This window comes from Cucumis sativus, chromosome 4, assembly GCF_000004075.3.
Source record: "Cucumis sativus cultivar 9930 chromosome 4, Cucumber_9930_V3, whole genome shotgun sequence".
NCBI lineage: Eukaryota > Viridiplantae > Streptophyta > Magnoliopsida > Cucurbitales > Cucurbitaceae > Cucumis > Cucumis sativus.
This window is the reverse complement of record NC_026658.2, coordinates 20,431,414-20,503,502: the sequence shown is the minus strand read 5'-3', so window position 1 is coordinate 20,503,502 and position 72,089 is coordinate 20,431,414. Positions and strand designations below refer to the sequence as shown.

At 32.4% G+C, this 72,089-nt stretch overlaps 5 protein-coding genes and 3 long non-coding RNA genes across 9 annotated transcripts; 3 read left to right on the top strand and 5 right to left on the bottom strand.

Moving 5' to 3' along the window:
- Window positions 1-12,430: 12,430 nt before the first annotated feature.
- On the bottom strand, window positions 12,431-13,292 carry LOC101209238 (lectin). Its single transcript, XM_031884459.1, has 2 exons — window positions 13,107-13,292; window positions 12,431-12,917 (listed from the first exon to the last, which is right to left on the bottom strand). Exons 1-2 carry the CDS (start codon window positions 13,208-13,210, stop codon window positions 12,557-12,559), a joined length of 465 nt encoding a protein of 154 aa, XP_031740319.1. The 5' UTR covers window positions 13,211-13,292; the 3' UTR covers window positions 12,431-12,556.
- Window positions 13,293-17,938: 4,646 nt separating this feature from the next.
- On the bottom strand, window positions 17,939-18,983 carry LOC116403377 (lectin-like). Its single transcript, XM_031884460.1, has 2 exons — window positions 18,776-18,983; window positions 17,939-18,586 (listed from the first exon to the last, which is right to left on the bottom strand). The coding sequence occupies exons 1-2, from the start codon at window positions 18,877-18,879 to the stop codon at window positions 18,226-18,228; spliced, it is 465 nt and encodes a 154-aa protein (XP_031740320.1). The 5' UTR covers window positions 18,880-18,983; the 3' UTR covers window positions 17,939-18,225.
- Window positions 18,984-20,768: 1,785 nt separating this feature from the next.
- On the bottom strand, window positions 20,769-21,910 carry LOC116403379. Its single transcript, XR_004216150.1, has 2 exons — window positions 21,208-21,910; window positions 20,769-21,024 (listed from the first exon to the last, which is right to left on the bottom strand). It is a non-coding gene; the product is annotated as an uncharacterized LOC116403379 (long non-coding RNA).
- Window positions 21,911-25,631: 3,721 nt separating this feature from the next.
- On the top strand, window positions 25,632-28,499 carry LOC116403378. 2 transcript variants are annotated; one of them, XR_004216148.1, is made up of 2 exons: window positions 25,632-25,840; window positions 28,064-28,499. It is a non-coding gene; the product is annotated as an uncharacterized LOC116403378 (long non-coding RNA). The 2 variants fall into 2 exon arrangements; XR_004216149.1 differs by having other exon boundaries at window positions 25,632-25,852.
- A 543-nt stretch (window positions 28,500-29,042) lies between these two features.
- On the bottom strand, window positions 29,043-30,031 carry LOC116401605 (lectin-like). Its single transcript, XM_031884458.1, has 2 exons — window positions 29,846-30,031; window positions 29,043-29,656 (listed from the first exon to the last, which is right to left on the bottom strand). Exons 1-2 carry the CDS (start codon window positions 29,947-29,949, stop codon window positions 29,296-29,298), a joined length of 465 nt encoding a protein of 154 aa, XP_031740318.1. The 5' UTR covers window positions 29,950-30,031; the 3' UTR covers window positions 29,043-29,295.
- Window positions 30,032-52,859: 22,828 nt separating this feature from the next.
- LOC116403224 (lectin-like) lies at window positions 52,860-53,816 on the top strand. The gene is made up of 2 exons (XM_031883822.1): window positions 52,860-53,056; window positions 53,246-53,816. The coding sequence occupies exons 1-2, from the start codon at window positions 52,953-52,955 to the stop codon at window positions 53,607-53,609; spliced, it is 468 nt and encodes a 155-aa protein (XP_031739682.1). The 5' UTR covers window positions 52,860-52,952; the 3' UTR covers window positions 53,610-53,816.
- A 2,302-nt stretch (window positions 53,817-56,118) lies between these two features.
- LOC116403225 (lectin-like) lies at window positions 56,119-57,109 on the top strand. Its single transcript, XM_031883823.1, has 2 exons — window positions 56,119-56,291; window positions 56,481-57,109. The coding sequence occupies exons 1-2, from the start codon at window positions 56,188-56,190 to the stop codon at window positions 56,839-56,841; spliced, it is 465 nt and encodes a 154-aa protein (XP_031739683.1). The 5' UTR covers window positions 56,119-56,187; the 3' UTR covers window positions 56,842-57,109.
- Window positions 57,110-70,893: 13,784 nt separating this feature from the next.
- On the bottom strand, window positions 70,894-71,202 carry LOC116403528. The gene is made up of 2 exons (XR_004216308.1): window positions 71,128-71,202; window positions 70,894-71,014 (listed from the first exon to the last, which is right to left on the bottom strand). It is a non-coding gene; the product is annotated as an uncharacterized LOC116403528 (long non-coding RNA).
- Between the last annotated feature and the right edge of the window lie 887 nt (window positions 71,203-72,089).

Here is a 72,089-nt window from a genome sequence, read left to right as displayed (position 1 = left end):
GAACTGGTGACACCATTTAAGGGAACACTCATCTACTTACCCTAAAGTAGGGAATGAGTGAATTCCCTCTTGTGTAATTATCTTTCTCATCTCCATCAGAAATTGGATTAACCGCTGCACTCTCATCCTTCACTTGTTTCTTTTCACTCCTCAATTAAAACTAGAAATCATGGGAAGGGAATCAAACACTTGAAATTATAGTTAAAATCAATCAAGGTCAAAACGCCAAAAAATTTAAAAAATAAACTTAGGATATGCGAATAAATTAAAGTCAGTTAAGCATGGCCGCAACCAACTGATATAGCAACAATGACAAGAAAGTTGTACAAATAATATATGTCCACACGTTTGATGACATTTAAGATTTGAAATCTAATTCTTCATAAATCATATACACTTTGCATCCAATGATCCAACATATATGCTCAAATAAATCTCTTCCTACAAAGTAAATTTTCAATTTTATGCGTAGTTGTAAACATACTTACCAAAACTTGATAGAGCAGAAGTCAGAAAGTAAAAAAAAAAAAGTTAGAAGAGAACTTCAGAACACAGAAAGAGACACCATGTCAGCAAAAATGATCAAACTGCGAATGGTTCGCCTATTCCCTTTCAATCCAAAGTTCCCATGACAGCTAGAACTATGGAACATCAAGAAATCCTAACTTCAGCATGGCACATGGCCCCATACTATCAAAACAAATACACAAGCTTCCCCAAATTGTATGAGCAGAATTGTCGTGGATTAAATGGTATTCACTATCCAGTACTAATCCTTTAAAGTTCACAAGATAAATAGGTTTAGGAATAGTAACAAAGATTAGGCTCAATTTTTTATAATTCTCTTATGGCCCCATGGTATTGAATAGAAGTATAGCTTCAGCTAGCCTATAATATCTTGAAAAATATCAAGAAACAAATGAAACAACATGGAAAAAATGCCAAGTGATTGGTATAATAGTAAGTTCGCAGAATTTTCAAATTACCTCCACTTTTAGGAATAGGTGAAGTTGAGTACATGCCAGAATAGTCATCATTATCGTCGATGAACTTGTTATACAGATTATCAATTGCTAGGTATATTATTATCACAGTGAACAAAAAAATCATACACAAATATAGATCTGAGCTCAACGAATTCACATTGTCTCCTTAAGACAAATTTACTCACCCTAGTGCTTGAGAATTTAGAGTAATTGCCTCCGAGGATAGAACATATCAACTTTCTTCTAAGTGTAGCACCCCGTATAGAAGATCTACGAACGAAACCTTGTGAATCTACCGAACATCAAGATTGTGGATATGAAGAGAAATTTGTTTATTGAAGACAAATGACTTTTTCTATGTACTTTTCTCTCAACCAAAATGACTTATTTATAGACTTTTTGTGGCCATTCAAAAAGTCATGTCCTTTAGTTAATGACACTTTTCATGAAATGATGCATCCACTCATGATGCATCCATTCATGAAGAATCATAAACATTTATTCCAACTTTTCATGAAATGATACATCAACTCATGATACATCAATTCATGAAGAATCATAACCATTTATTCCAACAGAACTCATCATCATATTGATCTTCGGCATCATATTCTGATGAATCCTTGTAGTAAGAAAATGACAAAATGCTGAAAATATAAGACCAGATAATATCCTCAACTTTTTATTCAAAATATTACTGAAAGTAGAGATAAAGACACAAACCAACTTACGTGGAAACCTGAGTATCGCGATAAAAACTACGATATATTGTTCTTATTATTTTCTAATGAATTACAATGGTACAATGAAGGACATTAAATAGGTTACACAACCGTAAAAGAAAGAGAATATATTTTTGGTCAACTTTCTATAACTAAATTTTCCATAAACTAACATTCCTCTCAAGTTGGGACGGAAATATCAATGAGGTCCAACTTGCTAACATAAAAATTAAAGTTTGGTCTGAGAAGTCCCCTTGGTGAGAACATCAGCAACTTGTTGGCTCAAAGGGATGTATGGAATGCATATGCTCCCACTGTCATGTTTTTCTTTGATGAAATGTCAAACGATCTCAACATGCTTAGTTCTATCATGCTGAATTGGGTTGTTAGCAATACAAACAACGACTTTATTATTACAGAAGAGCTTCAAAGGAGTCTCACATTCTTGATGAAGATCAGACAGGACTTTCTGGAGCCAAATTTCCTCACATATTCCAAAACCCATGTCTCGAGATCCGGCCTCATCGCTACTTCTTGCCACAACACTTCGCTTCTTGCTTCTCCAAGTTACAAGATTGCCTTAAACAAAGTTACAATAACCGAAGGTAGACTTCCTATCAACAATCGATCCTGCCATGCATCAGTGTGTGCATGTGAGTAGCCATACAAGGTGTGCTAGGTGAGCTTCATCATGCAACCAAGGCAAGGCACGCGAGCAACAGCCACACGAAAAGGTGTGCAACAAGGCATGAGTGTGTGCATGTGAGTAGCCATACGAGAAAAGGAAGCTTTATGCATTTTGGGCAAGAGGTGGAAGTGGAATCCAAGTGTCATAGCATGCAAACACCTATGTTTCGGCAAGCGGGAGGTGTGGGAAGCAAACCATTCAAGTAAGAGGTGTTAAAAGTTAGGCATGCAAGGTTCATATTAAATAGGTAACTTTGGACGATCAGAACTTCCATTCTACTTGTGAAAATTTACTCATATTAGTCCCGAAAGAATTGTGAGTGAGTCTATTTATTAAGGTAGGATTTTCGAACTAAAAAGAGTTTAGGAGAAAGTCCAACTTCTGACCTAAATTACCAAAGGTCATTGTTTGCACAAGATTGAGCAATGTTACATTCTTGATGGCTACAAAACACATTACTTGGAATATGTAGCTGCAATTTGGAGGTAAGATGTTTAAGAAAATTCTAAACAACTTTATAGGAGGAAGGTTTCTCGTTTGAGTTACGAATTTTAAGTTATAGACCTCAAAAGTTGGGTTACATTCTTGATGAAAAAACAATTATAGGCCAAGTTGAAGGTTGACCGAGTGACACGGAAGGCGAGATGAGGAAGTTAGGTGAAAGATGTTAGCACGGGCTTTGAAGCATGCGAGTAATAGGGTCAGCGCACGCCAAGGCCATGTAGCAAGCCTTTCTTCGAGGATGTACATAACACGTAAGCCATGTGTTATTCTAGCATACGACCAGACTACACAAACCGTTATGCGCACGCTAGCCACCCTGCCATCCATGACCGTTATGCCCTGTGCCAGGCATGCTAAATTCCATTTTTTAGCTTTCTTTTATGTTTAATTTTGCCGATTTTAGTAAAGTTTGAATATTTTATAAGGTAAAAAGGTTAATTAAGGCTTAAATATTATTGTTTCAGGACAAGAAGAATTAAAAAGATTTCATGGCTAAGGGGTTGAGCCACAAGTTTAAGTTTTTGAATGAAATATATATATTTATATCTATTTAGGAACATGAATGTAAAGGCAATAGTTTTCTTACATGCTTTGATATGCTAAATGATATTTTCGCTACTAATTTAGTAAATGATTTACAAAGCATGATTTGTAAACTATTTCCAAGTGTGTATTATAAATATGAAATCTAACGGAGATTTAAAGCAAGCATGTGTTCAAGATTTCAAATACGTTTTTAGAATCTATACCCATATGTTCTATGTTACTCTTTATCATCAGTTTATGTGCACATAGTTGTTTTTCGTTACTAATGTAAAGGTTGACGAGCCTATGTTCCTTGTACATCAATGAAGGATAATTCCTTATGCCTGTGTAGAGAAGGTTGCAGTTAGAATTGTGCCTACGTTAAGAGAATTCATTCATTAATGGTAAGGTGTACCAACACTCATGTTTAATGTTAGGGACATACTATAGATTAATGATCAAGTAAAGTTTATAATATGTATTTCAAATGTCTGAAAGTTTCAAGATACATGTTTATAAAATGTTATTCATTTATTTGAATGCTTCTGAAAGCTAAAGATTTGTGCATAACTATTTAGAAAAGCATGTTTTATAGAACCGTCACTCACTAGTTTTTTCAACTCATTCATTCAAATGTTTTCTCACTTTTTAAGTAGTGATCTTGTGAGACTCATTTCTCATTCGTGTAAAGAAGTAAAATTCAGTTAAAGTATTAAGAAGTTGGCGTTTGAATAAATCTGTGAAAAGGATTAAGCGATAAAATCTTTTATGGTTAAATATACGTTTTTGCCATTAATGGGTAGTTCACGAAAGAAGTTGTGCGATAAGAAGAGAAAAAGTCTGCGCATAAGTTAAGTAAAAATTTTGACAATGTTAGACTAGACGTTTTGGGTGGTCTTCGAGAGAAGAACCAAGTGTTTCATGGAGAAGAAGTATGCGAGGAAGACTTGGAGCTTAAGTTCACAATAAGAGTTCTATGCGAGTAAATGTTGGCTAGTTCATGTGCAAGGTTTCTTATAGTAAAAATATAACCACACGATAAGGTTATTTGCGAGAAATGTTAAGTGGTTGAAGTTATTCGCAGTTTGGGTTAGGCGAGAAGCAAGGTCTGGCGAAGAAAATGTCAAATCTGATTTGAAAAAGGTTAACGTGTAAGATTAAGGACTTAAACATGACTAGGTTGAATATTAAATTTACATATGTAAAGTTTTAAGCAGGAGCTGGCGAATTGAGAAGAGTTTATGCATGACTAAGTTAGTTTAAGGACTCAATTAATAAGAGGATTTGGGTAACTAAGGAGGGGATGATGGAAGTTTTGTTGAAATGTTGAAGTGTTGCTCATTTAGCTACACGAGAAGAGGCTTGCGAGAAGAAGAAGAAGGACTTCTTTTGTAACGTTTTGTGAGTGCTTTTCTCTCAAATGAATTTATGTTAAAAACTTTATTATGATTTCTCTTTACTAATTTGAAAGAAGAATTCAAGTGATAATATTTCAAAGAGATTTCTATGAAAACTTATGTTTCCAAGCATAATTTATAATGTTAAAGTTTGATACTTTTTGAAAATTTTGATCACTTCTGAAATTGAAAATAAGATTTATTGTGGGAAATGAACAAGGATATTTTGAGTACTAATCTTGTCACATTCTGAACTTAGAAATATTTTCGTAGCAAGAAGTACATGATGAGAGTAAATCATGAATAACGAAGAAAACTTGCTTGCGTTTTGAGAAGTGTTGAAATGCAAAAGAGGAAGGCGAGTCTTTAAGGAGGAATTGTGCTTGAGGACAAGCATAATAGGGAGCAATACTCGAGGACAAGCATAATAGGGAGCAATGATCGAGGACAAGCATTATTCTAAATTTGGGGGCGTGACAGCGTATATAAACATCCGTTATTATAGCTCATTTTATTAGAATAATGAAGTCAAAACGCACAAGAAGATTATCAGAATGTGTAACTTGTGTTGCAAACGAATAAGTACTTGGAAATATATTTTGCATAAGTGTTATGTTTGTTTCACTCGATTTTAGTGTCTAAATGTTGGATAATGAACAAAGAAAGAAACTAGTGAATCACAGGAAATATTTCGCCCAAGGACTATAACCAAAAACTCATCTAGCGATTATCATCCCTAAATGAGGAACAAAGTTATCATGCGAGGAAGGGTCACTAGAAGACAAGGGTGGTAGTTGGAGATGATGTGCAATGCAACAGACCCTTTTCAATCCATCACTTCTTAACTTCTCACTTGTCAATGTGTTATTAGCAATATTAGGTTTGTGATAAGCTCTTGATAAGAAGTTTAGCTTATAATGCTTATTGCATTAGTTAAGCTATATATATTCATCGCTTGGCTAGTGTCAATCGCCTACTATCCAAGAGGGCAAGTAGCAAGGATAAGGATAATGCGCACAAGGACGAATTTGGCAATAAATCCACCTGAGCGAGATAACTTCCAACATTTGTATACCGAAAGGCAAACAAGTGTGGACATTAAGCGTTTGAGAGGTTGTTGTTCTTAATCACAGAGTTTTATAAGTGTTATAAGTGAATGCTCCTAGATATATTTCACCTACTCAGACTTAGTCATGTAGATCCTGAAAGGAGACTATGTATGACGTTTAATACTTTGATAGGAGTACGCCTTAATCATAAGTTGGTTGAGTAAGTTAAATCGCATCAAAGCTCTTGCATTGCTTAACCGCCTAATAGTGCATTGACCTTTCTTCACTCTTTCTCACATACAAGTTAGTTTGCATACAATTCCATTTCGCATCTAGCTAGCCCCCTTTACAGATTCTTTAGGCGTATATAAGTAGTTTTAATTCTACTTCTGATTCTTTTATACGTTAGTAGATAATTCTTTTACTGCCCAATTAATGAGTAATTCCCTAGAAGTAATGACTAAAATAAATTCTCAGTGTTCGATCCTGGATCATGTAGGTAAACCTATTGTTTCGCTTGCACTTGAACAAGCAATAGGAAAACTTGTATTCAACGAGAACTTAAGTATTACTTGATGAAAAGGTACATACTGACCATTTCACATGCTATGGTCATGACCATGACTCATCGCCTATAATCAAAGCATGCTATATAGAGAGTTACAGTGAGCGCATTACACACGATTACCTGACTTAGTGACGTATTGCATATGGGTTACACACACACGAAAGTATTAAGTCTAAACAATCAATTAATCAGTATTGCCCCAACTCGTTATAACTACAATAATGTAGGTAACCAACAGATCTTCATTAATCTGTCTAAGTGATAGGAATCTAGGTATCTACTGAATACCTTCATCAAAGGAACCTTTTGTTGGAATTTATGTCATAAAACTCGTAGTTTCGAATCATATTCTATTCAATAAAATTGTTATTGATACTCTAATCTTAAAGCCAATAAACTAAAGACCCGAGGCTATTATATATAGTAAACTTGAACTTTATATAGAGACATAAACGTGGATCAAGTTCGAGTATATAGCCTAAATAGTCTATAGTATACGAATACGGTTGGACACCTTATTCTAGGGACACTATGGATGTGGTCTGCTTTGTAGTTAGTACAAATGATGTGATTTCGAATCGTTCATGTAGAGACATGAAAGTGGGGGCATCCTATGTAAAAAGTTTACATAAGACTATAACCATGAAATAGTCACTTTTAAGTTAGAACACCGTTAGCTTTGTAAAACTAACTATTTCGTTTATAGATATCCAATGAAACTTAATCTTAATCATGAGCTATCTATGAACTTCTGTTCACATGGAATTATCCTTAGATCTGCATAGATGATGACAACTCAATGGCGCTGGTGCAATAAGCCTCCCATTTTAGGGGTAAGACCGACTGGACAGCTAGGGACATAGGGTGCAAGATGAAATTCACTTCTACTCGTTTTAGGGTTAGTAGATAGGTTGTTCCCTTAAGAATTGATTCCAAGTCTTGAATAAGGGGCCCCACCCTCTCATTGGCTCGAGAGGGATTCGATTTATAGGTTGGACCTAAAATCAATTGTTCAATAGTGGATCAGTGGGACTTAAGGAGAAAAGATATAATCTCGAGGGTAAAACGGTACTTTGACCCAGTCGAGATTATGAACAACCTATGAAGGATTAACGTACTTATCATGGTCATATCACATGGACACAAATATATCTATAGTGAGGGGTGTGCAATGACGAGACTTTAGTGGAATGACCCGTAGTTAACGAATGTTGATTAACTCGTCTAAAGAGTTTAGCCAGTTAATCTCATATCGTTGGAGTTCATGATCTATAGGTCCATTAGGTTCCCCGACTAGCTCACAAGGAATCAACTTAGAACATTATGATGGAATAATTCGAATTGTTCGAATTAGGTAAAGAGAAAGAAACTGACAAATATATCTGATATAGTCATCGGTTATACTTAAGATAGAGCTTCATGTTTAAATGTTACTTATATAAATATGGATTCATATTTGGAAACTCGGAATTGATGAAAAAGGTCAAAGATGTAAACAGTCAGAATGTTGACTTTTGACTTTGAAAATTAAACTTCGACTTTATATTCAAATGTGATTTGAATTTTGGAGAAATAAATACGGATTCATGCTTGGGAGGTTGAAATTAGTCAAGACGGACAAATGGTTAAAAGTCAAAATGTTGACTTTAGACTACAAAAAGTCAAAATGTTGACTTTAAATTTGAAAAAGTCAAACTTTGAATTTGATTTAAATGTTGAATTACCATATTACCCTTAGACTAATTTAAATAATAACATTTGTTGAGATTTGGCTAGCTTATCACTTGCTTGTGATATGCAAGTGGCTTATTGCATGCAAGACACCTACCCCACTAAGAATATCAAGTAGTGAGATAGTTCCTTTTGCATGTAGTTTGCTTGTAAACAAACTTTATGCAAAGGTGAAATGACTCTTGAATTTGAAGATTGAAAATTAATTTTGTAATTGAGAATTACAAAATAAATCCAAGAACTCTTTCCATTCGAGTTTTTTAACATAAAAAAAAAAAAACCAAAATGTTAGGTTCCTTAAAAGGATATCATCTCTCTATTTTCTCCACCATTTTTTAGTCTCACAACTCGGTTTCAAGTCCGGAGAATAGCGAGTAAACTCTAGTGGTTATGCTGACTTCAAATTCGTGAAGACAATACAAGAGAAGAAAAACTTCAAAGGTAAGTTTTTCTTTTAACCCTATCTACGTTATTTTAGGGTTTTTTATGCATATTAATCACTAAACTTGTTTAGTTGCAATTAGAGTAAAAATTTGATCGTAATTCCGCTGTGCATGTCTACTGTTTCCATCACCTCTGTGCACAGGTAATATCTCCCAAAAGGTTGTTATCTATATCGGTCGGTATAGTCTAAAACATTCTAAAAATCATTCTTTAACTTAAATACTTATCATAAACAAACTTGCTTTGTAAATCTCATGAGTAAATTCATCAAGAAATACATGCTTGTTAAATATTTCAAAACTCATGCTTTGAAAAGTTTTGCTTAATCAGTAAACTCAAGTATTCATATATCAAAGTATTCATAAATCTTATATCAAAGTATGATTAAAATGTACATTTTATAATAAATCATGTTCGAAAATAAACTTTAAACTCATTTTGTCACTCACGGACAGTAGTTTAGACCCTCGATCTGTAAATCTACCCGATCTTTTCCTGACTTGAAATAACAGAAAATAATTTCACTTAATTCCATTTAATCATAAAAATCTCAAAACTTTTTTAACCTAATATCCATACCCATCTCGCCTAGCAACCCCTGACACTCGGCCAACAACCTCCATCGTCCATAAACTCATTTTCTACCAGAACCTTACTTATACTTTAGAGTTTAATAGCTTACAATCTAGAACTCAAATGAAAATACCTTCTTCGACACAATTGTTGCAAATTGTGTTAACATTCTCATCTCAAAAGTTCAGCCCAAAACTTCTTGTAATGAGTTATGTAGCCTCCTTGAAGTGAATATTGCTTAGAATCCTTTCGACAATGACCTTTCTATTCTATGAACATAAACTCAATCTTCCCTCTCTCAAATTCTTCTGGCAGCCCCTACTTAGAAAATAGACTCAATTTTTAAACTTCTTTGGTAGAAAATGAATTCTGAAGTGACCTATTTATATTAAGCCGTGCATGAACATTTATTGACAAGGCGAGAATTGACATCAAGAAGAAAAAACATTATGCAAAGAGTATGTAAGGTCGTTATCAACTAAGGGTACTTAGTTAAACGCCTTGATGAAAATTTATTTATAGTTTACCCTTGATTTTACCGTAGATAGAAGCAAGCAAGAGTGTCGAACCCAAAGGAGTGATCAATTTTTCCTTGAATGAAATGCTTGGAAATATGAAGATTAGTAACGAAAGGAAGATAAAAGTATTGAAAACAAATTGGGGGAAAATTGTAGCAGGGAATGAGAAGGGGAGTTTAGTATGGAAAACAACTCAGAAAAGAGGGAGATAATAGATATTGAATACCAAGGTGGTAAGTGAGACATAGGCTTACACTTACATCAAATCTTATCATTGAATCAAAGAAGCTAAGAAAATTGAATTATGCATAGCTTTAAAAGAGAATTTGATTCAAGATTTCTTTCCAAGATCAAATTGCTTGATATTGAAAGGAATTCTTGAATCAAAATTCAGAACCAACTAAAGAATTTCAAAGGGTTTAGTTTGATCATTGCAATTCTAACTAAACGCATTATTCTTTTCTTTAAAAGAAAACACAAGATGGATCAACAACAACTTTATATTCAAGGAATCAAAGAGAAATTAATTTGTGCACAAAAAAATGCAATTTAATTCCAAGAATTATCCAAAAACAATTGAAATCCAAAAGAGGCATTACACAATTCTAAAATTGGGAGAGATAAAATGAAAAATTATGTAAATTTTGTATATAAGCAAGCAAATCAACTAATCTTGCACTAATTGAAATACTAGGGGTAAATTGCTTACAATATTGAACCAAAAAAATCATAAAATCAAGAATCAAGATTACAAAATTCAATAAAATGGAATTAAACATCGATGATTCTAACAAAAATTACATGGAAATCAAAGACTAATCAAACCCTAATTATAAAAAAAAAATCTAATTAATCAAATTCTCTAAGGATTGAAAATGTCTAAGCCCAAGCCTTCCATCTTCGATATTTCCGAAAAAATGGTTGAAGATAAAAAAATTATAGAGTTAGGGTAGAGACATTGGAATTTGGGAGAAATTAAGAGTATTTTTTGGAGGGAATAGTGAATTGTATTGAAATTGAATATGAAATTAGGAATTATTCGGGGTATTTATAGGGAGAATTAGAGGAAATGGGCCAAAGTGTATTTCTAAGCCCATATCCAAGAAGAAGAAAATATGAAAATTGGAGTAATTTCGGAAGTTTTGATATTAATTTTTCGAACCCGCATGGCTGAGGGACGCGCGCGCTGAGATCACGCCACGTGGCCAAAGAGAATCGTCGGATTGTTGAAGGCATGGATTGAAGGAAATATGTAGTGAATATTATGAGTGAAGCGAGATTCGATTCCGTGATCTTGAGGCTAGGCGTGAGCGGCTGAGGGGTTGACACGTGTCAATCTCTTCAATATTTACGGAAATGCCCCGTATGTTTAATTTGCCCGTTCTCCTTTGTTTGAACTCCAATTTAGGTGATTTTTGTGTCATTAGATTCGTATTGAAGTCTACTTTCATATTCTGTATAAAATATAAAAATAGTGAAAATATACATGATAAGGATTGAGAATAGACTATATTTGAACAGGTCAATATTTGTCCCATCACTTCCCTCTCTCAAATTCGTCTGGCAGCCCCTACTTAGAAAATAGACTCAATTTTTTAAATTTTGAGTGCTTTGGTAGAAAATGAATTTTGAAGTGACCTAGCCGTGCATGAACATTTATTGACACCTTCTAGTAGCCAAAATTTAACTTATGCATTCACATGACACATGGAATCAACTTAACCGACTCCACCTCTTCCTCATCTCGCCTAACCGAAATGCCAAAGTGTCATACTCAACCCAAAACACCTTGCTAACCCCACTTGGCATGGTCATGCTTTCCTTGCCTAGCCTTTCATCGTCAACCTAACCTCTATGCAAGCCTCTTCGTCAAGGCTTAACGCCCAACTAACCTCTAAAGACACTCTTTTTGCTTAGCCAATGCCATCTCACCCAGCACACATGGAGGTTATTTTAACCTTCATGGACAAACACTACACACACATGATTGCCGCCTAGCTTACCACAAGTTGTCCAAATAACCTTTTTTGACATCTGTCGCACCTAGTCCACAATCAAAACGCCAAGATAACTTCTTTAGAGGTTATTTCCTTCTCTTTTGGCAACCCACCAAGTCTAAAACGCCTAGACATGGACTTACCCAAAATTTTCCTCTTTTTCAAACTAACCTCCTTAACTTTTGAACCACAACTACTTAGCCTTCTTTCTACGGACCATGACAATTCTCAAGTCCACTTCCTTGTCTTACTTCACTTAAAAATAATCCTTTCAAGCTCTTGCGAAGATCCAAGTTTCTTAGCTTTACAATATACTTTATTCCTTAGAAAAATTTACCTCAGGCAATATTAAACAGGAAGCTTCTTATGTGGTTAAATCTAACCTCGCTACTCATACTATCAAGAAGAAGTGGTGGTTTACATCAACATATTCCCGATTGTACTTGATTACTAAGGGGCCCTAAAAAAGTTCTTGTCACAATATAATTGAAAACAGTAGGTGGAAAAACCAATCCATCACAACATAAAAGCAACTCTTGCAACATCATTTACAAAAGTGTTAATTTTGACTTCTCATGTTACTCTTTCTTCATTCATTTCCTTTAATTAACAAATTAATAAGATCAAAATTATGATTGTTTTAACTTGTTTTCATTTTATATTGCTACTATGCAACAGGTCATATTATTTATTTATTTATGTTGTGTTACATTATATTCAACATTTACTTGCATAACTGAAATATAACACATTTAAACTTAAAAGTTTTTGTAACATAGCAAAATGTCTTATTATTTAGGGTTTTATTATATTAATTTATATTCATTCTTGAACATATCATTTCAAACTCATTTTTATGCTTGAATGGCAAGGGCTCTTATGTTCAAGCCTCTTTTCCAATTCCCTTCATGGTTGTAGAAGCCGAATCGGATTGTTCCGCTAGTCAGAGAACCCCCTAGTATGAATTTACCGATTGGAATCTTGAACCACACATTTGGTTGTCTGCCTGCCAATACTATTTGAGACTCTTGCTTACTCCCATCTGGCAACTCGATTTCAAGGTGTAGTGGAACATTCCATCCAGAGGCGTTGCTTGTCAACATTACTTCAACGCTTGCATTGTACCAAATATCTTGTTTGAAATCAGATGCATCCATGCTCCAACGACAATCGAGCCAAGATACTTGTAAAAGTCGGGCTTCTTCAATTGCGTAGCTGCAAGGTTTTAAATACCATGGTGAGAGAGAACAATAATAAATAACATATAATTGGAACATAACCTATATTCATGAAAGTAGAATCTAATAACTAGTTTATATTTTTATGAATGAAGACAAAAGAAATGGATGAAAATGTATGAGATATGAATAAATGAACAAATAAAATTTGAGTTGAAGATTATACCTGCAAAAATCCACGGTGGCCCAACTCCAATATCGAGTGTCATCACCCCATGTTATTGTGGAAGCTCTTGGAAATGCCAAATAATGTGTGCTTTGGCCTGCCATTAAAATGGTATTTGAGAGATATAAAAGTAAGGATGAGAATGAGAAAATGTTGTATAAAGGTCCTTGATTGGTTTCAAGTATGGAGGATATCTTTGTTCTTTTATATCCATCTATGAGGGTATTTTAGACCTTTCCAAATGCAACCACTTTTTCCTATCCCTTATCCTTTCTCTCTTTTGTTTATTCCATTTTTTCAACATCTTTTATTTTTATATACTCTTTTTCATTTAGTTACTTTAAATTATTTTTTAATATAAGTTAGTTAACTTTTATATTTTCTTCTTGATAATTGATTATTCAACTAAAATTGTTCTTATCTTCCCTGTAATTAATTAAATTGTTGGAATATTTTTAAAAGTAGCAAAATTTATAAAATATTTACGATCTCTAATAAATTCTATCACCGATAGTCATTGATATGTTATAGTGATAGAAGACTATCATTGATAAAATCTAAAATTTTGTTATAGCTTGTAAATATATTAATTTATTTTGCTATTTTTAAAAATGTCTCTAAATTATACATATATGGATATAAAAATTATTTGTTAAAAGACCATTTTTATAAGAGTGTAATTATGTAAAGTTTATGGGCATTTGTATCATCGAATAAATAAATAATATTTAGAAGCATTTTTTAAAATAACAAAATAAATTAAAATAATTACAAGTTATAACAAAAAAAAAATTATTCTAGTAATGATAGAAACGGGTAGATTTCTATCACCGTCTATCAATGTCTTTGATAGAAGCATATCAGTGGCTATCAATATCTGTTATTGATAGAATCTCAAAATTTGGTTATATGTTGTAAATATTTTGTCAAATTTACTTTTTTTTTTTTTACAATTTTCCTAATTCTTATATATATTAATGTTATTATTATTTATAATTGATAGGTTTATTAATAGCCTTCCAAAGTACAATCTAACGTGGTTTAATTTCTATATGACTCTAATAAATATTATTTTTGAAAAGTCAATAACCCGTTCTTTTCATCTCCTTTTCCATTTTTCTCACTCACTTTTTCGTTATATTATTTAATTTTCAATATCAAAGCATGAAAGCATTAAAATTCATGAGAATCTATTCTCTTTAATTTATCGAGAATATATTTGGAGTATAGGTTAGGGATAAAATCTGTAGAAATTAAAAAGAAGTTACTACTGAGTATGAACCATCCATATCAAAGAGTTTATTGATTTGGAGTTTATATTCTTTTTGAAACTCATGTCATCCAGATAAGGGTGCTCAATTTTTAAATGTAATATCCTTGACTTTGAGGTATTTTATTTTAAACAAATTGCCATTTTATTTAAAGATTTTAAATTGTTGGGTGTTGTTTTGATAGAAGTTGTGGAAAAGAAAGAAATAGAAACTTGATAAATACACGTAAAATAATAATAGTTATTGTTTATGTAGTAATAATAATAGTAATAGATTCTATTATTATTATCATCATCATTATATTTAAAAAAATAAACCCACGCATGCCATTCCACATCTTTTTTTTTTTTTCATCTTCTCTCCCCATATCCAAGCTAACTGTCACCACCTCGCAATCTCTTCTCTCCGTTCGAGTTCAACCTTCTTCGTACTGATTCAAAATTAATTTATGAGAGATAAAATATTTGAATGAGTTCAAATATTAATTTAATGTCAATTGAATTCCTATTAAAATTATTGGTTACGAGAGAAATTTATATTTGAATATGATTCAAATTTAATTTAAGTTAAATATAAGATATTTAATTTAACTATTAATTAATCAGAAAATTAATCAATAGTTTAGTTTTATTTAATTAAATTAATAAGATATCATAGATATATTCATTAAATAAGATTTAAATGAAATATGATTTAATTGTTAATTAATTAGATGATTTGAAATTTCTATTAATTTAATATTTTAAAATTAACAGAATCTCATAATTCTCATATTTTAAAATTAACAGAGTCTCATGGTTCTCTCCTACTCCACAAAGAAAAAAGATTTATAAATATGCAAAGAAAAACAGTTTTTCTTAACCAATCAATTAAACTAATGATTTTCTTTTTCTGCAAAATAGTTTCTCTCTAAAACTTTTTCCATCTCAATTAGTTCCCACAAATCAATCTCGTCCCATAGGATAGGAAGGTCTCTGACGGGTGGTGTCCCCAAATTCGGTGGATTGTAGATTCAAAGATGTCAACATGAGTAAGTTCTTTGTATCGTTCGGGCTCCTTTTAATCTAGAGTAAGTAATATTATACTAATTGATTCATTAAAATATATTGCTTCTTCTTCCATTGATATTGAAACACATAACTCATACTTTTATGTGCTCTCCATTTAGCTTTTGATCATATTGTGTGATTTGCTTCTTTGAATTGATCAAGCTTAGGGCTTTGGATTATGTTAAGGCAATCATGGGGGGTGGGGGGAGGGGGAGGTTCAACTTTTATTGTTGTCGTCTACTTTTGATTTAGCGTAGAAAAACTGATTTGTAGACTATAATTAATGCTTATTGTCATTAAAATGTATTGCACTGACAGTGAAAACAATCTACTTGTATTATTTCTATGTAGTGGGAAATGACACTTCTGGCTATTAACGCATACGATGAAGTCTACCATATTGACTCACTTTGAACAACATCAAGAGTAGATATTAGATATGTAATTGACACATAAATAAGCTTCTTTCATGTATGATGTTTTTCGTTTTAAAGTTCACTTTGTGGGTAACGTGTAGTTGTTTCTTGGAAATAGGACTATTACTATCTTTCAATCTCAGAAAAATATTCAAACAAGTCGAAAACAACCAATATGGAAAATATAGGGAAGGTAAGTGTAAACATATTTATTCGTTAATTAAAAGTATACGTTATATGGGGTATTTGCACTATGAAGTATTTTGGTAATTTATATATATACAGTGTCCTTTGCAAGTTGAAATATTTGAATGCGGGTACTATATGATGAGATACATGAGAGATATAATCACTAATGGAAACATAGTAGTCATAGATTCGGTATGTTGTGTTTAAATGATTGTTTGAATTATTTTATACAATTTAAGTAATCAAAGTACTAACTTCAAAATTTTAGGTTTCATATCAGATTGATATAAGGAGCTCATATAGTCAATTCGAGTTGGATGAAGTGCGAATGAAGCTTGCTAATTTTTTTGGGTGGCCACATTTGATTATGGTGATTATATTTTTGGTTAGATAAACAGATTTTGTTGATATTTTGTTCATACTGAATATAAGTGTGATATTTTGTTCATATTGGATATAGGTGAATTAGTGTTGATATTTTGTTGATACTAGAACGACAAGTTTTGGTATGGTACCCTTTAGGCTATACATAGGTGGAAAGTTTAGGCTATATATACATAGATGGAAAGTTTAGGCTATACCTATAAGCTACACATGGATAGAAAGTTTAGGCTTTTGTTATAAATTTGGACTAACTACATGTATGGTTCATTGATATATATATATATACACACACACATATATATATGCAACTTGTTAAGATACTATTACTTATTTGATGGAAAATTTGAGTTGATTCAATTGTTCAATTAATGTGTAATTTAACACATTTCAGTACTCTCTTGCTTTACTTATGTTCGTCATTGTTGAACTTCAAAATAGGTGCATGATAAATTATATATGTCGATACTTTAAAATATATAATTTTTGGTAAAAAGCATTATCTTATAATTTTAAAATATATAATTTTTCATTTGAAAAAAAAAAACCTTGACATGCAAAGAGTGTCAAGAGTAATCAAATCCTTGACATATAGAAACTGTCAACTAATCTTGTATACTTGACCTTCATAAACTGTAAAGTACAATTTTACTTGACGCATAAAAACTTTCAAACAAAAAACCCATTTATTCTTGACACTGGATAACTTGACAAGTAGAAAGCGTCAAGTAATATACTTGATGTTTTTCACCTGTCAAGTATAATTGTACTTGACGCTTAAAAATTGTCTGAACCTCCCTTATACTTAAAACTGGATTATTAAACCCATTGAAAAGTGTCAAGTAAACCCTTTTTTGTAGTAGTGTTGATTAGTTTAAAATTGATTTTGTTGTCTATGATTGATTCATTACGATAAGAGAGTTTGTCCGATGTTTCTAGATTGTTTTTGCTATTGTTGTACTTAGATTATATAACCCTATTCTTATATAATAAATTGACGAATCAATCTGTATGATCTATCTCAAGAATCTTTCAATTGAAAGGTAATCTATAGGTAACCCTATTATTTCTCACTATTATCTTACATTCCCACACTTTATTTATGTCATTTACTTTACCTATAAACCACTCTCCCACTATATACTCTTTTCCTTAGAAAAATTTACCTTAGAGTATTATTAAACACGAAGCTTCTTGTGTGGTTAAATCGGACTTCGCTACTCTTACTATCAAGAAGTTGTGGTTTACATCAACATATTACATATTATACTTGATTAAACGAGAACCCTAAAATAGGTCTTGTGACTATTTAATTGAAAATCAGTAGGTGGTAAAACTAATCCATCACAACGTAAAAGTAACTCTTGCAACATCATTTACACAAGTGTTAATTTTGTCTTCTCATGTTACTTTTAGTTCATTTAATTCCTAATTTAATTAACAAATTAATAATATCAAAATTATGATTGTGTTAACTTGTTTTCATTTTATCTTTTTAATTTTCAAAATGTATGTACAAAATGATCAGCAATCACAAAATGAGTGCTTAGATTTAATTTGAACAAACTCACAGTACATACTTTTATTGAAAAACTTACTAAAGTGTTTAAACTGGCCTTATTACTACTATGCAACATGTCATATTATTTATTTATTTATGTTGTGTTACATTATATTCAACAGTTACTTGCATAACTGAAATATAACACATTTAAACTTAAAAGTTTTTGTCACAGAGCAAAAGATCTTATTATTTAGGGTTTTATTCTATTACTTTATATTCATTATTGAACATACCATTTCAAACTCATTTTTATGCTTGAATGGCAAGGGCTCTTATGTTCAAGCCTCTTTTCCAATTCCCTTCATGGTTGTACAAGCCGAATCGGATTGTTCCGCTAGTCAGAGAACCCCTTAGTATGAATTTACCTATTGGAATCTTTAACCACACATTTGGTTGTCTACCTGCCAATACTATTTGAGACTCTTGCTTACTCCCATCTGGCAACTCGATTTCAAGGTGTAGTGGAACATTCCATCCAGAGGCGTTGCTTGTCAACATTACTTCAACGCTTGCATTGTACCAAATATCTTGTTTGAAATCAGATGCATCCATGCTCCAACGACAATCGAACCAAGATACTTGTAAAAGTCGGGCTTCTTCAATTGCGTAGCTGCAAGGTTTTAAATACCATGGTGAGAGAGAACAATAATAAATAACATATAATTGGAACATAACCTATATTCATGAAAGTAGAATCTAATAACTAGTTTATATTTTTATGAATGAAGACAAAAGAAATGGATGAAAATGTATGAGATATGAATAAATGAACAAATAAAATTTGAGTTGAAGATTATACCTGCAAAAATCTACGGTGGCCCAACTCCAATATCGAGTGTCATCACTCCATGTTATTGTGGAAGCTCTTGGAAATGCCAAATAATGTGTGCTGTAGCCTGCCATTAAAATGGTATTCAGATAGATATAGAAATAAAGATCAGAATGAAAAAATGTTGTATAAAGGTCCTTGATTGGTTACAGGTATGGAGGATGAGATGTTGAAGTCTGCGATGTCTTTGTTCTTTTATATCCATCCATGAGGGCATTTTAGACCTTTCCAAATGCAACCACTTTTTCCTAGCCCTTATCCTCTCTCTCTTGTTTATTCCATTTTTTCAACCTCTTTCATTATTATATATTTTTTTTCATTTAGTTACTTTAAATTGTTTTTTAATATAAGTTAGTTAACTTTTATATTCTCTTCATGATAATTGATTATCCAACTCAAATTGTTCTTTTGTTCCATGTAATTAGTTAAATTGTTGGAAAATTTTCAAAAATAACAAATTTTATAAAATAATTACGATCTCTAACAAATTATATCACTGATAGTTATTGATATGTTATAGTGATAAAAGACTATCATTCATAAAATCTAAAATTTTGTTATAGCTTGCAAATATATTAATTTATTTTGCTATTTTTAAAATTGTCCCTAAATTATACATATATAGATATAAAATTATTTGTTAAAAGACCCTTTGTAAAATTTATGTGCATTTGTATCATCGAATAAATAAATAATATTTAAAATCATTTTTAAAAATAAAAAAATAAATTAAAATAATTACAAGTTATAACAAAAAAAAAATTATTCTACCAATGATAGAAACGGGTAGATGTTTATCACCTTCTATCAATGTCATTGATAGAAACATATCAGTGACTATCAATGTCTATTATTGATAGAATCTCAAAAGTTTACTATATGTGGTAAATATTTTGTCAAATTTTCTATTTTTTTTTTACAATTTTTCTAATTCTTATATATATTATTGTTATTATTGATTATTATTATTTATCTTTGATAGGTTTAATAATAGCCTTCCAAAGTACAATCTAACATCGTTTAATTTCTATATGACTCCAATAAATATTATTTTTGAAAAGTCAATAACTTGTTCTTTTCATCTCCTTTTTCATTTTTCTCACTCACTTTTTCGTTATATTATTTAATTTGCAATATCAAAACATGAAAGCATTCAAATTCATGAGAATCTATTCTCTTTTAATTTATCGAGAATATATTTGGAGTATAGGTTAGGGATAAAATCTGTAGAAATTAAAAAGAAGTTACTAGTGAGTATGAACCATCCATATCAAAGAGTTTATTGATTTGAAGTTTATATTCTTTTTTATACTCATGTCATGGAGATAAGGGTGCTCAATTTTTAAAGATATACGTAGTCATATAAGTTGATATCTTTTTTTATATTATCAATGGAATTGACATATTTGTTAGTAGGGGAATTATTAACGAAATTTTACAAAATATTTACAACCTATAGCAAATTCTATCACTGATAGAACTATAGAAGACTATCATTGGTAGAATAAAAAATATTTTAATTTATTTTGCTAATTTTAAAAATGCTCCTTGTTAGTATATGGGTAGAACGTTCATTTGTTGTATGCAGATTGCAAATCTCACATGTGTGTTTGATCATAAGGGGCATGTGATATATATATTAGTTGTGTATTATGTAGAACTGTTTAGATATGAGTTTGATCATTCGTTTCATATTATAGTTTATATATTGGGGTTTGACCATTCTTTTTAAAATTCTCTATATGGGGTTGATAAGTCTCTAACTTGGAAACTCTTTGTGAACTTTGTTAACATGAGATGATTACGAGGGTTGTATATGTTCGAGATATATAAACATTGTTTGGTAAGTGAAAATTTTGGGTTGATTGATAGCTTAAATTATTCGTATATATGCATTGTTTATTTGTTTCGTTAATAGATGATTATCTTCTTTGTAAAGAAAATTGAATTCCAACAACCTTAGTTACTCACATTCCCTAATTTCTCTATTATTATGTTTTTGTAAACACTAAATAGAAAGATGTGTTCAAAAAATAAACTAGTTTTTAACAGTCACATAAACAATCTAAAAAGCACATAAAGAGAATAGGAAAGTAGAACTTTTGTACTCCTTTTCAATAACAAAAAAAGAGATCCTTCCCCGTAGACGTAGGCTTCAAATTTGGCCAAGCCACGTAAAGATTTATTGCAATCTTCTCCTCTCCTTCATCTTCATATCTCTGTGAACACATCAAATACTCAAAATCTAAAGCACTATTAAGCAAAATCTAGGGTTTGTTCATAAAGGAAAAAATGATCGGGAAGAAGAACGAAGGAAAAGGAAAGGGTAATTGTTTTCTCTCTAAATTCTTTATCTTTCGTATTTTCTTTTCTTTTCTCAACATGCAGGAATAAACAAATACCTCGACACGTATGTACGGCTATCCTAGGCTACAAATGACGTGGCGACTTCTCCTCCAAGCACATGCGGATTTAGTATAGGCTCGCCCCCCTTAACTTTATTGTCTTCATATAATATGTATAAACAAAACCATTTGATACTTAATGTTTGTAGACAGTTTATATTAACTATGCTTGTTAGTCTCCCTTTCAACCAGAGTCCAAGTCTTACTTATGTAGTTTTTTTTCCAGATTTTTATTTTTCCTCTAAGTTACAACTCGAAGCCCCCCGTCAATAAATTTTCTGGATCCGCCATTGCCTCCAAGTATCTTAAAGCGGACTTGAAAATAAGGCCCATAAACGTATCAAGATTAATTCGTATCAGAGCCAATCTTGATTTCAAGAAACTGAATCTTGGAAGAGTTAAAGCATAACAAATCTTAATAATGGCAGTGGCAAGAGTAGAAATTTAGAAGTTCGATGGAAATGGAGACTTTGCCTTATGGAAGGGAAAGGTTAAAGTCTTGCCCGAACAACAAAAGACTCATAAAGCCCTTTTAGATCCTTCAAAACTTCCAACAACCCTCACAGCAATACAAAAGGAAGAAATGTAGTTAAATGTCTATGGAACACTAATACTAAACCTTAATGACAATGTAGTAAGGAAAGTTTTAGAAGAAGATACAACACATAAAATTTGGAAGAAATTAGAAAACGTTTATGCCACTAAAGATCTCCCAAACAAAATGTATCCAATGGAAAAATTATTCACATACAAAATGGATCCTTCCAAAAGTTTAAGAAACAACATAGTTGAGTTCAAGAAAATAGTTTCAGACTTTAAAAATCTTGAAGACAAAATCAATGATGATAATGAGGCATTTGTTCTCCTAAATACCCTACCGGAGGCTTACAAAGAAGTGAAAAATCCCTTGTCCTTTCTCTCTTTTGTTTATTCCATTTTTTCAACATCTTTCACTTTTGTATACTCTTTTTCATTTAGTTACTTTAAATTATTTTTTAATATAAATTAGTTAACTTTTAGATTTTCTTCATGATAATTGATTATTCAACTCAAATTGTTCTTATGTTCCCTCTAACTAGTTAAATTATTCATATACGGATATAATATTATTTGTTAAAATATCCTTTTTATACATCTATTAATTCTTAAGTAATGTAATTATATAAAATTTATGCATATAACATCGTTTAATTTCTATATGACTCCAATAAATATTATTTTCAAAAAGTCAATAACTTGTTCTTTCCATTGGTCTCTTTCCCTCTCTCTTTATATTATTTAATTTTCAAAATCAAAACATGAAAGCATTAAACATTCATGAGAATCTATTCTCTTTTAATTTATTAAAAATATATTTGGAGTATAGGTTAGAGATAAAATCGGTGGAAATTAGAACAAAGTTACTATTGAGTATCAACCATCCATATCCATAGATTATCAAAGACTTTATTGATTTGAAGTTTATTTTCTTTTTGAAACTCATGTCATGGAGATAAGGTGCTCGATAGCTTAAATTGTCCATATATATATATATTGTTTGTTTGTCTCGTTAATAAATCATTATCTTTTCCTATTAAGTTATAACATTTTTGGACCGCATATAACGATCCCAATTCTAGATAATTTGTAATAATAGGATTTTTTTTAAAAAAAAAAACCACATATGAACTAATTGAACTAATTGACAATTAAAATGTATCAATATTAATGAAGTAAGTAATTTTTGTATGCACTAAGATGAAGTTAACATTGACGAGTAAAAATTGTCATGTTATAAAATCGTTGATCCATAATTAAATATCTAGAATTTTGACATTTACACTTTAAATGAGTCAACAGATCACTTCATATGCTTGCATTTTTAACGTATCGGGTAAATTACAGATTGACACGAACTTACTTGACATATTTATAATGGTTAAGTAAATTGATAGTTAATGTAGAAAAATATCAACTAATATAGTTTTTGTAATAGTGTCGATTATGCTTCAAGAAGAATATAAAATTCAAACCGATAGAGTTTTGATAATCCATACATGGTTCATATTCAATACTAATTTCTTTTTAGTTTCCACATATTTCATTCATAACCTTACTCCAAATATATTCCGAATAAAATAAAATATAATATAGATTCTCATCAAAGTTTATAAAGGGATCGTTGGTAGATTTTGATAATGCTAGCATACTCAAAATTAAGTGGAATAACGCATAGCATTGCAATTTGTAGAATCCTCTCTATATTCAACTAACAACTTATTCCTAACTTGCATCCACCCTTGTCAATCGTTAAAGACTTAATACATAATTATCTTTGATCATTAATCCTCTATTCCTCCTCTCAAATCCTAAACTTAATTACTCTATGAATAAACTATCCCAAATTTTCCTAATCTTTTAACTGAAGGTAAGTTCAAACTATAAAGACTACCATAACTACAGGATAGCCCGAACAAACTAATCAAACACCCTACTATATCTAATTAATTTTAAACCAAGTTTGAACTAAAGAGAAGATACTAGCATAATTAATTGCAGGATAGCCATAATAAATGAACCGTAAATTCCTAGTAGTTCTAATAAACGAAAGTTAAAAAATAAACAATAAAATTTGAACTAAATGCTACAACCCCCAATTTTCTATTAAACCCTTCCCCACCTAAGAATTTGAATTCAACCCCCTTCTTTAACTTTCAATTCACTCCTCTCCCATTAATTTTTTATTCACACCCTCTTTAATTTTTAATTTGACACCCCCTCCTTAAAAATTCATAATCCAATCTTAAACCCCCTTTAATTTTCAATTCAACAATTCTACAACCCCTCCTATAACATAATTTCTAATGCAAAACATAATTCAAAATCTTATTCCTAAAACAAAACTAATTCAAAAACTAAATTTCTAATTCAAAACATAATTTCTAATCTAAATAAAACAAATCTACTTACCAATATGCAACGGCGAGTGGCAGAAGACTACGACGAAACAACAGCGAACGGTGGGGACCAAGGGTGACGTGAGAAATCTCCTCTTCTTCTTCTCAGTCTCCCTCTCTCTCGTTTTCTTTCTCTTTTCTCTTTCGATTCTGTAAAAAAGAATGATTTATTAAAAGGGAAACTCTCGACGCTGCCTAAAAATGTCGAGATAGTCAACCTATCTCCGACGCATCACTAATGGAATTGGGAATAGGTACCCTTTTTTTCAACATCTCTGACGTCACATCGGAGGAAGGCCAACGGTACAATTAATGTTTTGTCCCTTACACGATGCAACACTATAGACGTTGAGATAGCCTACATATTCCCAACGCCCTTACTTATGCGTCAGGAATATGTATCCTTTTTCTTGACGTTTCTGATGTCACATCGGAGAAAATCTACGGTATAATTAATTATTCCAGGCAGTCGCGACGTGCGTTAACATGCGTCGGGAAAAGGCACCGCTCCCGACGTAGAAGTTGGTGCATTGGAAAAAACCTCCTTCTAGCTTTGTTTCGTTTCTCGATGATTTTTTTTTCCATCGGAAAACCTCGATTTCTCCTAGTGCTAGTTAATAGAGTTACATCTAGTTGTTACTATTTTGTGGTCCGATCTTATGCAAACTCATTGCATATGGTACCCTCACTCGTATGTCACCTACAGAAACGCATTGGATCATTGCGTTTGTATCAAATACAAAGTAGACCATATCCATGTAGTGTTACCAAGATAAGGTATCCAACCTTATCCCTATATTATAGACCCTTTAAGCTTATTTCGAACATTGATCTTTGTATGTCTCTACATACTGTTCAAGACTCATCAAACCGCATAGAATGTTAGATTATTGAATTTAGGTTATTAAGACAAAACTAACAATATAATCAATCACATTTATTACAATAATAACACTTTATTGATAATGGTCAATGAATTATACTTTATTATCTACGAGTTTTAGGACATAAAAACCAACAAATAGACCATACAATTTATACATAACTTTACTCCTATGCATGCATATATTCACTATTTTGTATTTATATACAGAATAATAATCTAGACTTCAATACAATAACAATGCAACAAAAATCACCCAAAACAAAGCTCAAACGAAGGAGAACAGGCCTAATGAAGGTGAGTGACAAAACCATGTCTTTGCATTACAACAAAAATTATCTACTATGATAGTTGTGGATATCCCAAATTGAAAGGAGGGAAGAAAAAGCTATCACAAAAAGTCAAAATTCGCGTTTTGGCGGAAAAAGAGGAAATTTGAAGAATTTGAAGAATTTATGACCGTTTTTAAAATGTCATTGAATATAAATAATAAAATATAATTTTCATTAAATATTATTAAAATATTATTTTCTCCTTAGTTCCCTCCAACTTTTCATTAAAAATTATGAAAATATAATTTTTTTTTTTATTTTCCCCTTTCTTCAATATTTTCTTCACGACAGAACCCAAAAAACCCGAACGCCAACCCCATTCTTCTCTCCATGATCTTTCTTCTCAGCGACGAAGACCTACAACGAGGAGACACATGGCGATGACGACATACGACGAGGAAATCCACTACGACGGAGACCCACGACATCTTTTCTTTACCAAAACTCTGCAAAAATTGCAATGATTCTTGTAGGCTAAGGTAAAAAAGAAGGTATTGGGTTAATTTTTTTTTATTATTTGAGGGTTTCTTTTATAAATTTTGTTGTTTGAATTGTGATTGTGATTTTATAATAACTTAGTTTCTTGAAATAAAATTTTCTTTAGATTGAAATTTGGGCATTTTAATCTTTCGAGTTCAAGTTTAAGTTAGTGTGCAGATCACATTCTTGAGGAATTAGGGCTACCAATTTCTTGCATTTGTCTTTTCAAGGATTGATTCTTGCAATTAATTGCTAAATGAATTATAATTTCCATTTGAGATCTTGAATTAATTGAACAAGAACCACGGTTCTTGTAACCTGTTTCTTTAACCCTATGGTAAGAATAACATATCAAATCAAATGAGTCTTTTATTTCTTGAAGAAAACCCCGTTGATTGATATCAAAGAAAACCCTTTTGACTTTGTTGATATCAATTCTTGAAATGGATGTTCTCACTATAGGTCCCTTTTTTTTTTTTTTACTTTCTTGAATGTTAAAACCCCCATCATATTCCTTCTTCTTTTCTCAATTTTTGAAATCACTATTTGGTTCAATGAGATTTTTTAGGATTTCTTCACTGATCAAAAGTTTTCCGTGGACACGATCCTTACTTTCATTGTACTACATTGCTAGTTTGGGTAATTTTTTAATATTTGGAAGATGTATTTTCGTGAGATTTTGTCACACGCCCTTCCTAGCATCATCTCTCACAGTGGAAATATTAGGAAGAAGTTGTAAACAGTAGTTGCAATGTTAGGAATATTACCGTCAATATAATAGAATATGGATGTGAATTCATATTCGAAAGCTCATAATTAATTGAAATGGTCAAAGTTGTAAAAGTTCAAAAGGTTGACTTTTAACTCTGAAAAATCAAACTTTGACCAACTTTAAATTTAAATGAGATTTGAATTTTAGAAAAATGAATGCAAATTCATGCTAGGGAGGTCGAAATTAGACGAGACAGACAAAATGGTAAAAGGTCAAAATGTTGATTTTTGACTTGAAGAAGTCAAAGTTTGACTTTGATTTAAATGGTTAAATGATCATATTGTCCTTGGACTAAAGTTAGTGGAAAAATCCAACATTTCTTTGCATAATCTCACTAATTTTTTGGTTGGTACATGAGATGTAAACACTTAGCCCACTAAGTTTCACTAGTGTTTAGTGAAATGTTAGGTGTTGAGATTTGACCAACTAATTACATAAAATTTTGCATGTAATTAGGTTATTTAAAGACCTATTTTCAATTTTTTCAAGAATTTTGAAACTTTTGTTACTTTTGTATTTTTACAAAACTTTACCAGAGTCACTCTCTTCCAAATCTCAAACCTAATTTTATCTCCCTTTTTCGTCTCTCTCAATTTTTTTCACCAATTGGGTCCCACAACTAGATTCTAAGTCTGGAGAATAGCGAATAAATTCTAATGATGGTCTCGTTTTCATGTTCATGAGGAGATTACGAGAACTGGAAAACTTCAAAGCTATGTTCTTTCTTTAACCCTTATTTCATTTAATTAGGGTAGTTTATAAGCATCTTAATCTTTAAATTGTTTAGTTGCATTTAGAGTAAAATTTAATCCGTGAATTCACTACGCATGTCTCAGTTTTGTTGTTGGCTATCTAATTGACAACTCATCTAACCACTTTGTGGTATAGTTACTCGAATACAGACAATGATATTCTCGATAAGTTGTGGTTTCTAACTCACCCCGATGTGGTAGTGATCACTCGATACAGATAAGGATCGTCTTGCTGGAAAAAAAATAACATTCATTCTTAACATAAAATTTATGATGTAGGAGCATCGCCCATCACATCATCTTTGTCGTGGTGGGGCCTAGTCCATCACCCCCAACAACATCGTTGTCGTAGAGGTATACTCAATGACGACAATGGAATATAAACACATGTTCACACAATACCATACAGCCTTTGATTCAGTGCCTCAGTCGTAAAATCAACATAAATTCTTTAATCAATAATTTCTAAAACGTGCTTTGCTTGAAACACTGTCGTTTCAATTATTTTCTAGAAACTCATTATTCACATGATAATATAAATCTCATTAAGAAATCTAAACTCAAAACTCATGTCTGAAACTTAACCATGGAAATAAGAAAGCTTTTATTGTATGCAATTGTATTTCCCAAATTGTATTTCTAACTAATCTTTGTTACTCGCTAAGCTATTAGCTTATGTTTTATGTTCCTGTCCCTAGGTTAAACATTGAAGTGTCATCAGGTGAGGCGAGATGAGGCCGCTGCTAAGTACTAGAAGTGTCGTGTGTTAGTAGTAGTAGTTAGCTTAAGTTTTGCAATCCCTTAAGTTATAAGTTGTACGCTTGTGTTGTAATAGGATTTTTAATAAAAGGATCACTAATTTTTAAATCGTTCATAGTCCTACTGCATAGCAGAAGTTTTCACCAGCATGGTTACGCCGAAGGTTTAAGTTAAGTTTAAAGGACCTTGGCGATCTGACGTTTCATCTCGAAACGTTGGTTCGCACAAGTCATATCCTCACTCGTTACGTAGAAGGCCCGTTCCAAGGGAGTTTGTGACATGTTATATGAATCTTAATTTGTCGTCCAAGTAAGTATCTAGACTTAGTCCGATTTCTTATATATAAAAAATCGATGAACCAATCTGTACGATCTATCCCAACAATCTTTCAATCGAAAGGTAATCTACAGGTAACCCTTTTATTTCTCACTATTATCTTACATTCCCACACTTTATTTATGTCATTTACTTTACCTATCAACCACTTCTCCACTATATACTTTGTTCCTTAGAAAATTTACCTTAGAGTAATGTTAAACACGAAGCTTCTTGTGTGGTTAAATCGGACCTCGCTACTCTTACTATCAAGAAGTGGTGGTTTACATCGACATATTACATATTGTGCTCGGTTAAGGAGAACCCTAAAATAGTACTTGTCACTATTTAATTGAAAATCAATAGGTGGTAAAACTAATCCATCACAACATAAAAGCGACTCTTGCAACATCATTTACAAAAAGTGTTAATTTTGTCTTCTCATATTACTCTTTGTTCATTCATTTCCTTTAATTAACAAATTAATAAGATCCAAAATTATGATCGTGTTCACTTGTTTTCATTTTATCTCTTTAATTTCCAACATGTTTGTTATATGACGTACGTACAAAATAATCAATAATCACAAAATAAATGCTTAAATTTAATTAGAATAAACTCACGGTACATACTTTATTAAAAAACATACTAAAGTGTTTAAAGTGGCCTTATTGCTACTATGCAAAAGGTCATATTATTTATGTTGTGTTACATTATATTCAACATTTACTTGCATAACTGAAATATAACACATTTAAACTTAAAAGTTTTTGTAACATAGCAAAAGATCTTATTATTTAGGGTTTTATTCTATTACTTTATATTCATTCTTGAACATATCATTTTAAACTCATTTTTATGCTTGAATGGCAAGGGCTCTTATGTTCAAGCCTCTTTTCCAATTCCCTTCATGGTTGTAGAAGCCGAATCGGATTGTTCCGCTAGTCAGAGAACCGCTTAGTATGAATTTACCGATTGGAATCTTGAACCACACATTTGGTTGTCTGCCTGCCAATACTATTTGAGACTTTTGCGTACTCCCATCTGGCAACTCGATTTCAAGGTGTAGTGGAACATTCCATCCAGAGGCGTTGCTTGTCAACATTACTTCAACGCTTGCATTGTACCAAATATCTTGTTTGAAATCAGATGCATCCATGCTCCAACGACAATCGAGCCAAGATACTTGTAAAAGTCGGGCTTCTTCAATTGCGTAGCTGCAAGGTTTTAAATACCATGGTGAGAGAGAGCAATAATAAATAACATATAATTGGAACATAATCTATATTAAAAAAAGTAGAATCTAATAACTAGTTTATATTATTATGAATGAAAACAAAAGAAATAGATGAAAATGCATGAGATATGAATAAATGAACAAATAAAATTTGAGTTGAAGATTATACCTGCAAAAATCCACGGTGGCCCAACTCCAGTATCGAGTGTCATCACCCCATGTTATTGTGGAAGCTCTTGGAAATGCCAAATAATGTGTGCTTTGGCCTGCCATTAAAATGGTATTTGAGAGATATAAAAGTAAGGATGAGAATGAGAAAATGTTGTATAAAGGTCCTTGATTGGTTTCAAGTATGGAGGATATCTTTGTTCTTTTATATCCATCTACGAGGGTATTTTAGACCTTTCCAAATGCAACCACTTTTTTCTATCCCTTATCCTTTCTCTCTTTTGCTTATTCCATTTTTTCAACATCTTTCATTTTTATATACTCTTTTTCATTTACTTTAAATTATTTTTTAATATAAGTTAGTTAACTTTTATATTTTCTTGTTGATAATTGATTATTCAACTAAAATTGTTCTCATGTTCCCGGTAATTAATTAAATTGTTGGAATATTTTCAAAAGTAGCAAAATTTATAAAATATTTACGATCTCTAATAAATTCTATCACCGATAGTCATTGATATGTAATAGTGATAGAAGACTATCATTGATAAAATCTAAAATTTTGTTATAGCTTTTGCTATTTTTAAAAATGTCTCTAAATTATACATATATGGATATAAAAATTATTTGTTAAAAGACCATTTTTATAAGAATGTAATTATGTAAAATTTATGGGCATTTGTATCATCGAATAAATAAATAATATTTAGAAGCATTTTTTAAAATAACAAAATAAATTAAAATAATTACAAGTTATAACAAAAAAAAAATTATTCTAGTAATGATAGAAACGGGTAGATTTCTATTACCGTCTATCAATGTCATTGATAAAAGCATATCAGTGAATATCAATATCAATTATTGATAGAATCTCAAAATTTTGCTATATGTTGTAAATATTTTTCAAATTTGCTTTTTTTTTTTTTTTTTACAATTTTCCTAATTCTTATTTATATTACTGTTATTATTGATTATTATTATTTATCTTTGATAGGTTTAATAATAGCCTTCCAAACTACAATCTAACGTGGTTTAATTTCTATATGACTCTAATAAATATTATTTTTTAAAAGTCAATAACTTGTTCTTTTCATCTCCTTTTCCATTTTTCTCACTTACTTTTTTGTTATATTATTTAATTTTCAATATCAAAACATGAAAGCATTAAAATTCATGAGAATCTATTCTCTTTTAATTTATCGAGAATATATTTGGAATATAGGTTAGGGATAAAATATGTAGAAATTAAAAAGAAGTTATTACTGAGTATGAACCATCCATATCAAAGAGTTTATTGATTTGAAGTTTATAATCTTTTTTAAACTCATGTCATGGAGATTGAAAGAGTTTATTGATTTGAAGTTTATATTCTTTTTGAAACTCATGTTAGGGATAAGGGTGCTCAATTTTAAAACATATACGTAGTCATATAAGTTGATATCTTTTTTATATTATCAATGGAATTGACATATTTGTTAGTAGGGGAATTTTCAACGAAATTTTACAAAATACATACAACCTATAGCAAATTCTATCACTGATAGCACTATAGAAGACTATCATTGGTAGAATCCAAAATATTTTAATTTATTATGCTATTTTTAAAAATGCTTCTTGTTAGTATATGGGTAGAACGTTCATTTGTTGTATGTAGATTGCAAATCTCACAACATGTGTGTTTGATCATAAGGGGTATGTGATATATATGTTAGTTGTGTATTATGTTGAATTGTTTAGATATGAGTTTGATCATTTGTTTTATATTATAGTTTATATATTGGGGTTTGAGCATTCTTTTTTAAATTCTCTATATGGGGTTGATAGTCTCTAACTTGGAAACTCTTCATGAACTTTGTTAACATGAGACGATTACGATGGTTTGACACTATATATGTTCGAGATATATAAACATTGTTCGGTAAGTGAAAATTTTGGGTTGATTGATAGCTTAAATTGTTCATATATATGCATTGTTTGTTTGTTTCGTTAATAAATGATTGTCTTCTTTGTAAAGAAAATTGAATTCCAACAACCTTAGTTACTCACATTTCCTAATTTCTTTATTTTTATGTCTTTGTTTACCTATAAATATAAAGATGTGTTCAAAAAATAAACTAGTTTTTAACAGTCACATATTTATCAATCTACAAAACACATAAACAGAATAGGAAAGTAGAACTTTTGTACTCATTTTCAATAACAAAAAAAGAGATCCTTCCCCGTGGAAGTAGGCTTCAAATTTGGCTGAGCCACGCAAAGACTTATTGCAATCTGATCTTATCCTTCATCTTCATATTTCTGAACAGTAAATACTCAAAATCTAAACCACTACTAAGCAAAATCTAGGGTTTGTTCAAAAAGGAAAAAAGATTGAGAAGAAGAACGAAGGAAAAGGAAAGGGTAATTGTTTTCTCTCTAAATTCTTTATCTTTCGTATTTTCTTTTCTTTTCTCAACATGCAGGAATAAACAAATACCTCCACACGTCCACACGTGTGTACGTCTATCTTAGCTACAAATGATGTGACGACTTCTCCTCCAAGTATCTTAAAGCAGATTTGACAATAAGGCCCATAAACGTATCAAGATTAATATAAAGGCCCAACAATTGGTATCAGAGTCAATCTTGATTTCAAGAAACTTAATCTTGGAAGAGTTAAAGCATAACAAATCTTAATAATGGCAGTGGCAAGAGTAGAAATTTAGAAATTCGATGGAAAGGGATATTTTGCCTAATGGAAGGGAAAGATTAAAGCCTTGCTAGGACAACAAAAAGACTCATAAAGCTCTTTTAGATCCTTCAGAACTTCCAGCAACCCTCACAACAATACAAAAGGAAGAAATGTAGTTAAATGTCTATGGAACACCAATACTAAACCTTAGTGACAATGTAGTAAGGCAAGTTTTAGAAGAAGATACAACACAAAATTTGGAAGAAATTAGGAAACATTTATGCCACTAAAGATCTCCCAAACAAAATATATCTAAGGGAAAAATTATTTACATACAAAATGGATCCTTCCAAAAAGTTAAACAAACAACTTAGTTGAGTTCAAGAAAATAGTTTAAGACTTTAAAAGTCTTGAAGACAAAATCAGTGATGATAATGAGGCATTTGTTCTCCTAAATACCCTACCTGAGGCTTACAAAGAAGTGAAAAATGCACTGAAGTATGGTAGAGACTCAGTCAAAATGGATGCTATAATATCAGCCCTAAGAACCAGAGAATTGGAAACACAATCATCTCAAAATGAGCATCAAAGTGGAAATGGTTTATTTGTCAACTGAACATCCCAAAGCAATCAAGCTAAAAACAGCAGCAAATCCTTTTCATATAAAGAAAAGAAAGCTAAACAGAAAAAGAAGTGTAAATATTGTAAAAAGAAGGGACACCTAATTCAAGAGTTTTTTTTTTTTTTCTTAAGAGAAAGAATCAAGAAAAAGCAAAATACTGAAAAGGAAAGTAATCAGAAGCCTCTATAGTAGAAAGCTCTTTTACCTACACTGATGCACAATCATCAACCTTAGACCACACCAATCATATTAACCCCTTCAGAAAACATTATTGGGTCCTAGATTTAGGTTGCACCTACCATATTACACCTTTTAGAGCATGGTTTAATATTTATAAAGAAATCAGTGGAGAGTTTGTGTTCATGGGGAATAATAATGCATGTAACAATGTTGGAATTGAATCAGTCACCATGAAATTAAAAGATGGGACTGTGAAGCTCCATAGAAATGTAAGACGTGTTCCTCACCTTAAAAGAAACTTGATCTCCCTAGGAATGCTAGACTCTTTAGGATGTGAATACAAAGAAAAATTAGGTGGAGTCTTCCGCATTTCATAGGCTCTAAAGAAGTATTGGTCGTAGAAAAAGAAAATGACATTTTTATTATAAAAGGGATTGAAATGATAGAAGAAGCAAATAATGTTTTAGCTTTGAATTTAACTGAGGCTAACCTTTGACACAAAAGGTTGTCTCATATAAGTCAGAAGGGACTTGAGGCTCTATCTAAACAAGGCATTCTACCTCAAGATATATGCAATAAGTTGTCTTTCTGTGAACACTGTGTGCTAGGCAAAGCAAGGAAACAAAGCTTCACCAAAGCACAACACTAACTAAAAGAATTCTAGACTACATCTATTCAGATTTAGGGGGTCCAACCTCAACTCCAAGCCTAAGTGCTCAAGGTACTTCTTATCCTTTACTAATGACTTTTCTAGAAACAATTGGATTTATTTTCTAAAAGCAAAAGATCAAGCTTTTGAAAAATTTAAAGAATGAAAACTAATGATAGAAAAACAAACTGATAAATACATTAAATACCTTAGAACTGATAATGGTTTGGAGTTTTCTGAAGAGGTGTTCTAATTTTTTAAGGGAAAGTGGAATCTCAAGACACAAAATTGTGAGATACATACCTCAACAAAATGGGGTGGCAGAAAGACTTAATAGAACTATAATGGAAAGGGTAAGATGTCTACTATCAGATGCCATTCTAGAAGAAAAGTTTTAGGCTTGAAGTTGTTGCCTATGTTGTGTACACATTGAATAGAAGCCCTTATACCTCCTTAGGACTCTTAACATCTGAGGAGAAATGGTTAAAACACCCACCAAATCTAAATGATCTTGAGGTGTTTGGATGTGTAGGGTATGTCCATCAAAACTAAGGGAAACTAAAGAATAGAGTTGTTAAGTGTATGTTTGTTGGCTTCACAGAAGAGGTAAAGGGTTTTAAGATGTGGCACCCTACTAACAAGAAGTTTATAATTAGTAGGGATGTTCACTTCAGAGAAACCGAGATGTTTATGCAAGGAAAAGGAAATATCGAAAGGAATCCTAATGCCACAGAAACCTATACAACTCGGATTGAGGTGGAGAATACTAGGAACAATGCTCAATCTATAGATAAAACTACTGGTACAGATCAAGAACAAGTAAAGAACATAAGTGGAGAACAAACTGGAATAGTAGAAGAACAACCTGACTTAAGCCAATATTCCCTAGCAAGTGACAGACAAAGAAGGATAATTGTTCCTCCAGCCAGGTATGCTGAAGCTAACTATATAAGTTTTGTTTTAAACGCTACTGTAGCTCCTACTGATAAATAACCTAGTTCTTTTGAGGAAGCTGTAAACTACAATGATGCTAGACAGTGGATTGAAGTCATAAATGAACAAATAAATTCTCTAAAGGTAAATGACACATAAACCCTTGTCCCTCTGCCTAAGGGATGCAAACCAATAGCATCTAAGTAGATCTATAAACTCAAGGAGTCACCAAGAACTCACAACCAATGTACAAGGCAAGGCTTGTAGCTAAGGGTTTTACTCAAAGAGAAGATTTAAACTATTATTAAATTTTCTCACCAGTTGTTAAACAAACCTCTATTAGACTTCTCCTATCCCTAGTTGCTCAAAACAATCTTGAGTTGGACCAACTTGATGTAAAGACAACCTTCCTTCATGGCTATCTAGACGAAACAATTTACATGGTTCAACCCAAAGGATTTGAGGTTCAAGGTAAGGAATACCTCTACTGCTTACTAAAGAAGTCAATATATGGATTGAAGCAATCACCTAGGTACGACCGATATAGAAGATTTGATGGTTTTATATCCATACTAGGTTTTAATAGAAGTTCATACGATATGTGTGTCTACATAAACTAAACAACCTACAAGGAATAGTTTTCTTGCTACTCTATGCCAGTGATAGCTCCTTGCCGAAAGCTCTAAGGAAGATTTGAATAATGTCAAAACTCTTTTGAGTAAAGAATTTGACATGAAGGATTTAGGTGAATTAAGAAAGATCCTAGGAATTGACATCACAAGAGACCGAAACCAATCAATACTAAGCATCAGTCAATCAACCTATTGTGAGAAGGTAATCAGAAGATTCAACCTCACTACTGTTAGTCCAGTCACACTCCCTATTGCACAAAATTTTAAACTATTTGCCTATAATTCCCCAAGTGAGACATACATTGAACACAAACTAAAAATGGAGAATGTACCTTACAGCCAAGTAGTAGGAAGTTTAATGTACTTGATGATCTCTACTAGACCTGATCTATTCTATTCAGCAAACCTAGTTGGCAGATATATGACTAATCTTGGAAAACGACACTGGAAAGTAACTAAATGGATACTAAGATACCTAATATGTTCTAAGTATGCTAAACTAAACTATCAAAGGTCCACTAAGTTAGAACTAGAATTGATTGGTTGTGTGGACTCAGACTTTACTGGTGACAGTGACAAAAGAAGAAGTTTAACCAGATATGTTTTTCTCTATGGCTCTAATCTAATTAGTTGGAAAGCATTCCTACAATCTATTGTTGCTCTCTCAACTACAGAAGAAAAATATATAGCATTATCAAAAACTGTAAAAGAATAATTGTGGCTTAAAAGACTGATGAAGGAATTTAGAATCAAATAGTCGATTGTAAAAATGTTCTGTGACAACCAAAGTGTCATTCACCTATTCAAAAACCCACAATACCATACCAGAACAAAGCACATAGACATAAAATACCACTTTGTACGAGAAAAGATTGAAGCTGGCGAATAAGAAGTGTCGAAAGTACATACCTCTGAAAATGCAGTCGATATGCTTACCAAGTCAGTCTCAACAATGAAGCTCTAGAAGTGCTTCGAGCTGGTAGTACCTGAAAAAGGATAGATCATAAGAAGAAGAGTAAGATGGAAGACCACTAACACATTTTTAAGTTGGATTCAAGGTGCAGATTGTAAAGAAAAATTGAATTCCAACAACCTTAATTACTCACCTTTCCTAATTTCTTTAATTTTATGTCTTTGTAAACAACTATAAATATAAAGTTGTGTTCATAAATTAAACTAGTTTTTCACAGTAACATATTCATCAATCTAAAAAGCACATAGAGAGAAAAGGAAAGTAGAAATTTTGTACTCATCTTCAATAACAAAGAAAGCGATCCTTCTCCGTGGACGTATGCTTCAAATTTGGTCGAACCACATAAAGACTTGTTACAATCTTCTCTTCTCTCCTTCGTCTTCATATTTATGTCAACAACAAATACTCAAAATCTAAACCACTACTAACCAAAATCTAGGGCTTGTTTAGAAAAGAAAAAAAAATTGATAAGAAGAACGAAGGAAAAGAAAAGGGTAATTGTTTTCTCTGTAAATTCTTTCTCTTTTGTATTTTCTTTTCCGTTCTCAACATGCAATAATAAACGAGGGATAGTTGCAAATTTAGCAATTAAATTCAAAATAATTAAGTATATAGCAACATTTTTAAAAAATTGCAAATATAGCAAAATTTATAAAATTCTATCAATGATAGAGTCTATGACTGATAGACCATGTTGTAAATATTAAATGTTGCTATATCCTTAATTATTATTCCTCAAATGGTCATTCATTACAATTACCCAATAAACAAATACCTCCATATGCGTGTACGACTAACCTGTAAACAACGTGGTGACTTCTCCTCAAAGTATCTTAAAGCAGGCTTGAAAAATAAGGCCCATGACCGTATCAAGATTAATATAAAGGCCCAACATTCTATAATTAAATTATATCATTGTTGGACCACAAACAATGCGCACAACTGTAGATAATTTCTACTAATAGGATTTTCTTTTTTGCAAAAATAAACACACATGGACTTACTAACAAGCACAATATAGCACAATATATCAATATTAATGAAGCAATTTTTCTATGTGCTAAGATGAAGTTACATTTGACAAATAAAAATTGTGATCAAGCTATAAAATCCTTGATCCATAATTAAATATCTAGAATTTTGACATTGACACTTCAAATGAGTCAACTGATTTCATATTCTTGACGTATCGGAAATTACAAATTGACACAAACTTACTTGACATATTTAAAATGGTAATTAAGTAAATCGTTAGTTAGTTTATAAAAATATCAAATAATATAGTTTTTGTAATAGTGTTAAATAGAGTTCAAGAATGTAGAAATTGAACTCCAACGATATTAGTTTTTCAGTTTTAAGTTATTCTCTTTTCTCTGTAAACATCTATAAATATAAAGGTATGTCTAAAAAAAAGTCTAACTTTTACATACACTTCCTTTACAGGAGAAAAGGAAAAGAAACAAGCAAATATTGTACTCATCTTTAAAAATCAAGGAAAGTGATCCTTCTCGTGCATGTAGACAGTCTTTGGTCGAACCACGTAAATCTTGCAATCTTCTTCTTCTCCTCCTTCATCTTCAACCATTGCTTGTTTGTTCTACTCCATTAAAAAACAAACCACCATAAACAAAATTTTAAGGCTTGCAGAAAGAGGAAGAAGAGAGGTACCTTTTTCTTTCATTTCTTTCTTCGTTTTTCTTTCCTTTTGGTAAAGTGCAAAATTTAAAAGAAATGAGAAATCTTACCTCATTCACGTGTATGACAACCAAGAAGAAGAGACGTGGCTTCATCTCCTCGTAGTTCTTCATTGCAAGATGCCTTGAACTTGAATTTGGACTAAAATCATATTAAAAGAAACCCAACAAATTGGTATCTTAGTGAATCTTGATTTTTCAAGAAACCGAATCTTGGAGGATTAAAGAACATGGCAAACCTGAGAATGGCAGTGGCAAGAATAGAAATTGAGAAGTTTGATGAAAAGGGAGATTTTGCCTTATGGAAGGCAAAAACCAAGGCTTTGCTAGGTCAGCAAAAGGCTCATAAAGCCTTTTTAGATCCTTCAGAACTTCCAGCAACACCCACAACATCACTAAGAGAAGAAATGGAGTTAAATATCTATGGTACACTGATCCTAAATCTTAGTGACATTGTTATAAGGTAAGTATTAGAAGAAGAGGCATCATATAAAATTTGAAAGAAGTTAGAAACTTTACATGCCACTAAAGATCTCCCTAATAAAATGTACCTAAGGGAGAAATTCTTCACATACAAGATGGATCCTTCAAAAACCTTGACAGAGAACATAGATGAGTTCAAGAAAATTGTTTCAGAATTTAAGAGTCTTGAAGACAAACTAAGTGATGAAAATAATGTCTATGTTCTCCTAAACTACCCAAAGCTTACAAAGAGGTAAAAAATGCACTTAAATATGACATAGACTCAATAAAAACAGATGCTATTATTTCAGCCCTTAGAACTAGAGAATTAGAATTTCATTTATCACAAAAAGAGCATGATAGTAGAGATGGTTTATTTGTCAAAGGAAAATGACAAGCTAATCACTAGACAAACAGCAGCAACCTTTTTTCAAATGAGGAAAAGAAAGCAAAACAGAAGAAGAAATGTAAGTATTGCAAGAAGAAGGGGCATCTAATCCAAGATTGCTTTTTCCTTAAGGAAATGAATCAAGAGAAAGAAAAAGAAACCAAGGGAAAGCAATCTGAAGCCTCTATAGTAGAAATTTCATATACATATATTGATGCTTTGACATCAACTCAAGACCAAGCCAATCATGTTACCCCTTTGGTAAACATGATTGGGTTCTAGATTCCGACTGCACATACCAAATGACACCCTCTTTAAATCTTGGTTCAACACATATAAAGTAGTTAATGGAAAGTCAGTTTTCATGGAAAACAATGAGGCCTGTAACATTGTTGGAATTGGATCAGTCACCATGAAATTAAAACATGGGAGAGTGAAACTTCTAAGAAATGTTAGACATGTTCCTCACTTTAAAAGAAACCTTATTTCTCTAGGAATTCTAGACTCTTTAGGGTGTGAATACAAAGGAAAATGTGGAGTTTTTAAGGTTTCTATAGACTCTAGAGTAGCATTGGTTGGAGAAAAGGTAAATGATCTTTTTATAATTAAAAGGGTTGAAATGTTAAAGGAATGTAATGTTTTTTCTAATCTATATCTAATTGAGGTTGACCTTTGGCATAAAAAACTATCTCACATCAGCCAAAAAAGGCTTGAGGCTCTATACAAACAAGACATCTTACCTCAAGAAATCAGCAATAAGTTGTCTTTATGTGAACATTGTGTACTAGACAAAGCAAAGGAAACAAAGCTTCACCAAGGCATAACTGGTTGTTGTCAATTTAGACTTACCAATTTTGTATGTGTATAACGCAATTGCAATACATCACTGGGTCAAGTCATTGCGCATAAAGTGCTCATCGCAACTCTCTGAATGGCATGCTTTGATTCTAGATGATGAGTCATAGGTCAGAATCATAGCATTTGAAGTCTTCACTATGTACATTTTCATTGCATAATACTTAAGTCCTCATTGAGTACAAGTTTTTTACAGCTCATCCAAGTGCAAGTGAACAGTAGGTTTACCTGGGTGATCCAGGGTCGAACATAGGGAATTGTTATTGATGTTAGTTCTAGATTCCACTTATCATTTAGGCTTTATGGCAATTAAGCTGAAAGAATATAATGCTACCTACAATTATTTATTTACATCTCGAGACACACGTATAGAGAATAAATTAGGCTAGGGGAGAATGAATTAAACTTGTATGTAGATGACGAGTGAAGAAAATTCTACGTACTATTAGATGATTAGGCATTGCGATAACCTTAACCCACTATAATTGCATAATTGGCATATGATTAAGGCAACATTCTCTCGAAGTGTTTAAATGTCACACTTGTTTGCCTTTTGGAATACAAATGATTGTGCTTGCTTAGACAATTTATATTCAGAGAACTTGACTTGTAATACTTATAGAACTTGTCGTTTAAGGACGATAACCTCTCGGTGCCTATTGTTCGCACTTGTTAACCTTTCAGGATACAAATGTTGGAAGCTACCTCACTAAGGTGAAGTTTGTCACCAAACTCCTCCTTGCACGCATTAGCCTTATCCTTGCTTCTTGCCCTCTTGGATAGTTGGCGATTGACACTGGCCAAGTGATGAAAATAACTCAACTAATGTGATAAGAATAATAAGCAGAACTCCTTATCAAGAACTTATCACAACTCTTCTCTTTTAATAACACGAAGATAGATGAGATGTTAAGAGATGGTGGATTGAAAAGGTATAAACGTGGAGTTTATGTATAAAGAATATAGGTCTTTGGCCATTGTACAATATAAACAATACATACACCACCATGAAATAAAAAGTGGAAAGAAAAAAGAATGGACAATGCTACTACAAGTTCGAAGATCAACAAGAAATATTTTTTTCTTTCATCACGACTGTTTAATCCGCAGGTAGCTTGTTCGAGTTCTCTCTCTTTCTATCTGTAATTTTTTTCAATCATTTGAGTGGCCTATTCAGACTTTGGGCCTATTCAAGCTTCTCTCCCCCCTTTCTCTCGGTGGGGATGAAGTGCTTGTATAGGCTGCTTTTTTTATGAGAAAACTATGTTCCTCTAAGTGTGTCAGCACCGTCATCTCCCCTTAAGAAGTCACATCATTTCAAATACCATTCTTGTCTTTTTGTGAGCTTTCCTCGTGTGATGTTTAGGTTCATCGCCTGGGGTTGTTAATCGTCAAGCATGGCCATCGCTTTGTCTTTGCACAAGATGTTGTGTGTGAATGGTTCCTTTATGCTTTTCCCACTTGTCTTACATTTAAACATGTTAAACACGTAAAACAAAAATGACATCCCTTAGGTGTTTTCACCCTATTATTCTAACGAAAAGGGCTATAATAATGATAATTTCCACACGTTATCAACAACACACAACTAAAGGAATTCTAGACTACATCCATTCAGATCTATGAGGTCTAGCCACAACTCAAAGTCTAAGTGGTTGAAGGTACATCTTACCCTTTACTGATGATTTTTTGAGAAAAAACTGGATTTATTTTCTACAAAACTAAAGATCAAGTTTTTTAAAAATTTAAAGAATGGAAACTAATGATAGAAAAACAATCTGATAAAGAAATTAAGTACCTTAGAACTGGCAATGATTTGGAGTCTGTGGAAAGGTTTTCAATATTTATTGTAGGAAAAATGGTATCATAAGATATAAAACAATAAGATACATACCTAAAAAAATTGGGGTGATAGAAAGACTCGACAGAACAATCATGGAAAGAGTAAGATGCCTACTGTCAGATACTATCATAGAAAAAAAAAATTGGGTTGAAGTTGTTGTTTATGCTATGTACACACTAAACATAAGCCCTCGTACCTTTGTCGGATTCTTAACACCTGAGGAGAAATGGTCCAAATACCCTCCAAATCTAAATGATCTTCAGGTGTTTGGATGTGTAGGGTATGTCCATCAAAACCAAGGGAAACTAAAGGTAAGAGGAATTAAATGCATGTTTGTTGTCTTCATAGAAGGGGTAAAGGATTTCAAAATGTGACACCCCACTGATAAGAATTTTATAATTAGTAGGGATGTTAATTTCAAAGAAGATGAGATGTTTATACAATGGAAAGGTAATCTCGAAGAAAATCCTAATGCCACATAAACCTATATTACTCAGTTTGAGGTGGATAATACTAAAAATAATGCTCAATCTACTGAGGGAATTAATGTTACTGATGAAGAACAAGTAGAGAACACAAGTGGAGAACAAACTGAAATAGTTGAAGAACAACCTGACTTGAGTAAATACTCCCTAACAAGAGACAAAAAAAAAAAAAAAAAAAAGCAATTGTTCCTTCAGCTAAGTATGTTTAAACTAACTGTATGAATTTTGTTCTAAATGCTACTATAGCTTCTAATGATCATGAACCAAGTTCCTTTGAGGAAGCTATAAATGACAGTGATCCTAGACAGTGGATTGAAGCTATAAATGAAGAAATAAATTTACTAAATGTGAATGATACCTAGACCCTAGCTTCTTTACATAAAGAATGTAAACCAATAGCATCTAAGTGGACCTATAAGCTCAAGGAGAAAATTACAAAAAACTCTCAACCTAGGTACAAGGCAAGGCTGAAAGCAAAGGGTTTCACACAAATAGAAGGTATAGACTATTATGAAATTTTCTCTTTTGTTGTTAAACAAACTTCTATTAAACTTCTTCTATCCTTAGTTGCTTAAAACAAACTTGAGTTGGACCGACTTGATGTCAAGACAACCTTTCTTCATGGCTATCTAGATGAAACCATTTACATGGTACAACCTAAAGGATTTGAGGTTCAAGGTAAGGAAGATCTCTATTGCCTACTAAAGAAGTCAATCTATGGGTTGAAACAATCACCTAGGTGTTGTTATAGAAGATTTGATGACTTTATATCTAGTTTGGGTTTTCAAAGAAGTTCATATGATATATGTGTCTATATAAACTCAAGAACCTATAAGGACAAGGTCTATTTGTTACTCTATGTGGATGACATGCTCCTTGCTCGAAGCTCTAAAGATAACTTAGTTCATGTAAAAAATCTTTTAAGTAAAGAATTTGACATGAAAGACTTAGAGGAATCAAGAAAGATCCTAGGGATTGACATCACTAGAGATAGAGATTGATTTGTACTAAGCATCAATCAATCAACCTATTGTGAGAAGGTAATCAGGAGGTTTAATCTCACTAATGCTAGACCAGTAACTCTCCCTATTCCACAACATTTTAAATTATTAGCTGCAAATTCTCCTAGTGATACTAACATTGAACACAAGCAACAAATGGAGAATGTGCCCTATAGCTAAGCAGTGGGAAGCCTAATGTACTTAATGATCTCTACAAGACCTAACTTATCCTATTCAAAAAGCCTAGTTAGTAGATACATGGCTAATTCTGAAAAGGAGCATTGGGAAGTAACTAAATGGATATTAAGATATCTAACTTGGTCTAAGTGTACCAAACTAATCTGCCAAAAGGCCACAGAAACAGACCAAGAACTAATTGGCTATGTAGATTCTGACTTTACTAGTGACCGTGACAAGAGAAGAACCCTAACATGATACGTTTTTCTCTATGGTCCTAATCTAATCAATTGGAAAGCAACTCTACAATCTATTATCGTTGCGCTCTCAACCACAGAAGCAGAATACCTAGCTCTTTCTTAAGCAGTGAAAGAAGGATTGTGGCTTAAAATTCGGATGAAGGACTTTGGAATCAAACAGTCGATTGCAAAAATCTACTGCGACAACGGCCAAAGCACCATACATCTATCCAAAAATTCACAATTCCATAGCAAAACAAAATATATAAATATAAAATTTCATTTAATACGAGAAAAAATTGAAGCAGGAGAAATAGAAGTTCCAAAGGTACATACCTCGTCTCAAAATGCAGCCGAAATGCTAACCAAGTTTGTTTCAAAGTTGAAGCTCCAGAAATGCTTTTAGGTGGTAGGTTTCGACTTACCTGAAAATGGATGATAAAGTCAGGAGATTGGAAGGATCACAAAAACTATTAAAGGTTGGATTCAAAGTGGAGATTCGTAGAAATTGAATTCCAACAATATTAATTTTTTAGTTTTTAGTTATTTTCTTCTCTCTCTAAACACCTATAAATTAAATATAAAGGTGTGTCTTAACAAAAAAAGAAAAAGAAAAAAGTCTAAGCTTTACTTACACTTTCTTTATAGTAGATATAGAAAAATAAAAGAAATAAGCAAATAGTGTACTCATCTTTAAAAATAAAGGAAAGTGATCCTTTCCGTGGATGTAGATATTCTTTGGCCGAACCACGTAAATGTTGCCGTCTTCTTCTTCTTTTCCTCCATCTTCAACTATCGCTTGTGTGTTATACTCCATTAAAAAACAAACCACCATAAACAAAGTTTTAGGATTTTCAGAGAACAAAGAGGAAGAAGAGAGGTTTTTTTTTTTCTTTCATTTTGGTAAAGTGCATGAATTAAAAGAAAGGAGAGATCTTACCTGATCTACGTGTACGACAACCAAGAAGAAGAATCGTGACTTCATCTCCTCCTAGTTCTTCATTGAAAGCTATCTTGCACTTGAATTTGGGTTGAAATCAAATTAAAAGAAACCCAATAAAGAAGAATATAAACTTCAAACGAATAGAGTTTTGATAATCTATAGATGGTTCATATTCAATATTAATTTATTTTTAGTTTCCACATATTTCATTGATAACCTTACTCCAAATATATTCTAGATAAAATAAAAGGAAATTGCAATTGATGACTATTTTAGCAATAATAATTAAGGATATAGCAACATTTTTAAAAAAAATTGCAAATATAGCAAAACTATCATTGATAGACTTATATCACTGATAGATTTCATAAGGTATATCAGTGATAGACCAATATTTGCAACATGGTCTATTAGTGATAGACTTATATCATTGATAGAATTTGACAAATTTTGCTATATTTGCAAATTTTTTAAATTGTGTTATATACTTATTTAATTTGAATTTAATTGCTAAATTTACAACTATCTCTAAAATAAAATAGAATAGATTCTTATGGAAGTTTATATCAGGATGGTTGGTAGATTTTGACAATGCTAGCATGCTGAAGATTTTTGTTCATAGATGCTAACATGCAAAGGTAGTTTTGATAATTTTCATGGGGCGAATATTACATATTGTATTAATATAGAGTGGATGGGTAGTTTTGATCGAAGTAATATAGATGTGAATCTTTTAAATCATTTATATTCGTGGTTGACTAATGAAATTATATTATTTTTGGAAATATATATATGGGGTTGTACAAATTGTTCTCATTAACTTATCAAAATCTTTCGTGGAGTTGTAAAGTTTTGTATTTGACAATATTAACAAATTGTAAAATTTTGCAACTGTTCATGTGGTGGAATTATGTATTGATATGGTCGCAGAGAATAGGTTATAAAGTTTTAGAATTATATTTTATGCATATCTATATTCATAGTTATGGGATTGTTCGACCACTATAAAAGGACAATATAGGAACAATACAAGAAGAATACAACAAAAAAAATTGTAGGAAACTAACCAAATTATAATTAAAGTAATGTATCCCAAAAAGACTTGACAGTTTTTTAATGTCATCAACACCTACATTCTTGACATGTCTGGCTGTGTCAAGTATAAAACATCATAAAAAGTTAAATAAAGATGGTAGGACTCGTATCTGAATAGAAGGGTTATTTTGACTAAGTATGAAGAAAAAACAGTTTGAGAAGGAACAAGCATTTTGAAATGGACATTGTAGTGAGGTGACGCGTTAAAGAAGTATGCATCCAACACAAAGATTGGGCATTCTAAATTTCAATGCGAGACGTAGATAGGTGCCAAAATGTCTAATCATGATTTGATGGCTATTTAATCTTTCTTGTTGCAATCTTGACTCCCCTCGTTTAAGAACTTTAATTTTTCTTTGTGTTTCAATGATAACTTCAGTGAAATAAACGATGTGAAATAAAGTTTCATTTGTTATATAAGTGTTTAACTTGTTAAGGAAACTTACTTACAAAACCTTTCTAAAGTTTATTAGTGAGCAAGCTTTCCCTGAAACCTCTTTTATAAGATTTTTCTACCATTCATTTTTTGCTACACTCTAAATTTAGGAGTGTGAAACATCCGAGCTAAAGCTTTTGAAACTTTTTGAAAATTATGTTAAGGCGTTTAAAAATAAGGCAATTTATCAAAAGTTAAAGCAAAGCCAAAAAGTTTAAAAATTTCTTTAATTCTTTCATTCAATTAAAATAAAAATTCAATGTTTCCTCCTCTCGCCAAAAATAAGAAGCAAAACTTCAACGTAAAGTTAGAGAGTTGAGTAATAAGAGCCGATAAGAGTTATAGTTGAGAAGAGGAACAGACTCATAAAGTTCCTATGATTTCTCACTCAACGCCAAATGACAAGTAAATAAATAAATAAAAAGCATTATTTGCAAAATAAAAGGATTCAAAACACTTTTTAGAACTTTAGCCATTTCTAAAATTTGAAAATAAAATGTTTGTGGGGATTGAACAACGATATTTTGAGTATTAAGCTTGCCGCGTTATGAACATTATGAATGTTTTTATAGTGAGAAGTATGCAATTAGAGTATACTTTAACTAATAAATACAACTAACTCGAATTTTGAGAAGTTTAGAATGCAAGGAGAAAGGTGAGTCTTTGAGGAGGAATTGTGCTTGGGGACAAGCATAATACAAAGTGATGTTTGAGGACAAGCATTATTCTAAATTTTGGGGTCTTGTAAATTCATAAATACTTAGAAACACACTCTACATAAGTCTCTATGCATATTTCACCTTATTTTCAATATTTTAACGCAGGATTAGGAATAGAAAAAAAAACTAGTGAATCGTAGAGGAACTCTCACAAAGGCTACTCGAGAAGACCTTGTCAAGCAAATACAATTTCTAGGCGAGATCCATATCAACACGTGAGGAAGATTAACTAGAAGACAAGAATTGTAACGACCCAACTTTTTACCTAAGTCGAGGTCATTAACTTTTGACAAAAGACCTTGGTTAATTAAAATTTAAAACCTCAAAAGAACAAAATTTATTTTGTTTGTTTGGGCCCTAGTTTTAAATTACTAAAATTCACATGAAAATTTAAAACTAAAAAGTTTCAAATCTTTGAATACTTTAAAACCTCAAAATTTTCTAAACGGTCTCACGTTCGAATACAAATAAAACTATAAATCATTAAGCGGAAGCAAAATTTTAAAGTGTCCCCTGTGGCGGTCACGCTTCCTTCCTGCCCCTCGCCGGTTTGCCGCCTTTATTACCTTTGCCTGAAAAATTAAACATAAGGAGGATGAGTATAAAAATACCCAGTAAGAGACCATCTACTGGTCCCGTCAGGAAAAAATAAATTGTTAACATTCTATTGGGACACCATGTACAGTCGCAGTCTTGTGATCCTGTAGGATGCACATTTCAGTCTAACGCCCCGAGGGACGTACATTTCAGTCTAGTGTTCTGCAGAAACACATATCAGTCTAATGCTTCCGAAGGATGCAGAATAATTGGTGATCCCACGGGACACCTACAAGGCACACATCCCAATAAAAGCTAACAATTTTTCCCCTCAGTCCATTCTAAACTTTTTAACAGTCATTCACAGTTCAGTTAAATATTCTCATTTCATAAACTCTTCACTTGGTTCCTAACAGTCATCTTATTCGAATTTAGCTCGAGGCCAATCAGAAGCACGTCAGTACATCAGTGAACAACTAAACAATCATAACATCCACTTTAGTCTACAACGACACAACCACGACCTTTCCTCAATTCACAGAAACACAATCATAACCATATATCATATATTCAGTCAAACGACAATCTACCAGTTCCACCCTACGTTTATGCAAGAAACATCTATAACTTTCAGTCATTCAACATCCATATGTGTAAAAATACATATCCAGTCAGTCACAACATGCACTCAATACCAAATCCACATCATTCCATACAAAAATATATCTGTCTTTCCCAGTTAAACACAATATACACTAAATTCCAATTTAACCATACAGTCCAACATAACTCAAAATTGTAGGTGAGTCCAGTAGAAAGTCCCTTACCTTAACTCAAAGTTTTATGCAAACCCCTTGGTTGAACTAACTTTAACAATTACAACCTAGACATGAACAAACAGAAATCAACATCTTTCCAAGTAGGTTCAAGTATCTAAATCACCCATGTGTGAATTTAGCACTTACCCAGTTAGTTAGTGGAGGAACGAATCCACTCCAACTATAGAGAATTTCAAAGATTTACTAGCTTCAAACAGTACCTACAAGAAATATTTATCCAACCAATTAACCAACCCCATAACTCGTTACTTTCAATGCAAAAAAAACCAATGAAACCTAAAATTCTCATTCTTGCCACAACTACCCAAAACAAGCAGAAACGACAACGAAGAAAAATTGGAGTTGGCACGGATACACTGGAATGGAGAACCAGCAGTAGCTATTTCACGGTCGACGGACGAAGGATGCACCACGGCATACCACGACGTGCAGCTGTCGGATTGTGAACGAAGGCAGGGGCAACCAAAACTGACACGTATATGTAGATTTCAGTTATAATTTAAAGATAGAGTTTTATGTTTAAATGTGATTTAAGTATTACAAATATGAATATGGATTCAATTCGTTTTCATGACTTTTGACTTTGAGAAGTCAAACTTTTATCGGGTTTATATTCAACTATAATTTGACTTTTAGAAAAATGAACGTGAATTCATACTTAGGAGGTCGAAATTAGTCATGATGAATAAAATGGTAAAAAGTCATAATATTGACTTTGGACCTAAAAAAGTAAAAGTTTGAATTTAATTTAAATGTCAAATTACCATATTGTCCTTAGACTAATTTGTTGAGATTTTGAAAGCTCATCAAATGCAAGTGTTGCATGTGATTTGCAAGTGGCTTCATGCATGTGAGATACCTACCCCACTAATAGTTAGTGGAATGTCAAGTGGTGAGATAGGAAAGCTTTTGCATGTAGTTTGCTTGTAAAGAGGTTTTTTACAAATGTGAAAGGTCTTTTGTTTTTCAAAATGGTAAGATTTTTTAAAAATGCATGATGCAGTCCACGTGGTGACCAAACCCTAACCATGATAATTAACCTTGCCTTTATAAACACTCTTTAAACCCTAATCTTAATCTTTTAGTCGTACGAGTACCGAAATTGTTTAAGCTTTCCAATATTTTTTATCATCTTCTCCAACAAATCCAGTAAAGTTCTCTTTCCCCTACCCTTTACATTTTGTTTCATTTTCCTTTACTCTATATTCATTATGTCTGGGAAACAAGCCTTAACTGAAGCTTTCAAGAAGTACCAAGCAACCACTGTCAAATCAAGTCAGTCAAGTGAAGATGCAATCCAGCGATCCTGGGTCGGAACAAAGAAAAGAAGAAGGGTCAGTGAAGATAGTGGTAATCAATGGAGTTGAGATTCAATTGCCTAAGGATGAGCTTGGTGATTTGCTCATAGTAGTATCTGGAAAGACATTGAAGAGGGAAGAATAAATGAAAGAAAATGAGGAGTGAGCAAAGGTAGAGAAGGAAAAGATAGAAAAAGAAAAGGCAGAGAAAGAACAAAAAGAAAAAAAAAACAAAGAGAAAAAGAGAAGGAAAAAGAAGAAAAGATGAAAGAAGGAAAATGAGAAGAAAGTGGAAAGAGAGAGATTAGAGAAGGAAAAAGAAAGGAAGAAGAAGAAGAGAGAAGAATAGAAGAGGAAATCTGCAATGAGGCACGAGAAGAAGATGTAAGAGAGATAGGCACCTACTCGCTATTTACATAAACAAAGTTTGATAGGGTGGCAAAGAAAGCTAGAGAGAAGAAAGAGAAGGTAAAAACATGACTTTTAAAGATTAAAGTTAAAGCATAAGGAGTTAAAGGCCTTGGCTAAAGAGAAAAAGGAAACAAAGTCCATTAAGTTCCGCTAATGTTAGGTATGTTGAGATTTGATTTACTAATTATAGTCAATTTTACATGTAATTAGGTTATTTAAAGGCTATTTGAAAAATTTTACGAAAATTTGTATTTTTTAATAACAAAATTATACAAAAGAAATTCTCTCTCAAATTTCAAATCTAAACACCAGGTCCAGTTTCCATCTCTCTTTCTCAATTTCTTCAAATATCGATTCCCACAATCCGGTTTTAAGTTTGGAGCATAGCGGATCAACATTAGTGGTGTTCCCAGGTTTGTGTCCATGAGGTTATCTTGTCATTTAATTAGGTTGAAATGTGGTGAGTTCTTACTGCTTATTAATTCCACATCGCTTGTTTTTTTGTTTGTCACTATTTTGCTTTTGCTTTAATTTTGGTCATTTTCCCATTAGAATAAAAAATCGAGTACAATTTGAAAACTTCATTCGTGTGCTTATTAAGAAGATGAAATATGTTTGACATATACTTTATTAGTCTTGATTAAGGTTCATTTTCGACAAATTTGCAGGTATTTGAAGAATCCGTGGACCATGTGATTGATCAAGTCCACTTATGCATTAGTTTGATTAGATTAGGTCATCCGTACATGTATTATAGTTAATCTAATTGTTAGATTAGTGTAAAATCTTTGCCGACAATGTAATTTAAATCGTTTATTACAAATACAAAGGTCTTTATGAACACATTTGGATAATGTTTAATCATGATTTTTTTTTTACAGCGGAAAAATGTCAAAATAAGTAAATATATGACTAACGATGCTAAAAAATTGTCGACGTATAAGCATTTATTACATGGAAATAGTGGTGTGAACATATAATTCTACCACATGAGCAATTTCAAAATTTACATGCATTTCATCAACATTGTAAGATTAGTGAATACAAAACTTTACAATTCCATGGAAGATTTTTGTAAGTTAACGAGAACAATCTATACAACTCCATATGAATATTTTCAAAAAGAATATAATTTCAATAGTCAACCACAAATATAAATGATAATTTAAAACCCTAAACCCTAAAACTAACCAAATATATCATATATATTCTTCACATTACAATTATGAACTACCTTCACATGTCAGCATCTATAAACATAAACTTTGAGTATGCTAACATTATCAAAATCTACCAACCATCCCGATATAAATTTTCATGGAAGTGTATTCTGTTTTATTTTATTCAAAATATATTTGGAGTAAGGTTATGAATAAAATATGCAGAAACTAAAAAGAAATTAATACTGAATATGAAACATCCATCAATTATCAAAAGTTTATATTCTTCTTGAAGCCTATTCGACACTAGAACAAAAACAATACTATTTGACATTTTTTAAAATTAACTATCAATTTGTTTGACAATTTTAAATATGTCAAGTAAGCTCGTGTCAAGAATAGGAGTAATATTTGTTATCTGGTAAAATCGTCAATCAGTGATTTACCAAATATGTTAGAAATATGAAATCTGGTAGACTTACTTAAAGTGTCAATGTTAAAATACTAGATATTTAACTTTGGAACAAGGATTTTATAAGTTGACAATTTTTTCTTGTCAAATGTAACTTCATCTTATCACATATGAAAATTACTTCATTAATATTGGTATCGCTGCAATACATTCATTATGATGACAGTTTTAGTGGTGTAGGTTATTTTTGTTAGTAAAAGTTTGTCTATAGCAACACAAAAAATATGTGTCACAAAAGATTACTATTAACGACACAATTTTAAATTGCACCAATAAAAATTATTGGTAACAATGTCACCAAATGACTTTGTGAACGACTTTGCGTCGCCAATACTTTTAGTGATGTGTTTTTGGGTTTTAGTGACGTTTTTCGTGTGCCACACAAAACAAAATTTCTTGTATTGATTCATTGTGTTTTTCAATAATAAAGTTCATATGTGCCTTTTTTTTCGCAAAAATGAAAATCCTATTATTACAAATTATCTACAATTGTGCTTGTTGTCTATGGTCCAACAATGATATAAATTAATTGAAGAAGATAATGATTTATTAACGAAATAAACAGACAATACATATATATGAATAATTTAAGCTATCAAGCACCCTTATCTCCGTGACATGAGTTTCAAAAGGAAAATAAACTTCAAATCAATAAAGTCTTTGATAATCTATGGATATGGATGGTTGATACTCAATAGTAACTTCGTTCTAATTTTCACTGATTTTATCTCTAACCTATACTTCAAATATATTTTTAATAAATTAAAAGAGAATAGATTCTCACGAATGTTTAATGCTTTCGTGTTTTGATTTTGAAAATTAAATAATATAAAGGGAGAGGGAGTAAGACAGATGGAAAAAGAGACCAATGGAAAGAACAGGTTATTAACTTTTCGAAAATAATATTTATTAGAGTCATATAGAAACAAATAGAAACAAAAGGATGTTCTATCGTACATCTAAATGTATAGATTTTACATCATTACATTAGTTAAGAATTAATAGTTGTATAAAAAGGGTATTTTAAAAAATAATATTATATACATATATGTATAATTTAAGTAATTACATGGAAGGGAAGAACAATTTGAGTTCAATAATCAATTATGAGGAAGAAAATACAAAAGTGAAGTAATTTATATTGAAAAATAATTTAAAACAGTTAAATGAAAATGAATATATAAAAATGAAAGATGTTGAAAAAAATGGAATAAACAAAAGAGAGAAAGGATAAGGGATAGGAGAAAGTGGTTGCATTTGGAAAGGTCTAAAATACCATCATAGATGGATATAAAAGAACAAAGATAATCTCCATACTTGTAACCAAACGAGGACCTTTATACAACATTTTCTCATTCTCATCCTTATTTCTATATCTCTCAAATATCATTTTAATGGCAGGCCAAAGCACACATTATTTGGCATTTCCAAGAGCTTCAACAATAACGTGGGGTGATGACACTCGATACTGGAGTTGGGCCACCGTGGATTTTTGCAGGTCTAATCTTCAACTCAAATTTTATTTGTTCATTTTATTCATATCTCATGCATTTTCATCTATTTCTTTTGTTTTCATTCATAATAATATAAACTAGTTATTAGATTCTACTTTTTAAATATAGATTATGTTCCAATTATATGTTATTTATTATTGTTCTCTCTCACCATGGTATTTAAAACCTTGCAGCTACGCAATTGAAGAAGCCCGACTTTTACAAGTATCTTGGCTCGATTGTCGTTGGAGCATGGATGTATCTGATTTCAAAAAAGATATTTGGTACAATGCAAGCGTTGAAGTAATGTTGACAAGCAACGCCTCTGGATGGAATGTTCCACTATACCTTGAAATCGAGTTGCCTGGGAGTGAGCAACAGTCTCAAATAGTATTGGAAGGCAGACAACCAAATGTGTGGTTCAAGATTTCATTAGGTAAATTCATACTAAGTGGTTCTCTGACTAGTGGAACAATCCGATTCGGCTTCTACAACCATGAAGGGAACTGGAAAAGAGGCTTGAACATAAGAGCCCTTGCCATTCAAGCACAAAAATGAGTTTGAAATGATATGTTCAAGAATGAATATAAATTAATATAATAAAACCCTAAATAATAAGAACTTTTGCTCTATTACAAAAACTTTTAAGTTTAAATGTTATATTTCAGTTATGCAAGTAAATGTTGAATATAATGTAACACAACATAAATAAATAAATAATATGACCTTTTGCATGGTAGCAATAAGGTCACTTTAAACACTTTAGTATGTTTTTCAATCAAGTATGTACTCTGAGTTTATTCTAATTAAATTTAAGCATTCATTTTGTGATTATTGATTATTTTGTACGTACATCATATAACAAACATTTTGGAAATTAATAAGATAAAATGAAAACAAGTGAACACAATCATAATTTTGATCTTATTAATTTGTTAATTAAATGAAATGAATAAACAAAGAGTAATATGAGAAGACAAAATTAACACTTTGTAAATGATGTTGCAAGAGTCGCTTTTATGTTGTGATGGATTAGTTTTACCACCTACTAATTTTTAATTAAATAGTGACAAGAACTATTTTAGGGTTCCCGTTAATCAAGTACAATATGTAATATGTTGATGTAAACCACCACTTCTTGATCGTAAGAGTAGAGAGGTCTAATTTAACCACACAAGAAGCTTCGTGTTTAACAATACTCCAAGGTAAATTTTTCTAAGGAACAAAGTATATAATGGGGGAGTGGTTGATAGGTAAAGTAAATGACATAAATAAAGTGTGGGAATGTAAGATAACAATGTTTATATATCTCGAACATATATAGTGTCAAACCCTCATAATCGTCTCATGTTAACAAAGTTCATGAACAGTTTCCAAGTTAGAGACTATCAACCCCATATGGAGAATTTAAAAAAGAATGCTCAAACCTCAATATATAAACTATAATATGAAACGAATGATCAAACTCATATCTAAACAATTCAACATAATACACAACCAATATATATATCACATACCCCTTATGATCAAACACACATGTTCTGAGATTTGCAATCTACATACAACAAATGAACGTTCTACCCATATACTAACAATGAGCATTTTTAAAAATAGCAAAATAAATTAAAATATTTTGGATTCTACCAATGATAGTCTTCTATAGTGCTATCAGTGATAGAATTTGCTATAGGTTATAAATATTTTGTAACATTTCCTATTCTTGAAAATTCCTCTACTAACAAATATGTCAATTCCATTGATAATATAAAAAAAGATATCAACTTATATGACTACGTATATCTTTTAAAATTGAGCACCCTTATCCCTTATCTCCATGACATGAGTTTCAAAAAGAATATAAACTTCAAATCAATAAACTCTTTCAATCTCCATGACATGAGTTTAAAAAATATTATAAACTTCAAATCAATAAACTCTTTGATATGGATGGGTTCATACTCAGTAGTAACTTCTTTTTAATTTCTACAGATTTTATCCCTAACCTATACTCCAAATATATTCTCGATAAATTAAAAGAGAATAGATTCTCATGAATTTTAATGCTTTCATGCTTTGATATTGAAAATTAAATAATATAACGAAAAAGTGAGTGAGAAAAATGGAAAAGGAGATGAAAAGAACGGGTTATTGACTTTTCAAAAATAATATTTATTAGAGTCATATAGAAATTAAACCACGTTAGATTGTACTTTGGAAGGCTATTAATAAACCTATCAATTATAAATAATAATAACATTAATATATATAAGAATTAGGAAAATTGTAAAAAAAAAAAAAAAGTAAATTTGACAAAATATTTACAACATATAACCAAATTTTGAGATTCTATCAATAACAGATATTGATAGCCACTGATATGCTTCTATCAAAGACATTGATAGACGGTGATAGAAATCTACCCGTTTCTATCATTACTAGAATAATTTTTTTTTTGTTATAACTTGTAATTATTTTAATTTATTTTGTTATTTTAAAAAATGCTTCTAAATATTATTTATTTATTCGATGATACAAATGCCCATAAACTTTACATAATTACACTCTTATAAAAATGGTCTTTTAACAAATAATTTTTATATCCATATATGTATAATTTAGAGACATTTTTAAAAATAGCAAAATAAATTAATATATTTACAAGCTATAACAAAATTTTAGATTTTATCAATGATAGTCTTCTATCACTATAACATATCAATGACTATCGGTGATAGAATTTATTAGAGATCGTAAATATTTTATAAATTTTGCTACTTTTAAAAATATATATTCCAACAATTTAATTAATTACAGGGAAGATAAGAACAATTTGAGTTGAATAATCAATTATCAAGAAGAAAATATAAAAGTTAACTAACTTATATTAAAAAATAATTTAAAGTAACTAAATGAAAAAGAGTATATAAAAATAAAAGATGTTGAAAAAATGGAATAAACAAAAGAGAGAAAGGATAAGGGATAGGAAAAAGTGGTTGCATTTGGAAAGGTCTAAAATACCCTCATAGATGGATATAAAAGAACAAAGATATCCTCCATACTTGAAACCAATCAAGGACCTTTATACAACATTTTCTCATTCTCATCCTTACTTTTATATCTCTCAAATACCATTTTAATGGCAGGCCAAAGCACACATTATTTGGCATTTCCAAGAGCTTCCACAATAACATGGGGTGATGACACTCGATATTGGAGTTGGGCCACCGTGGATTTTTGCAGGTATAATCTTCAACTCAAATTTTATTTGTTCATTTTATTCATATCTCATGCATTTTCATCTATTTCTTTTGTTTTCATTCATAATAATATAAACTAGTTATTAGATTCTACTTTTTTAATATAGATTATGTTCCAATTATATGTTATTTATTATTGCTCTCTCTCACCATGGTATTTAAAACCTTGCAGCTACGCAATTGAAGAAGCCCGACTTTTACAAGTATCTTGGTTCGATTGTCGTTGGAGCATGGATGCATCTGATTTCAAACAAGATATTTGGTACAATGCAAGCGTTGAAGTAATGATGACAACCAACACCTCAGGATGGCATGTTCCACTACACCTTGAAATCGAGTTGCCAGATGGGAGTAAGCAAGAGTCTCAAATAGTATTGGCAGGCAGACAACCAAATGTGTGGTTCAAGATTCCAATCGGTAAATTCATACTAAGGGGTTCTCTGACTAGCGGAACAATCCGATTCGGCTTGTACAACCATGAAGGGAATTGGAAAAGAGGCTTGAACATAAGAGCCCTTGCCATTCAAGCATAAAAATGAGTTTGAAATGATATGTTCAAGAATGAATATAAAGTAATAGAATAAAACCCTAAACCCTAAATAATAAGACATTTTGCTCTGTTACAAAAACTTTTAAGTTTAAATGTGTTATATTTCAGTTATGCAAGTAAATGTTGAATATAATGTAACACAACATAAATAAATAAATAATATGACCTTTTGCATAGTAGCAATAAGGCCACCTTAAACACTTTAGTATGTTTTTTAATAAAGTATGTACCGTGAGTTTATTCTAATTAAATTTAAGCATTTATTTTGTGATTATTGATTATTTTGTGCGTACGTCATATAACAAACATGTTGGAAATTAAAGAGATAAAATGAAAACAAATGAACACGATCGTAATTTTGATCTTATTAATTTGTTAATTAAAGGAAATGAATGAACAAAGAGTAATATGAGAAGACAAAATTAACACTTTTTGTAAATGATGTTGCAAGAGTCGCTTTTATGTTGTGATGGATTAGTTTTACCACCTACTGGTTTTCAATTAAATAGTGACAATAACTATTTTATGGTTTCTGTTAATCAAGTACAACATGTAATATGTTGATGTAAACCACCATTTCTTGAAAGTAAGAGTAGTGAGGTCTTATTTAACCACACAAGAAGTTTCGTGTTTAACAATACTCTAAGGTAAATATTTCTAAGGAACAAAGTATATAGTGGGGGAGTGGTTGATAGGTAAAGTAAATGACATAAATAAAGTGTGGGAATGTAAGATAATAGTGAGAAATAATAGGGTTACCCATAGATTACCTTTGGATTGAAATATTCTTAGGATAGATCATATAGATTGATTCGTCAATTTATTATATAAGAATAGGGTTATCTAATCTAAGTACAACAAAAGCAAAAACCATCTAGAAACATCGGACAAACTCTCTTATCGTAATGAATCCATCATAGACAGCAAAATCAATTTTAAACTAACCAACACTACTACAAAAAAGGGTTTACCATTTTACCGATCAAGACTTGACGCTTTTTAATGGGTTTAATAATTCAGTTTCAAGTATAATGGAGTTCACTTCACAATTTTTAGATACAATTATATTTGATAAATAAAAAACATCTAAGTATATTACTTGACGCTTTTTACGCGTCAAGTAATCCAGTGTCAAGAATGAAAATGTTTTTTGTTTGAAAGTTTTTATGCATCAAGTAAAATTGTACTTTACAGTTTATGAAGGTCAAGTATACAAGATTACTTAACAGTTTCTACATGTCAAGAATTTGTTTACTCTTGACACTATTTGCATGTCAATGTTTTTTTTTCAAATGAAAAATTATATATTTTACTATATCCACATCTATAATTTATCATGCACCTATTTTGAAGTTCAAGAATAACAAACATAAGTAAAGCAAGAGAGTACAAAAATGTGTTAACTACACATTAATTGAACAACTGAATCAACTCAAATTTTCCATCAAAGAAGTAATAATATCTTAACAAATTGCATATATATATATATATATATATATATCAATGAACCATACATGTAGTTAGTCCAAACTTATTAAACTTTCCACCTATGTATAGCCTAAAGGTGTACCATACCAAAACTTGTCATTCCAGTATCAACAAAACTAGTTCACCTATATCCAATATGAACAAAATATCAACAAAATCTGTTTATCTAACCAAAAACATAATCACCATAATCAAATGTGGCCACCCAAAAAATTAGCAAGCTTCATTCGCACTTCATGTAACGACCCAACTTTTCTACCTAAGTCGAGGTCATTAACTTTTGACAAAAGACCTTGGTTGATACAAAATGAAATGTAAGACAGTTGAAAAACATTCAATCGAGGAAAAAACAACTTTAAGTCAGGCCTGATTTCAAATATTCAAAACTTAAAAAAAATATTGTTTCCAAAAAAAAAAGAGTTTGTAAACTAAGTTTCAATACAACGTTTTAAACCTCAAAAACAATAAGCAGAAGCAAAATAACACATTTCCTATGGCAATCACGCTTCCTTCCTTCCCCTCGCCGGCTTGCCGCCTTTGTTACTTTTTGCCTGAAAAATTAAACATAAAGAGGTGAGTATAAAATACTCAATAAGAGACCCACTACTAGTCTCGTTGGGGGAAATAAATTGTTAACGTCCTATTGGGATACCCTGCACATTCACAGTCTTGTGATCCTCTAGGATACACGTATCAGTCTAACACCCGAGGGATGTACATTTCAGTCTAGTGTTCTGCAGAAACACATATCAGTCTAATGCTCTCGAAGGATGCATAATAATTGGTGATCCCATAGGACATCTATAAGGCACACATCCCAATAAAAGCTAACAATTTTCCCCTAGTCATTTATAACACATTTCCGTTACTTCAAAATATAAAGTTCTTTCACGTAACATTCTAACAATCAACTTATCCCACTTTAGTCCAAAGACCGTTGGTAACATTTTAATACATCATTCGAACAAACTACAAAGTCATAACACCCTTCAGTTTACCAGTACAAGCCACATTTTAGTATAACCCACACCCAACCAAAACAAATTCACCAGTTCACATCCAAAATTTTATACAGCACAGTCTACTAATATCATCTTGTCCAACATCCACACCTGCATGTTTAATCCCAGACAATCTCCATATATATATTCAACATCAAATCTACGTCAATTTATGTATATGCATAACTTCAGTCATTCACAATATACATTCAACAATCCACATCAATCCATACATAAATATATGTGTGTATATATATATTTCCAGTTAAACACAATATACACTAAACATTTAGTTTGCAACCAAATGTGTATATCATAACCATCATCCCTACTAAGTTCCGATATAACCATATCGTCCAACACAACTCAAAACTTTAGGTGAGTCCAGTAGAAAGTCCCTTACCTCAAGTTTACGTAAGCTCTTCAATCAGACTAAATCCAATAAATTAAATTCCAAGTAGAATGAAGTTCGAAACTTAGATATCCAAGCACGGCCTCTCTAATATCACCTTAAAATCAAGCAATACCCAAATCAATTAATCAATTTTAAAACTTACGCTAGCCAAGAACAATACTACTAAATCCACAATTTCTCCTTACCAATGAACTCACAACATAGCTTTGACGATTGACAATAAAATAGAAGCAGCGGCACACGAATGAAATTGATGCGTGCAAAACAGATCTGCACAACAATAAAGATGGATGTTGGACCCGCGACTGGAACACGGGGAGTTGCACGACAGATGAGGACTTCACGATGCGCAGCTGTTGGATGCTACACGGTTCGTATCTAAACGACGAGCGTCGGCAGAACTACACACGAACGAAACGCGGGCTCGGCTGGGTTTGGCTTCAACGGACACAGAGACGATTGGGACGGGGCTATTGGTGGGGACACGAGATTGCAAATCTGGACGACGACCCAGAGAGACACGGCGGTTACAGGCGGATGGGCGCGATGGTTTAAATTCGAAGAAGAAAGAAGAGTCGCGACTGGGTTTCAGTTTCGGTGAACGGAATGAGACGGGAATCACGCGGCGGCTGGACTTCACGAATGGAGATCGGCGCAGACGTAGCCGGATGAACGGCAAGGTGAGAGGGGACGCGACGCCGACAACACCAACCGACGACGACGACGACGTTCAGCTTCAATGGAAGACCGAGACGATCGGCGGTCGGCTGCAGATCTGAAAGGAAAAGAAAAAGAAAGATCGGAGAGGCTATGTGTCACGGACATATTTTTCCAAAGTGTGTTTACCTTTCGTTATATGCTCCGATTACCCCCAGTTTATCCCATCTTTACTTTGCATAACTAGTTTAGGTGTTTACTTTCCATTCTAGGTCATAAAGCTTGGGTGTGACGTTTCGGCATTTTCATATGCAAGCTTGCCAAAGAAGAAAATGTTCAAAATGTACTATAGGGGAGGCATACCAGTTGAATCCCCGCCCAAGCATTAGTTGTACTCTTTGCAAGAAACCCTTTTTTCTTGCAATTGACAGTCTTTAATGCTTATTGTAACGTCTATTTCAATGTATTTCTTTCCTTCCCGCGTTTTATAAATAAAATTTTCCTAAAACGCCAAGGAAGGTTACGACATACATCGACGTTACCCACAACTCTTGGATTTTGATCGGCTGATTTGTTCGTGAGTTAGAACAAGTGCCGCACAATCGTCCGTCTCGAGGTTGAAATGCTACGATTGTGACAAGTGGTATAAGAGTGAGTAAAATGTCGACTGCAAAATGAGCGAGTAAGACCCATGAAGAACAGTTGGTAGAGATCGAAGAGCAGATGCTCCACCTGATGGAAGTTCCTGATTCCATCCGATTGATGGAAGAACGACTTGAGGAAGTTGTCGAGAGAGTCGATGCTGTTGACGTGGTGTCTGGTCGCCTAGACGGATTGCCCATACAAGATTTGTTGGCTAGAGTTAACACGCTCGAGTCACGAATCCAAAGAATTGGAAATATTTCCTACGAGCGTGGGGACAGTTCATCGTGCTCTGTTGCCCGAATGGAGGAGCGAGTTATGGAGCTAGATAACTCTCAAAAGGATATAATGGAAATGGTAAATAGCATGTCTGAGGACTTTCAAGCCACCTTGGATGTCGTTAGAAACGAAATCGTAGAGGTGAACACGAAGGTGAACCTTACGATGCGAGCGTTGGCCAATCAAGCTCCAGCTGGAGGAGCAATTACAGTTGGCAAGATAAAGATTCCAGAACCCAAGCCCTTTTGTGGGGCAAGAGATGCAAAGGCATTGGAAAACTTTATCTTCGATATTGAGCAGTACTTCAAAGCCACGAGTACTAATATGGAAGAAGCCAAAGTGACACTAGCGACCATGCATCTATCTGAAGATGCCAAGTTATGGTGGAGATCCCGATATGTGGACGTTCAGGAGGGGCGTTGCATAATAGATACGTGGGACAGTTTAAAGAGAGAACTCCGCTCGCAGTTTTTCCTCGAAAATGTTGACGTTGTGGCTCGACGGAAGCTGCGAGAATTAAAACACACTGAAACTATTCGGGAGTATGTGAGGGAATTCGCGGGGCTGATGTTAGATGTATCCGACATGACCGAAAAGGATAAAATCTTCAGCTTTGTTGAAGGGTTGAAGTCGTGGGCAAAGACTAAGTTATACGAACAGAGAGTTCAAGACCTCGCGTCAGCCTATGCAATAGCGGAGCGTTTGTTCGATCTGTCTGATGACACTCAAGCGACGAGGCGTCGTCAAAGCTCTTCACCTGGAAGAGACAGGAACGACCAACCGAATTCCCCAGGACTACCGATGAAAATGGAAGTCCCAGTAGAGATCGCAAGCCTTCTATCCAATACAGGGGACACCTAGAGAAGACGTGATAATCCAAACACGTCAAATCGTTCTATCAGTTGCTATATATGTAATAGAACACATCGCGCAAGGGAATGTCCGGATAAAGCTGCCTTCTATGCCTTTCAGGCCTCGTTAGCTGCAGACTCAAATGATGTGTCGGGTCAACCAGAGGAGGAAGTTGGGCAGGAAGACAGAGTTCAGAATGTTAGAGTGGGAGCCATAAGACTCTTGTCGTCCCTTCAAAAGAGAGCAGGGGAGACAGGTGGGTGCACGAAAGGGGGCCTAATGTATGTGGACACCTGGATCAACCGGAACCATGCAAGAAGCACTATGGTTGACTCTGGTGCAACCCATAATTTCATAACGGTTGTGGAAGCCAGACGATAACCTTCACTGGAAGAAGGATACAGGAAAGATGAAGGCCGTAAATTCTACAGCTTTACCCGTCGTCGGAGTAGTGAAACGAGCGATGATACAGTTGGGACGATGGAGCGGCCTTGTTGACTTTGTGGTTGTGGGCATGGATGACTTTGATGTAGTTCTCGGAATGGAATTCCTTCTCGAACATCAACTGATCATAATGCCTGCAGCCAAATGTCTGGTGATCACGGGGTCTAACCCCACCATTGTGCAGACAGACCTTAGGCAACCTAAAGGACTGAGAACGATCTCGGCCATGCAACTGAGAGAGGACCGTGTTCGAGAAGACACAAGGTGTGTCATGGAGAAATATGGAGATGGGAAACATGAGAGTTTGCCCATGCCAGGATCGCCTACGGAGAATAATCATCGTATGGCACCGTTAGAGTCACCTGGACTTTGGAGACAATCAAAGAGATTGTCGAGTGTAGGATTCGCTAGACCTGCAGGAGCCCCGTATAAAGCACAAGGCTTTTTGCGTGAGGAAGAGAATGGGCAGTTGTGTGTCAACAACCGTGTCCTGAAGCAAGCCCCGAGGAGAGGGCCAACTCTTGGGTCCATAAGCGTGACCCAACCTGTTGAATTAGCTGACGCTGAGGTGCGTAATCATGCGTTGAGTGGGGTCCTACTATAGAAGGGACACCCTATCGCATTTGAGAGTCAGAATAAGAGTGCCATCGAGGGCAATCATACAGTGTTTGAAGAAGAAACGCTGGCCATAGCACACGGTCTGAGGGATGGGAGACAGGGTTCCCATAAATCAACGTTTGTCAGAAAGATGAACAACGATGTTGCCCGCCATTTCGGTACTCAGGTGAATCTGAGTTCAAATCAAGCAAGGAGACGAAGAGTCGTGCTCAAACTTGATTTCGAGTCAGAACGCATAGAAAGCAATCATGGGGTTCCACATGTGTCGGCTCGTACATAGGCATGTCAAGCTGACAGCCCAACGTGAGACGTGTCAACAAAATCCACGAAGGAAAACTCTGTCGCTCATGATGGCAGGAGTTTGACGAAGGCCGGCCAGTTAGCGCAAAAGAACGGGGTTTGTTCGTTGGAGGCAACACAACCAGGTGTTACAGCTATGAAGAAATCATCAACTGACGGAAGTCCAACAATGAGTGTTGGTGACGGACAATATGTATTGTCGCGTCCTGTTGATTTTTCTTGTATGAAGAAGGAGCCTCAGACTCGTAACCTTGCCAAGAAGTGGAAGCGTAGATCAGACACTGTTCGAGCTAATTTGGAGAAAGTTTCGAAGCGGCTGAGAAGATGGGCAGATGGGAAGCATCGCCTCTTGGACCTTCATGTGGAAGGTCAAGACATCGTGACGCCGCAACCTAAACTGATGCGGTTTCTGAAGATACGAAGATCTCCACCTCGTGAGAGCACACGAGGAATCAACAAAAGTTGAAGAAGAAGACCCATGGGGAGGATACACAAGTTCATGATGAAACAGAAGAGCCTCCTCATGGAAGAAGCCTGTGGAAGACGTACCAAGACCGTGAAGCGTGGAGGCAGAAGATCGAAGGATTCCAGCTTTGCCAGTCGACGGGGACGTCAACTGTTTAAGTGGGGGAGTGTGTCACGGACATATTTTTCCAAAATGTGTTTACCTTTGGTTATATGCTCTGATTACCCCCAGTTTATCCCATCTTTACTTTGCATAACTAGTTTAGGTGTTTGCTTTCCATTCTAGGTCATAAAGCTTGGGTGTGACGTTTCGACATTTTCATATCCAAGCCTGCCAGAGAAGAAAATGTTTAAAATGTACTATAGGGAGGCATACCAGTTGAATCCCCGCAAGCATTAGTTGTACTCTTTGCAAGCAACCATTTTTCCTTGCAATTGACAGTCTTTAATGCTTATTGTAACGTCTCTTTCAATGTATTTCTTTCCTTCCCGCGTTTTATAAATAAAATTTCCCTAAAACGCTAAGGAAGGTTACGACATACATCGACGTTACCCACAACTCTTGGATTTTGATCGACTGACTTGTTCGTGAGTTAGAACAAGTGCCGCACAATCGTCCGTCTCGAGGTTGAAACGCTACGATTGTGACACTATGGAGGCTAGGGTATGGGGATGAAGTAGGAGAAGAAGAGGAAAAAAAAAAGAAGAAGGAAGAAGACGGGGAAGGGTCACGCACGAGAGAGAGGAAGAGAGAGAAATTTTAATTTCTTTTTTTATATAAATTAATAATTAATAATAATATTATTATATTATTATTCTTATTATTACATTTTCATCCTTCACTTCTTTTCTTTCCCAATAATTAAACTTCTCTTCCAAGCCTAAAGAAATAAAATAACACTCAACAAAATTTAAAATCCTAAAAATAGAGTAATCTGATTAAAATTAATTACCTTATAGTTCGGGGTTTTACACTTCATCCAACTCGAATTGACTATATGAGCTCCTTATATCAATCTGGTAGGAAAACTAAAATTTTGAAGTTCTTTGATTACTTGAATTGTATAAAATTATTCAAACAATCATTTAAACACAACATACTGAATCTATGACTACTATGTTTCCATTAGTGATTATATCTCTCATGTATCTCATCATATAGTACCCGCATTCAAATAATCCAACTTGCAAAGGACACTGTAAATACATAAATTACCAAAATACTTAATGGTGCAAATACCCCATATATCGTATACTTTTAATTAACGAATAAATATGTTTACAGTTATCTTCACTCTTTTCCATGTTGGTTGTTTTCGACTTGTTTGAATATTTTTCTGAGATCAAAAGATAGTAATAACCCTATTTCCAAGAAACAACTGCACGTTCGCCACAAAGTGAACTTTAAAAAGAAAAACATCATACATGAAAGAAGCTTAGTTACGTGTCAATTACATACCTAATATCTACTCTTGATGTTGTTCAAAGTGAGTCAATATGGTAGACTTCATCGTACGCATTAATAGCCAGAAGTGCCAATTTCCCACTACATAGAAATAATACAAGTAGATTGTTTTCACTGTCAATGCAATACATTTTAATGACAATAAGCATTAATTATAGTCTAGAAATCAGTTTCTCTACGCTAAATCAAAAGTAGACGACAACAATAAAAGTTGAACCTCCCCCTCCCCCCACCCCCAAGATTGCCTTAACATAATCCAAAGCCCTAAGATTGATCAATTCAAAGAAGCAAATCACACAATATGATCAAAACCTAAATGGAGAGCACATAAAAGTATGAGTTATGTGTTTCAATATCAATGGAAGAAGAAGCAATATATTTTAATGAATCAATTAGTATAATATTACTTACTCTAGATTAAAAGGAGCCCGAACGAGTTGGTTTTGTTTTGAAGTCATTAATTTACTGCATAGGTTGTGAGCTCTAACTTCTTGGTTAGTGTGACCAACAAATATAAGGGATGAGTCAAGAAAGATGTTATTTGAAACATCTTGTGAATGCAAATACCTAAGAAAGATGGAAAAGTCAATAAACAAGTACTTATAAAGAAAAGTCTAGAGTGGATGCATGAATATTTACGCCATATATGCCACCAATGTCAAAGTCTTTACTTCTCGTATATTATACAAAGTCTTTACTTCTCGTATATTATAGAAGTCAATAATATCTTCTCAAATAACACAAGTCTTCCTACCGATACCAAACAATGAGATTGGTAGTTGATAACAAATACCTAAATATTTGTCCATTACCTTTTCAACTAATCTAAGTATTCATGATATTGAGACATTGTTGAAGGAATAAAAGCTCTGGGCAATGGAAGATTTGATAGAACCATTCCTCAATTTAATTTGGAAATCCCAAAATAACAAAACATTGACAATATTTAGAATCAAAATTTAAATAAAAAACTAAGCATGCTTTTAAATTGAAAGATACAAAGAACTTACTCTTGTTGACATCTCTGAATCTACAATCCACCAAATTTGGGGACACCACCAGTCAGAGACCTTCCTATCCTATGTGATGAGATTGATTTGTGAGAACCAATTGAGATGGAAAAAGTTTTAGAGAAACTATTTTGCAGAAAAACAAAATCATTAGTTTAATTGATTGGTTAAGAAAAACTGTTTTTCTTCTACATAATGGAAAATTAGTTAATAATTTAGTTTTATTTAATTAAATTTGATTTAATTAAATTTATAAAATAATATTGCAGAGATATTCATTCAAATAAGATTTGAATGAAATATTAATTAAATATAATTTAATTAATTGTATTAATATAAATGTATAAGATATTAGATAGATATTTATTCAAATAAGATTTGAATGAAATATTAATTAAATATGATTTAATTCATTATTAACTAATTGATTAATTGTTAATTAATCAGCATATTTGATATTAAGAATCTCATTATTCTCTCCTACTCATTTTCCTATTCCAAGAAGGAAAGAGAGCTATCAATATCTAGAAGAAAACAGTTTTCTTCAAAAAAAATTTCATTAAGAAAAAAATCGAAGGTTTTTTCTCTCTGCAAAAAAAGTTTCTCTCAAATATCTCCAAGTTTTTTCCCATCCCAATTGGTTCCCAAAGGATAGGAAGGTCGCCACGGATGGTGTCCCAATTTGGAGATTGAGTTGTAGATTCAGAGACGACATTGAAAGTAAGTTCTTGTATCTTATCTTTAAAAGCATGGTTAGAATTCATTTAGAATTATGATTCTAAAATTTTGCCAATGTACCGGTATTTTAATATTTCCAAATTAAATTGAGTAATAGTTTTTTAATTCTTCCGCTGCCATAGGGCTTTTATCCCTTCAAAATATAGTAGCAACAAAAATTACTACATGTACTTCTATATTAAAAGGAAATACCAAAAAATGGTGGTGAATTAAAATGGCTCGCAAAAATCATATCATTAAAGTGGGAGCCTAAGACATACAATGAAGGTATGATTATGATTAATGCATTCCCAAAGTATAGTCATTTTGTTACAATGGAGGCTATATTTTTTATTTTTTAATTGCTGGTATATGCTTCATATTGTGTGTAATATTAAGTCATCATTTATAATGCACTTAGTATGTACATCCTTTATAAAACTACGTGAACTTTTCATATGACATACCCTTTTTAACAAAGCTCCCCAAACCTTGTGTGTAATATTTGCATTTTTGGATAGATGTGTTGTAGGTTCATTGTTGATATTGGGTATTCTTCGACAAAGATTTATTTTGTATGGTAGTTGCCACTTACCATGCTAGATCTTTTCAAGAGGAGTAAATTTGAATTTTTTGAAGAAATAATAGTTGTCTTGACCTAAACTTTCTTTAGGTGCATTTATGTCAATTAGAAGGAATGTCTCTCTCACGCTAGCTAATAATCAGTTTTATTAGCTCTCAGGCTTTTAGTTTATTCTTTAGACACTCTCTAATACATAGGGTTCCTTTACAATATACATAATTGCCGTCGTAGACCATTTTTCTTGTAGTGTAGCTATAACGAATGATTTGCATTTTACCATTTTTAGATATTAATTGCTAGTAGTTTAGCTATTTAATATTTTATTTGGCTATTATTTTTCTAGTTCGTTGAATGCAACTTTGTTGGTTCGTTTGCCACACTTAATAGTAGGTTATTGCATTTCTAATCACAAATTTTATTTTAAAGAAATATTTATCTTGATTAGTTGAAAACTTACAACTCTATTTTATTGCTTCTCTCATAGTTACAAAAAAGCCACTTCAAGTTGAGTTAATTGCAATTTGTAGTAATATAATTACAAATGAGGTTGAATTATTTGATTCATTGATATCCAATTGGAGATATTTTATGTTATTCACCTTTTGGTGTGGTGATTTCAAAAAGTTTATTTTTATTTCATTAGCCAGGCAAATTTGTTTCTATTATAAGAAAGTTCTTGTAATCACAAGTCTTGTGTTGAATACATATTTTTTTTAGTATTCTAGGAGAGTTTCAATCCTTAGGAACATTAGAGATAAGATCATTTATTTGAATTTCTCCTCATGCACTGCAAGAAAAGTAGTCTACGATGACAGTTATTTACTGTCGTAAACAAAATTCATGATAGTTATTTTTAGTCATAGAAGCGGGAGTCATGGAAAGTCCTTCGATGACAGTTTTTAAAAACTGTCACAATAAGTTATTTTATGACATGAAATAAATGTCGTTAATCAAAATTCAACGGCGTCAAATAACTGTCATATTTTATTTTATGACAACAAATAACTATCATCATTTGTGTATTAACGACGGTTAAATAAATGTTGCGAATTCATTTATTGTGACATTTTTTAATTGTCATGAATATGTTAATCGCGACAGTTTCTTTTTTATAAAAATGTCATTGTTTTGCTATTGACGACATTTTTTTCCTGTCACATATAGGGCAATCGTGACAATTTATTTTATTAAACAACTGTCATCGTTTTCGGATTGACAACAATTAATAACTGTCACAAATTCATTTATTACGTCATTTATTTTCTGTTGCAAATTTCTCAATTTACTACAATTTTTTCCTGTTCTCCTTGCCGCTCCACCATTACACGAACCATTTGAATGACAATAATGTAGCTGAGAATGACAATTTTGAATTTATAATATTGATACCCATATAGAAAAAAGTAGCCAACACTTTAATATATATACGATATAATACAATTTATAATATTCGTAAATTTCCAATCAAGTTTCAACAATTTACAAGTACGGAATCCCAACCCTTAATCAAAAAAATATTTTAAATAGCATTAGAATACATCTAACAAGATTTTCTGCAGAAGCATAAACGACCAACCGAGAATGTTCGTCTCTGAAAATGTTCTTTGAAAGAAAACTCATGAAGTTATCGACTCCGATTTAACCTACAAAGACAACATGAATATAAGCATCCACAACACATACATTTGTGAACCAACATTACCACAACAAAGAAGAAAATGGAGGACTATCATGTAGTAATGTGAATGTAAAAGAAACATTATATATATTATGAATTTTGTTTCTAATCAAGAACTTATTTCCTAACCATGTACTTGATGAGCGTTTGTAGAATTTAATATCAGCAACCAAAATCTATAAACTAATTCAAGATAGAGCGAGCTTATGTTGTAAAGAACACCTTAGAATAAATATAATAGAGGAACGCATGAATTTCAGCACATATGACAAAGTAAACTTTTTGAAGGTAGGAATTCTATATAAAATTCCCTAATCAAGCAAACATAATCATTTTGTTAGGTACATGCAAGATAAACTATTCCACACCAACATATATAATCAGTATACAAATGAAATCTTTGAGTTTCACAAGCTAAACTCAATTTAAACTTTGAACTAACAAGTCCAAACAATTTTCATTATAATTCAATAGTTAAAAACGTACCTTGGAGCCCTTCCAACCTTATCAAAAAAACATATAAGTCTAGCACTTTAACAAATTTCTAGTGCATATTATGCATCTCAATTGATCACAACAAAATAAGATTGAACATAAATACTCATAAGTAATACCTTTTCAATGTTGCATTTTCATAAAAATTCAACAAGCATTGTCACTCTCTCAAGGATTCTTCAAGCCCTAAGTATGAAAAAATGTTCAATGATTAAATCGTACTCCATTTACAAGACAATTTGACAAAGTTGAGTTGATAACTCTCATAAAGCCCTTAATCCCCCTCCCCCCAATTTCCAACACTATTGTTGGAAAGGAACAACAAGATCTTTCAAAGTAAGGAAAGAACTACTATGGAGATTTTTGATGGTATTAATTCAAGCAAACGTTGATATACTACTAATATACCATACTAATTAGACTAAAACAATTTCAATGAGACTAGAATTATACAAAATATACTTTAAACCACAATAGTTGAATATGTATTTTGGTAGGGAGGTAGACATTACTTACTTGAACAAAGAACGACAACGTCCTTGAAGTAAGAGAACTTTCTGCGCTAATCCTCAATTCAATCAATTATTCAAAATGTAATAAGGTAGTCATAGGAAGAAAATATAGTTTAAAAATGTTGATAAAAAGTAGAGGTAAAAAAAGTGTATAGGCTTAAGTTTCAAAAACTTAAAGCCAAAAACCAAATAGATAACATACAGAAATTCTCTTGGAAAGTGTATAGGCTTAAGTTTCAACATACACATTCATACCTTTCCAATGTGTATAACATACATCGCGGTTTATGTTTCAAGCAGAGGGTGTATTTCGACATTTTCAAATTTACTCCTCTTGGAAAGATCTAGCATGGTAAGTGGCAAATAAAATTCTACCATACAAAATAAATCTTAATTCACCATCATTTTTTTGTCTTTCCTTTCAATATAGAACATGTAGTAATTTTTGTTGCTACTATCCTTATTGTAAGAAAGGGAGAGAGAACATACTTATAATTATCAATAATCACTTCCCTCTATCCTTCAATCAAAGCAACTCAATAGCAACCATAAACAAAATATCAATAGAAAAATCAAAAGTACTCAAATTCACTTGGAAAATGCATAGACAAACAAAAAGACTCACACCATCAAAGTTTAAAATCTCACATTTCATTTTTCATTCTCTTTTTCTCAAAGCTTCAGCCCATAGCCATGACATCTCCCTTGGCCTTGATTTCCTAATTCAAACGAACAAAAATCAATCAAAAATCAACCAAGTGCTTCATTGAGGCATTTTATCAAACACATTGTAAGCTACCAAAATGTTTCATCACATAGCCAACCATAAAGAAAAAATGTAGATTCAAATTAGAAAAATGATTGTAAACAACAATATTGAATAGGATGGTAGACAAAACAAACACATATCTCATATAAAAGCAAAACTATGAGGGATGTTTTTCATAAAAAGAACCATCAATATATCACATTGTGGGTAAAATGAAAGCATTTGAAGTTAATATATACTGTATAAATACAAACAATAGAAATAATGGTTGAGATTCAGCAGTGAGTTTAGCGGTGCAAGGGGTGTTGGGTGGTTGCGTCGGCTGAATGAGAGAGAGAGGGATTTCGTGCGTTGTTGACCAAAAGTCTAGTCTTTTCCGGCGTGCGTGAGAAAGGGAGAGAGATGGTTAGCGGAAGGGAGGAAAAATCGAGGAGGGGCAACATGTGGATCTTCCATAGAGAAGAAGAAAAAGAGAAGAAGAAGAGAAGAAGAAGAGGAGGAGGAGGATGAGGTAGAGAAAGAGTTTTGGAGATGTTTTATTTTAATAAATAAATTATTTAATGTTTTTAGAATTAGGAAAAAATCTGATTTTAATAAATTTTTTATTTAAAATAAAGTTTATTTAAATAAATTAAATAAATTATTTTTTTGTATCTTTTATGACACCAAATAACTGTCGCGGAAAGTAAAATCCGAAAAATTCCGTCTTTTCCCGCCAAAAACGCAGTTTTTTAGCTTTTGTGACAGTTTTTTTTTCTCCTTTCAATTTGGGATGTATACAATTATCATAATAGGTAGTTTTTCTTGTAGTGATATTTTCATTCAGTTTACTAGTGGAATC

Excerpts from the sequence above, each read along its gene's own strand:
- LOC116403225 (XM_031883823.1), top strand. The coding sequence starts at position 56,188 with ATGGCAGGCCAAAGCACACATTATTTGGCATTTCCAAGAGCTTCCACA. Across the intron at positions 56,292-56,480 it reads GCCACCGTGGATTTTTGCAG|CTACGCAATTGAAGAAGCCC; the intron begins GTATAATCTTCA and ends AAAACCTTGCAG.
- LOC116403224 (XM_031883822.1), top strand. The coding sequence starts at position 52,953 with ATGGCAGGCCAAAGCACACATTATTTGGCATTTCCAAGAGCTTCAACA. Across the intron at positions 53,057-53,245 it reads GCCACCGTGGATTTTTGCAG|CTACGCAATTGAAGAAGCCC; the intron begins GTCTAATCTTCA and ends AAAACCTTGCAG.
- LOC116403377 (XM_031884460.1), bottom strand. The coding sequence starts at position 18,879 with ATGGCAGGCTACAGCACACATTATTTGGCATTTCCAAGAGCTTCCACA. Across the intron at positions 18,587-18,775 it reads GCCACCGTAGATTTTTGCAG|CTACGCAATTGAAGAAGCCC; the intron begins GTATAATCTTCA and ends AAAACCTTGCAG.
- LOC101209238 (XM_031884459.1), bottom strand. The coding sequence starts at position 13,210 with ATGGCAGGCCAAAGCACACATTATTTGGCATTTCCAAGAGCTTCCACA. Across the intron at positions 12,918-13,106 it reads GCCACCGTGGATTTTTGCAG|CTACGCAATTGAAGAAGCCC; the intron begins GTATAATCTTCA and ends AAAACCTTGCAG.
- LOC116401605 (XM_031884458.1), bottom strand. The coding sequence starts at position 29,949 with ATGGCAGGCCAAAGCACACATTATTTGGCATTTCCAAGAGCTTCCACA. Across the intron at positions 29,657-29,845 it reads GCCACCGTGGATTTTTGCAG|CTACGCAATTGAAGAAGCCC; the intron begins GTATAATCTTCA and ends AAAACCTTGCAG.